At 38.1% G+C, this 72,089-nt stretch overlaps 2 protein-coding genes across 5 annotated transcripts; one reads left to right on the forward strand and one right to left on the reverse strand.

Annotated features, from left to right (window-relative positions):
* Window positions 1-1,656: 1,656 nt before the first annotated feature.
* Window positions 1,657-33,490, forward strand: LOC121867312 (adenylate cyclase type 3-like; the record flags this gene model as incomplete). The annotated part of the gene is given in 16 exon segments (XM_042367216.1): window positions 1,657-1,815; window positions 6,335-6,473; window positions 6,728-6,838; window positions 12,847-12,962; window positions 13,385-13,546; window positions 16,141-16,228; window positions 16,359-16,475; window positions 17,171-17,425; window positions 17,607-17,731; window positions 22,339-22,414; window positions 24,918-25,143; window positions 25,500-25,582; window positions 25,914-26,012; window positions 28,616-28,739; window positions 30,165-30,289; window positions 31,440-33,490. Coding segments are annotated over 16 exon segments (2,191 nt in total), but the record flags the coding sequence as incomplete, so codon positions are not given.
* A 1,286-nt stretch (window positions 33,491-34,776) lies between these two features.
* LOC121867313 (peptidyl-prolyl cis-trans isomerase Fkbp12-like) lies at window positions 34,777-56,759 on the reverse strand. 4 transcript variants are annotated; one of them, XR_006089111.1, is made up of 6 exons: window positions 56,666-56,759; window positions 52,936-52,983; window positions 51,640-51,752; window positions 44,985-45,160; window positions 40,724-40,873; window positions 34,777-36,571 (listed from the first exon to the last, which is right to left on the reverse strand). XR_006089111.1 is itself a non-coding variant. In XM_042367219.1 (5 exons), the coding sequence occupies exons 1-4, from the start codon at window positions 56,700-56,702 to the stop codon at window positions 45,029-45,031; spliced, it is 330 nt and encodes a 109-aa protein (XP_042223153.1). In that variant the 5' UTR covers window positions 56,703-56,759; the 3' UTR covers window positions 34,777-40,873; window positions 44,985-45,028. The 4 variants fall into 4 exon arrangements, 3 of the variants coding, with proteins under 3 accessions (XP_042223153.1, XP_042223152.1, XP_042223151.1); XM_042367219.1 differs by having other exon boundaries at window positions 34,777-40,873; XM_042367218.1 differs by lacking the exons at window positions 34,777-36,571; window positions 40,724-40,873 and adding an exon at window positions 43,608-44,720.
* Window positions 56,760-72,089: the final 15,330 nt, after the last annotated feature.

Genomic DNA, 72,089 nt, shown 5'->3' on the forward strand with positions numbered 1-72,089 from the left:
AGTTATAGTGTTGCATCAAAGGCCGAGTAATTATATTTGTGTTTTCCATAGATTCTTCTTAGGCTTAACCTGTCCTACCACCACCTGCCACTACCTGTGCCACCACCAACACCACCACAACCCCCGCCACAACCACCACTACCACCACCACAACCCCCACCACAACCACAACCACTCCCACCACCTGCTTGTATAACCTCCCTCCTCATGTCTTCCGCCTTATTCAGGAGGACTGAGGGCTGAGCTGCTGCCTGTATTACTTGCACCCTAATATAACTTCCCTGCCACATGCTGCTGCCGGGAGAGAGAGAGAGAGAGAGAGAGAGAGAGAGAGAACGTGATATATGTACCGTATATAAATATTAACTCCCATCTACATCTGCCACCATTATTCAGTAAACCTTGCACTTCACTATCACTCTAGCTATTACTCTTCATAGTGATACATCTTATTGACCTGGTCCAACTTTCACTATATATTACTTTTTCTCTCCTCCATAAAACTCTCCTTCTTATCATGCATCAGTGTCTTATTAAATATCTGGACTCCATTAAAAAATATACATTGTTAATACTTATTTTTACTCTATCAATTCTAATTTCTGTATCTATAAATAAGACAAACAAATGTATTCACTTCCTTCTAAAACCTATTCACTGTCACGCTCTATTGTCAGAACTAATTTCACACTCCATTTATCTTTCTATTCTCTCTACTTCACTCTGTTTTGTTTCAATTCTTACTTTTAATAATTTTATACCTTGTACTTCCCTTCATTATTCATACATTCATTCTTATTTTTTCCTTTATATAAACTTCCCTCTATCCTATACATAACCTGTGTATATGTTGTCAGCAGTGAGTCTTCCTGATGCCATAATAGTCTTACGTCTACAACCACTCTTACTTCCTCTCTTTCCCTGTTATCTTCTCCTGTTCATTGTAGTTTCCCAACCTCTCTTTTATTTTCTATTCTACTATATTTTCCCTCTTTTATTCATAATTGCCATTTTCATTTGTTCTCTTAGCTTTCTCGTTCTATATCTTCCCTGCAGAACGGTTTATTGTTCTCTTTAAAGCCCTTGTGAGTTGTGAGAACCTGTACCTCTATCTTTTAGCTATTCCTCTATTCCAGTTTGTTGGTGTTTCTATTTATTGTTTATTTAATATGCCTTTATTCTCTCTTTCTTCCTTCACTCTTCTCCATAATGATCACTGTTAGTTTCTTAGCTCATTATCCTCACCTGAACTTTCTAACCCCACTCCACCCCACCCTACCCCACCCCACCCCAACCCCACTCAACCCCACCCCACCCCATCCCATCCCCATCCCACCCCACCCAACCTCCATGTGTGTGTGTGTCGGTCACTTCTTTACATCTCTCATCTACATTTTTCTTCGTTGGCTCATACACTTTTATTCTCTTCACTTTGCCTCCACTCTTAGTCCATTTACATCAGTCCACTTACATTGTATTCTCCTATCCACCGACACTCTCTCACAATCATTTCATGTTCAATATGAAATCAAATCAGAGAAAGACAAAGATATATACAGCGAGCGAGTGAGAGTTGGAATGAAAGAAAGATAGAGAAAACACTAAAATTCCATATAATGTTCCCCAGGATGTACTAACAGTGTGTGTGTGTTACAGGTACGTGCGGGAGACCACGGGGTGCACGGTGGACATGCGGGTGGGGATCCACACGGGGGCGGTGCTGGCCGGGGTGTTGGGCCAGCGACAGTGGCAGTTCGACGTCTATAGTAAAGATGTCGTCCTCGCCAACAAGATGGAGAGTAGCGGCAAACCAGGGTAAGTCTGTCCCTTCCCCCTGCCACGCTGATCCCTCACGGCTTTTGCAGCTCACAGCTGGTGTCCGATCACAGCTGGCAACACCAACAGCTGGTGGCTCTCACAGCTGGCTTATACCTTGTGCTGGAGGTGGTATTACCTCACCAGGTCCTCCTGACCTTTACAGGATTACAACTGGTGATTCTCACACAAGTTCTGTAGTGCCCCAACACAGGTACTGTAGTGCCCCAACACAGGTACTGTAGTGCCCCAACACAGGTACTGTAGTGCCCCAACACAGGTACTGTAGTGCCCCACACAGTGCCCCAACACAGGTACTGTAGTGCCCCAACACAGGTACTGTAGTGCCCCAACACAGGTACTGTAGTGCCCCAACACAGGTACTGTTGTGCCCCAACACAGGTACTGTAGTGACCCAACACAGGTACTGTAGTGACCCAACACAGGTATTGTAGCGCTTTAATATCAGGTATGCCACTAATACATCCACTAATGCATTATGATATTTTTCAAGACATTAGTTGTGGTCGGGTAAGTGATATTTTTTTCATTAGTGAAGTAACGCCCCCGTAGTAATTTAATATAAACTAATACATTAACTGGATATAGAAACATAAATCTTCCTCAGAATTTCGTAATTTTTTGGTTTGTGTTGTCTCATTGTCCTGGAAACCGAAGTCGATGAGTCTGTCTTTAGTGTCATCTCTCTAATGAGCTGTGGTGGAGAACAATCTAAAACAACCACAACTCCACCATTCTTTGTTTCCGCTTCTTGCCAATTAATTATGGTATTGTCTTATTACCCCGAGGTCTGCGGCCAAGTTAATTAAAAAATATTCCATTATTTGTGTAATGAGTTGTCACGTAAAATTAAGGGTAGAGAGAGAGGCAGACAGAGATAGACAAAGCGAGATACAGACAGACAGACAGAGAAAAACTAATATAGCCCCCTTCACATTAATCAGTTAAGTATTAATATAATCATCATGGTAGACCTTGGTCCCTGGTGTAGCAACATGCAGGAGCTGGTTCAATAAATCCATTGCAGAAATTACAATGCTGGAAAAAGAAGAGAACTTAAGTTTACTCTATTAATTGATCTTTTTTATATACCTAAACTTTGCCCAAATCTGCTGGAAACACACACAAACTTTTTTCAATTTGCTGAAGAAATTATACGAAAGTTTCCATCCTTCAGAAGCTCAGTTCTTGTGGCAGGTTGCTTATGTTACCTCATGTTAGTGTCCTCATGTGTGTGTGTGTGTGTGTGTGTGTGTGTGTGTGTGTGTGTGTGTGTGTGTGTATCGTTCCTCGCTGCACCTGACGAAGGAATATAGAAATGGCAGTCGTCCGCATGTTTACTCGTGATAGCTCGAACAGATACAACTTGGAGGTAAAAGTAAAGAAACTATTGGGTCAGTGGGATTACTAATAAACAAATAATCGCCTTTACCAATTACAAGAAAAATAATCCTTAGTAACCCCTGGAATTTGCCTTGGTATTCGCGTCTGTACCTGGGCTAAGTTTATGTACAGGGAGGGAACTTTATAGTCAGTAATTACTTGTCACTGCCCCTCTTTATCACCTCACCCTCGTCATGTAATCCTAATATTATCCTGTTCTCTCTCTACACACTTTTTAACATATGATCTAATTTAACTATATTAACTTATATTAACTGCTAGGATTTGTTGTCGTGAGGAAAGATTTAATTCACCTCCTCGGTTAGTGTACAAATTTATATAATTTATTAAACGCGGCATAATTATTTCCCCTTTGTTTACTCCTCTTCACTCGGGTAATGAACGACGTAACAGAGCTTAACGATGGCACGAAATTAGCAGAGATCAAGAGGTAATTTGAAGGCGTCATCCTCCTTCTCTACCCCCCTGCACGCTTACACTATCCAGGGTACAAAGCAAATGTAACTGTGTTTATCTTACTATGTGTTAAGATATGTGTCATGTACCAGGTATGTGTCATGTATCAGGTGTGTGTGTGTGTGTCATTACTACGTGTGTGTCAAATACCAAGTGTGTTTGTCATGTACCAGGTGTGTGTCATATACTAAGTGTGTGTAATTTCCACTCCCACTGGTTGTGTAATGGAGTAAAGCTAACACACAACACAACATACGAGTCTTCTTCCACATTCTTGCCGGTGTACACGAACATCACCTCATAACGTACACGTGTGAGTGGCGGATGAGTGGTGGCAGCCCTCAGCACCCCAACGAGAGGACCGTCGCGACCTCTTCACCTTTCCAATACCCTTTTCAAGATGTGTTCAGACTCCTTCAATTATTGTGTGCTGCTCTGGTAATGGTAGAGGTGGGTGGTGGGGGGTGGTAGTGGAGGTAGTGGTGGTGATAGGGGAAGATAGTTGCGGTAGTGGAGCTTAGGCGGGGCAGATTATATCAACAATAATTATTTCATCACAAATTTCACCTTACAAGTGTCCCCCATCACCTCTGACACCCACTCCATCACGACACAGCATCTTATACAAACAGTCTCTCGTAGTAGGAAGTGATCAGTGGTGTTCCGTCCAGGCCGGGTGAGGTACACTATACTAAGCCTTCGGTGTACAAGGAGGCAGCGTCACCGAGACTCTACTTGACCATCTTCACTCCCCAACTACTGTATAATGTTAGGTACCCGTTAACAGCTGGGTGGACTGGGGGGTATAGTGGGATTGGACCAGCAACACTTAGGACAAGAAGCGAGCTCTGTATTTATTCAGGCTCTGCACCACTTTCTACCTCACACATGTCTTATGTATTGTATCGGCACATCCATTACCCATTAGTATTTCTACCTATGTATGTATCTGTCTGTCTCTCTGTCTTCATACACACACTACTACTACTTTGTTGTCACTCGGAATCGAGGATGATGATCATCCAACTATGATATAATGATATGAGTTATTCAGGTTGTCACCTTCGTTGGTGAGCTCTGAGGTGTCTAGAGAAGCCGATACGGGACCGGCAGTGTCGTTCACACATGTTGCACGTGTGGAGGGCTACATCTAGTGCGGGAGGGGCGGCGGCAGCGTCTTTCCGGCGCTGGCGCTTGTCTGCCTCGATATGCAGTCGGGCTAACTCGAAATTATTGACACCTCGTGTGGTGCTCCTCCAAGCGTTACGGTGTGAAGTAATTGTCTCCCACACACGCATACACATATATAATTATAATCGTTAAGGGTAGGTCCCTCGGCTATGTTCAACAGTTTCATGGGCGTGACAGGACTTCTTGAGAGTTACGGCTGGTGATAAATTAGCTCTAATTAATTATGTGAGAGTAATTTATCTTGAGAGTTTGAGTATTTGTCCGCGTCTCGACACCTACCAGGGAAAAAAGTTAATGGATATGTAAATTGTGGAACTGAATAGTGGTCATAAATCACGCTACCTTCCTCTGTGTGTGTGTGTGTGTGTGTGTGTGTGTGTGTGTGTGTGTGTGTGTGTCCATACTGTATATAATCAAATTAATTCAGCAGCTATGTCACGCCCACCTCCTCATTGTCCCTGATTGGTTAGTGAGTTTCGTCTTTCGACCACTCAACAGCTCTTCATTATTTAATTAATTTATCTTTTCGTTCCACATATTCTCGTTCAGTTATAATCTAAAGTAATTTACAAAAGCGAGGAGGAGAAAATTAGTACATTGAATATCTTAATACTGTAAAGGAAATATTAGAAAGAAATTTGAATTTTATAAAGTGGTGAGCGGTGTTCGGTTTAATCTGGGAGTCGAACTGGTGACCAATAATTATGACGCCTTCCCGGGCGCTGTCCTCCCCACCATTAACCAAACACGCTCATTTTCAATCACGCTCAGGGGGCGGGGCCAAGCTGCCAAATTAATTTGATTTTAGTACAGTATAGCCATCGTTTTCTCTAACCCCGAAGTACCCTATCTGTTATCGTTGTACGAACCGTTACCATCACAACACTTCGTCAATTTGGGTGAGATTGGCACCAAAAGTTTATGTGGGCCTCGTCAAATGTCATCAAACGTACCAAGTCTAATGCTAATGAGCAAACTCGTTCTTCATTTATTGTGTAGATAAACAGACAGACAGATAGGTGGCACATTGTCTCCCTCCCTGGTGTTACATCATCACCCCGCGGGAAAGATCTGGCGCGTTTTTTTTTTTATTTACCATTAATATAACTTAAAAACTTTTCCTCTATAGTTATGGTTAACACTAATGTAGTCTACATCTTTCTTAGTAATTTCATGTAACGTCCACCACTTCCTTCCTGCTCCCACCCCTGCCACATTCTCCTCACCCCCTGCCACCTTCTACCCCTACCCCCTGCCACCTCTACACCCCAACCCCGCACCTTCTACACCCTAACCCTGCCACTTTCCCACCCCCCTACCCCTACCCCTGCCACCCTTCTACACCCTACCCCTGCCACCCTCGTACCCCCACTCCTGCCTCCCACCCTGGCCCCCCTGTCTCCCTCCCGGTCCTCCTGATCCAATAATGGTGTTGTTGTGCCCACAGGCGGGTGCACATCAGCAACAAGACGCTACAGTATATCGGCATGGAGTTCGAGGTAGAGCCAGCGTACGGTGAGCGACGGGAGGACGCGCTAAGGGCAGCTGGACTCAAGACCTACTTCATCTCCAAGGTCCTGCGCCCGGTGAGTGATAAGTCCTGCACCTACTGAATGGCGTCCTGTACCCACTAAGGGGGGGTCGTGTGAAAGTGGGGAACTGGGGTCTTGCGCGGGTGTTGTAAGGGGAGGGACAATAAGCGATGAGAGGTGAGAGTTGTGTTTCTGGTGAGGGGGAGTTTTGCACTTATTGAGTGGGATGAAGAATAAAGATATGTTTCCCCAAAAGTAAGAATTAAAAAATAAAAGCCACTAACACCTTACGCCTCCTCCACCACCAGTACAAGCCACGGCCGTCGCTGCAGATGATGAGGAACGGGACGAAGAGTTCGTCGTCGCAGCCGTCGCGGGAAATGCCCTCAGAGAACACCATGGCTTCCAGAGACTCCACCGTGAGTAGTCATTTACCTTAACTCTCTCTCTCTCTAATCTTAACTATTACTATTTTTTCAGATTTATAATATATGGAAAAAATATGATTTAGAGTTTAGAGGAAAAAATTTTTAACAATGCGAAGAAAATGTCACCATAGTTAACATTACCACCATCATCATCATCTCATATTATTATCATCATTACCTCTTATCATCATTACCTTTCATCATCATCATCACCATCATCATCCTTATGTCTCATCATCACCAACCCTTTCACGTATCATCACTGCCTATACTGACACCACTACCACCTTCAATATCATCACATCAACACTCCCATCATCTCTGACACCACCACGATTATTATTACCATCACACTACCACTACCACCATCTCTAACACCACCATTACCATCACACCATTACCATCATACCCCACTACCATCTCTGACACCACCATCATACCACTACCATCCCTGACATCACCATCACATCACCACCACCATCACATCACCACCACCATCACATCACCACCACCATCACATCACCACCACCATCACCATCACCATCACCATCTGTCTCTCAACCAAACCAAAACTTATCAGGACCTTCTTGATAACATAACAGTGAAGAAAAATTAACGACGCATCGATCACAACATCTAATATGAGGTTCAGTTTATAAGACAATAACAACAACATACTTACGAGGACACCACATGGAACCCAGCCATGTAGACTCAACATATCAGATAGATCAGACGTGTTTCAGTAGCTCTGTAAGTTGTTTTGTGTTGTTTTTGTAATAGTGCAATGAGTTAAATGAAGTAATTTACATGTTACGGTGATTCAGTCGTCACAACACAGAAGGGTAGTTAAAATAATGCAATAAGGAAGTAAGAGTTACATACTGATGGTTCTTTTATATACACAAGACTAAGTACCTAACCTAACCTAATCTAACTTTAATGGTGTATCATTTTAATGGTGTATAAGGTGCATGGCGGCATCTCAGGTATTTAATTGTGACACCTGACAGGTTGGTTTCCCCGTGTGGCGTATGATAGATGAATCCGTCTTACCTCACTGTCTCCCCTCACCCCTTCCCCGACCCTCCCCACACTACCCCCTGGACCCTGACCGCGGGACCTGAAACATCCCACATTCAACTAATTCCCTTAACAACAGATGTCAGAACGTATTTATTACTTTAGTTACGACACAGAGATAAAGGTCAAAATGGCGTTAATATTGCAGTAACACTACAGTTGCTTATATTCTGTGGTGAGGAAGGCAAGGAAGGAGGGGGAATGTGGTGAGGGAGGTAAGGAAGGAGGGGGAAAGTGGTGAGGGAGGTAAGGGGGGAAGGAGAATGTGGTGAGGGAGGTAAGGGGGGAAGGAGAATGTGGTGAGGGAGGTAAGGGGGGAAGGAGAATGTGGTGAGGGAGGTAAGGGGGGAAGGGGAAAGTGGTGAGGAAGGCAGGGATGGGGGGTAGTGAAGGTTCAAGTCACTTTAGTAAAAATGTTTGGTCGTGTTTAAAATGGATACGATCGTTTATAAGTAATATAATAGAATCTTCTGGATTTACCTGTTCCGGCGACACCTCCAAGATGACGATACCGCCGGGTTGGTGATGATGACCAGTACTGAGTGAGGTGATGATAGTGGTGATGATGACAGACTCTCGCGACAACACCCCCACGAATTTCCTACACAAGACAAGATTTCAGAGTTTGGTAGGATTTATACTGTATACTGTACATCGAACGAGTAGTGGCGCTGTTACTGTAAATTAATATAGTCACCGCTGGAGACTGTCTCATTATCATCGTTTTCTTTAACCCCCGAATAATCCTATGTTACAATTGTTCGAACCGTTATCATGACAACACTGGTCAATTTTAGAGCGGTTTTTACTCAAAATTTGTTACATTTGTTATCAACCCTATCAAGTATGACTCACATCCGCAAACCCGTTCTTGATTTATTTTGAGCGAGAGACAGACAAATAGGACCGAAAATAAATACTCAGTCTTTGAGTTGTGTGCAGAGTAATTAATAATTGAAGAGTAAGGCGAGACATAGGAACAGTGAGAGTGGGGAGGGAACGTCGGGTGAATGAAATATGAGGCGGAGAAATTGACTAACGCTGATATGGAGTTCACACACACACACACACACACACACACACACACACACACACACACACACACACACACTAAAATAAGGTTTGAAATATGAAGGTAAAAAGAATAAAGACAGGAGAGAAGATTATAGGAAACTAGATGATGATATAAGCTCAGGCACTTCCCGTCGCCAGCACATTTCTGCCATCAGGAGGGTGAGTCACTGCCACTTTTCCTGCCTCTCACAACGGGGAGTCCCGCTAATGGCATATTTCTCAAGCCATTCTAATGACCATGTGAGGTTATATGTGTTGAGAGAACGGCTGGCTTCCTGTTTGTGTGATCATAATGTTAACTTTCTGATGACTGTATATTATTAAGTGACCTCCATCTCCACCACCATTATCACTACCACTATCACCACTATTACCACTATGACTATCACCACCACCACTATCACTACCACCACCACCACTGTCACTACCACCAATACCAACGCCAGCTCCATCAATATCACCACTACCACTATTACCATCATCACTACCACTATCACCAAGCTAACGAAAAAAATAAGCTCGTCATATTTCCATTCAATATCCTACTTTAGAGAGACATTTCGTATTTTTACCAAAGACCTGCCCATTTAACCGTGTTGACCTACAGCGAAAAATATATGACACTTATAGCCCACAATTTATTATTTACAGTTCAATTCCAGTCCCGTTTATGTATTCAGGTTTGGCATTATGGATAAAATTATTGTATATGACTGTACGATAGCGACCTTGACTCAGAGAAACCAACATTACCTAACCTAACCTAACCTAACAGCTATAGTTGCTTCACACTATATTTTTGCTTTACACTATATTTTTGCTTGACACTATATTTTTGCCTTACACTATGTTTTTGCTTCACACTATATTTTTGCTTCACACTATATTTTTGCTTCACACTATATTTTTGCTTCGCCCTATATTGTTGCTTTACACTATATTTTTGCTTCACACTATATTTTTGCTTCACACTATATAGTTTCTTCACACTATAATTACAGGTCAAATACTTACTTCACTAGTTTCATATGATTTAAATTTATATTGAGAATAATACATTACAACTAAAAAATAATGAAATAAAATAGTATTAACTTTGGATTTTACAATGACAATAAACATGGCGCTATCCTGTGAAGACTAATGGCCGTATTCTCAAGATAGCAGGAAGAATTATCCCTTCTTTCTTTACGATTAAAGATGCACTCGGGGCTATGTAATAAAAAGACCCCAACTAGCCAAACATTCCTCTTGTCTCAGTGTTCTTGGTATTCTGCGACATGTGATAGAACTCCTCATTACTGAATAATAATGAGACTAATTGACGTTTTATAATAGGTAACATAAAGAAATTTTTATTCATTATATTTTCTAAAGACAGACGCCTGTGTTTGTCTGGGTGAGGTTGAGGTAACTATCATACTTTATATACTTGTTAACATTATATACGGTCATATTTAAGGCTACACAAACAGTTTTTATAAGAGAACATAATATTCTACTATAGTTGGAAATTCAGAAATATATCCCATCTAATTATAACAGACACTAGTAGACAGTATATCGTAATAGTTGTATTTATAAGTTCATTGTTATAGAGGGGTTGTATGTGTGCCGTGACTTGTCTGGCGTGTAATTGCATTAATGACACACGGTCCTAAGTCCTTACAATGTCCCCGATAAATCCAGTAATTTAAAGTCTCGAATCTGAATTCCGTATGAAGGTTTTACTGTAGGTATACTGTGGGGTGAACTGGGATATATTTCTCATGGGGTGTGAACTCGATATTAAACTCTCGAGGATTTTCTGGCCTTACATCAATTTTAATATGCCCGCTTTTCTCCTCCCTGGATCCTGGGAAAACTTCTACAGTAATGCTCTTTAGTTCTATTTAGAGCAACCACAAGATCAACACTGGATGCATCGCTTGTTCTTTACATTGTGGGGGAGATGGTGATGTTCCCTGAATTCACGACACAATAATCTGCCGTCTAGTTTAACGTACAGTGTCCTCCGGTGTGAGACCTCTCAATAGTCCTGTTGTGTTTCCGTCACCCTGTTGTCTGTCCGTCACCCTGTTGTCTGTCCGTCACCCTGTTGTCTGTCCGTCACCCTGTTGTGTGTCCGTCACCCTGTTGTGTTTCCGTTACCTGTTGCTTGTCCGTCACCCTGTTGTTTTCTGTCTGTCGTCACCCTGTTGTGTTCACCCTGTTGTCTGTCCGTCACCCTGTTGTCTGTCCGTCACCCTGTTGTCTGTCCGTCACCCTGTTGTGTGTCCGTCACCCTGTTGTGTTTCCGTTACTCTGTTGCTTGTCCGTCACCCTGTTGTTTTCCCCTCACCTTACTGTCTGTCTGTAGATCACCCTGCTAAGCGTCACACTATGACCGTCACGCTTTAAACTGCGGGTAAAGGTAATTAAACCATGCAGGCGCGCTCGTTGGCTGGGCCATCATCTAGTGAGTGCACTAATGGACACAGGGAGGTCTTCAAAGGCGGGGGTGGTCTCGCCCACTTTAACCTCAGGGTGAAGTACCGGGCAGAGGACCCACGTTCACAACCCCTAATGTGCTGAACCCCACTGTGAACGTCTGCCTCGGCCCTACCACACCATCACCTGCGACACACTGTGAGGGGCCTACCACACCACCACCACTTACGACACACTGTGTGGGCCCTACTATGCCACCACTTGCAACACACTGTGTGGGGGCAACTACACCACCTGCTACACTGTGTGGGGGCTTACCGCCACCTGTGACACATTGTGCGGAAGTCTAGCACACCACCATCTGTGCCACAATGACACTCGACTCACCTCCTCGTAGGCAACACCCTCTACAGCAGAATGTATAAAGTAGTTCTCAAAGACTCTGAATGTTTGTTCTTTGTTATCTATTTCTTAATTATCGGTTTCTAAATCTCACATTCCGGGGCAAATATTTGTACTCCAGGTACTACACCACTAGATCATTTACAACAGCATTTCTTCTTGTAGAATTATGTGACTGTTTCTCTAATTCGTGTTGTTCTATTCCTTATTGCCTTTCGTGTTGTTGATCCATTTTGCGTTGTTGTTCCATTTGTGTTGTTGTTGAATGTATGATTTAATTCTGTTATATATACAGTATATTATAATGCAAAGATTCATTTTTAAGTATGAATAAACATTTCATTCATTAATTCATACACTGCCACATAGTAATAAAATCAGCCGAATTATTAGTCAACATATGGATTATGGTCTTGGTATTGATTATAGGCCTAACAATAGTAATGATTTTGTCCTCAACTACAGGAAGAGGTCAAGTGTTAACTAAGTTTCGTATGCACTTCTCTTGTTTTGCTACAATCGGTTCATCTTTCCAATTTTTTCCTTGGCGTTGTATATTTGTGTGTGTGTGTGTGTGTGTGTGTGTGTGTGTGTGTGTGTGTGTGTGTGTGTGTGTGTGTGTGCCCTGGAGTATTTAACGTGACCGCATTAACCAATCACTTAGAGAGAGAATAAAAAACAAATCACAAGGTTTTTAATGTTATTCAATTGTTCCATCGATTCAACCCACTTTTCCACTTTCTGCTTATAATTTTTTTCAGTGTTATTCGAACTTAAATTTCCCGACGCTTCTCTTCATTTAAGACTAACCGATCAGTTGTCCACTTATGTTTCACGACTGACTCTAAGAAGGCACTCAATGTGTTCCTCTCCGCCCTTAACTGATGTGTGGTGTTATTGAATTATACTTGTAAAGATTGTATATACCCGGTACTACTTCTACACCCATTGCAATCTCAACCACACACAGCCTCTCCCACCCTCTATGATGAGTGTCGCTCCCCTTACAGACACTGTCGACGGCAGATGAAGCGAGAATCCTGAAGGCGTTGCAGGAGGGCGGCCGTCCAGACTCCTCCTTTAAGTCCAAGCTCAAGAAGGAGTTGGTCAACCGCGACGGACGCAAGTAAGTCGCATCTTAAGTCCGAATTAGTCCCCACAGTGAAATTATTCAGTGTAACAGACCCACGTGAGGACTCAAGAACAACCTCCACAGTTAATTCCCACAATAACAAACCCCACAGTAGGTTCTCTTAATAACAGCCGCCACAATTAACCCCACAATAACACCCCACAGTATTAGAACCCTATAACAGCCCCCGCAATATCAATGCCCGCAATAACAACCCCACAGTAACAACCCCCCCAACCCCCCCACATTACCCTCAGGAATAACAGTCCCCTAAGGTACCCCACAAATACCCCCACAGGAACACGACTCTTAATACCAGCCCCCTACACTAATTACCACCAATAACAGACCCACAATAATAGCCCCCAGAGTTAGTGTTCGCTCTCAGAGACTCATCATTGTTGTGCGTCTTACAGGGACCTGCTGAGCCAGACCAACTGCCTGACGCTGAGCTTTAGGGACGGCAAGACAGAACACGCCTACCGTCACCACCGCGAGACCTTCAGCGGCGCCGCCACCACCGCCGTCCCTCTTGTCCTCTTCCTCGTCGCCTTCGCCAGGTTCATCCTCATGCCCAGGTGAGCGAGTGGGGAAGGGGGAGAGGGGGTTGGCTGAGGGATGAGAAGAAATGGAAGAGGTTGATAAAGAGGTGGCGACAGAGACAGTGGTGGAGGGGATTGACTACTGTATAGAGGAGGTGGGACCGAAGTAGTAGGAAGTGGAAGAGGGGTTGATAAGGAGGAAGAGAGAGGCAGAAAAAATAAGGAACAGGGCTACAAAGAGAGGGAGAGATGTGGAAGGGGATGACAGAGGGAGAGAGATACATTTGAAGGTCAAGGATGGAACACGTAGGGAGAAGAAGAGCGTCAGGGATGTTGAGGGAGGTGAGACAAGGGGACGGCAGACGAGGCTGTCATCTGCGGGTGTAGATGTAGAAAAGTGTGCAATAAAGTGAACAAATATCGAAGTGTCTAGAAATGATGGAAATTTAATAAATATTATGTATGTTTATTTGTAAATATCTAAGACTTTATACAAATTATCACTGTGTGGGGGATAAAACATGAAGCAGTTGTCACAATAACATCTGTTGCTGGACGTTCACTTTAATTATTCGTGCACTGAAGATGTCAGAAAATGTAAGACAACAACTCAAGAATTTCGTTGTACTCTGTACAAAAATGTCGGAAAAGCTTTTCCATTTCCATATTTTCTAGTCTGACAGCCTCTGTCGGGCGGCTCTAATTAATGTGCGAACAATTTCAAGTAGCCTTATTTAGGACAGAACATTACAGTACTTCCTTACTATCTAACCCATATCTTCCCGGCGCAGTTATCTTCATAAAAATGGTGGAATTCATGTAAAAGTTGCTCTGAAGGGGCAGGAGGTTTTTAGTTAACCGTATTACCTGAACAGTACACCCATCTTGATTTCAGTCAATAGTCCATTCTAGATTCATTCCCAGCAGACGTGTCTCTCCAAGTCCTGCCTACTAATAACAAACTAGTTGTCGACCCCGACTTGGTAGCGCTTTAAAGGTGATCAGTGGGGCTTATCACAGGTCTTGGTAATATTAAGGTATAACATTTCCTTGTTAAAAAAAACCGTAAGATTTATTTACATGTACCCAGTTCTTCAGCGTGTTAGCAATATGGCATGTGACCGCTGTTGGACTGATCAGGAGGTACTACAAGTCTTCTTCTTTTCTTTTTTGTGATTCAGAAAAGCCAAAGGTCACTCCTGGCAATTGAAACAACCCAACCTGTGTATGATATCCCGATACTGTTAACCAGCGAGAGTGTATTCATTTATGTATGATTATCGTGGCTAAGGGATCATACGTAAACCATTCTGGGAATCTACTTCAGCATACCGTGCACTATACTTACTCTCTTATACATTATACACACTCTATTATACATTATACATCCTACTATACATTATACACACTACTATACATTATACACTATACACAGCCTACAGTGTTGCCAACTCAGGGTGTCGTCAATTACCAGGTTTAAGACATAATGTGTGTGAGATAATTTACGCTTATGACCAAACCCCGAGTAAGTGGGTGTGGCTCCTCTCTCTATATATACTGTACCACTTTAAGCTGAGGATAAAGATTGAGAGGTGTAGAGATAGGAAGAGATAGATAGATAGATAGATAGATGAATAAAGAGAGAGAGAGAGGGAGAGAGACTATTGGTACTAAAGGAGTTTAATTTCTCTATCCTTACAAGGTTTCATATTATAAACTTAAGAGTGATGAGGAAATCCGCTGAGTTGAGCCGTGAGGGGATGATGATGATGATGATGATGATGATGATGATGAGACAAACACACACACACACAATTCGCCTCTTTCATCATTATAGATTCTTAATTAAGCGTTTTCATTTTCCCTGAGTCGTGTTATTTCAGGTACTTCAGGACTTCCTTAAGTATCTTGTTTCCTTGGTGTGGAATGGAGATTGGAAGGCACTGTGTTAATCCAGCAGTCCTTCTATGCTTGAAGTGTGTCCTTGGTGTTAAAGGGAAATGCCACAGGAGAATTGTTATAGGCACCTCTCCCTGATTAGGTTAACTCTGAATCCTTGCTGTGGTCGACAGTATTTCCAACTTGTGTCAGGAGATTAAATAATTTCCGGAAATAAATTCAGTCGGATTTAGTTGACCGATATCCTTTTCATGAAACCTTGGGGGAATTATGGAACGACGGCCTACCTTTTTCCAGTGGTCAGCTGGAAATGTGGTACTGGCGACCTTGCGAACATATATTCTTTCATCCCCTTGAGGTTATGTGGTTTTATAACACTATAACAGCTGGGAATTAGTTGTCATATGTCGTAGCCATATTATGGAACCTGTACAAACAATTAATTAATGCCATCGGACTCTCCCTTTGCTTCTCCCCCGTAGCTGCTGGTTTAATGGATTAGGTTGTTGAAAGTGGGTGTTGGGTTAGTCCCGTTTTCTATACCATAAGTTGCTCTCAGTAGCCACACGTAAAAGTTGGCTATTATATAGTCTGCCCTGATGTAAACATGACTGCTCAGAGAATAAATTTATGCTGAACTTTTTCACAACTAGTGTCAACATACAGACAGTTATCCACCTCTTGACATGACGGGTTATATTTACACTAATTTCTTCTGTGACTGGTTTCAGTGCTGGTGGGGGCGTGGTGGTGTTCCTAGTGGGCGTGGTCCTGCTCACTACCATGGCCTCGGTGTCTGCGGCTCGCTCCTTCCCTATAGTAAGTGACTGTGTGTATGTCTCTTGATGCTTCACCCAAAGATGTGGGGTTTTTTTTTAACGTTTAATGTGTTTATAATTACAGTGTGTGTGTGCTTGAGAGCCATAACAAGGTGTATGTATCATTACAGCGTGTGTGTGAGGTACTGGTGATGGCCAGTGACAAGGTTCACACGGTGGTAGTGCTGCGTGTCGTCTGGTTCACCACGCTGGTCATCCTCGCCGCTGCCGCCAATACGGTGGACATGGTGAGCTCCTCTCTTCTCTATCTTTTCTAATGACCAGACAAATTCCCGTCGGACAACACTCCACTGGTTAAAATCCCATTAGTTGAGTAATTAATTAAGAGTAAATCCCACCTGACCAAGTTTATCTAAATCTTAATACCTTGCTAGGCTTAATTTTAACCCATAAACCTTCAACCTTCTTTATTTGTCTACTTTACTATAACTTAATCCTCACTTGTTTTAGTGATTTTTTTATCATTTAATCCTTGTATAGATATCCATTAACACACAACTTTACCGACAGTGAGTGCTGGAGCTTCCTCCCAGACTGATTTAAATGCAAACTTTTCTCGTCAGAGGTGGTGGGAAGTTCTCCCCGTTTCCTCTATCACCTCATTAAGACTCTTGTCTGTGGCCGCTTCACCTTCTCGGACTCCTGATTATTATTATCCTTTAAGTTGTTTTTCTTTGTTTTAACTTACATGAATACTGTGTATACTGTTCCTGTTCTAAAATAATATTCACTTACTCTTTAGGTAAATGTAATTCAATACTTGATATGACAATGAAATAATTTATAGCATTAAGTGCATTACTATAAACGCCATAAGGAAAAGGATAAATGCTGAACACAACAATAATAATAGATTGAAATAGTGTATTACTTCTCTTGTGTTCTGTTAAGTCGTCTCTAACATCCCTTCCGCTCACTACAGTACCTGTGCGACAAACCATTCTCGAGCTTCGTTGCTGACAACACTTCCCAGCTCACCACCGCCACACACAACGACTCTATCATGAGCAATACCAGCAGCAGTAGCAGCCACAGCATGTACCAGGCACTGAGGGTGATCCTTGCGCAGGAGAACACCACCACAGCCACAGATGATGAGGCGTTCATATGTCTTCACCCGGCTTATTACTCCTACTTCACTCTGCTCATCCTGTTGGCTGCCTCATTACTGGCTCAGGTTGGCAACACATGGGATGTCAAGAGTGACGGAGGACCGATGAAATTTCATTTTTACTTTGCAATATTAACGGAAGATCCACATAATTGCAATACAAATCAGTCATGTGAATATTTGAGTAAAGTCTTTTTTAATATTTGCATCACTTAACATTGTTTTGATTATGTGTGGTGATGTGCAGGTTAGCTTCATGATCAAGAGTGCAGTGATGGTCGGTGTGGTAGCTGTGCAGTGCTCCATGAACCTCTTCATAATGAGGGTCAGCCTCGACATCGCTGAAGACTGGAACACTTTTGATAGCCAGATGTAAGAGCTTTGTGCAAATGTTTACATGTAGAAGTTTACATGTCAGCTTTCTTCCTAACAAGCAAGAACTCTTATTAGGTTTCCACTTGAGCAGGTGAGGACTCTTTCTAAAAAAAACTCTGATACAGGTGTAAATTCTTTCAAAGCTTCCACTTGTACGGGTGAGATTTTCTATAAGATTTCATCGGTGCAAGTGAGAAATTCTCACGTTTAAAAAAATAGAAATTTATAGTTTCGCTGTTGTAGGTAAGAACTACCTAACTCTCTACTTTCTCCAAACTTTCCTTCTCTATTTGTGTAACCATCCATTTGCACAAGTGAGAACTGTGTAAACATATTGTAACTTCATAAGTGGTGGGAATATAAATACGGTATATGTAAACTTCTCGTTATGACTTTAAAACAAATATTTAAAAGTTTTAGATTTCAGGCAACGGTCAATTGAAATTGTTTACAAAATGTCAAGTCACTATATCAGTAACTTTTATTATATTGTGTGCCCCGTGATCATTGGTAAGTGACACATTAAACATGAAGAAACACAGTTAAATTTAATGATAAAAAAGAAATCCATCAATCACTTGCCCATTACACAACATTGAAACCATTGGAATATCTAATGACAGATATGGAAAGTGGAACCTGGGTAAAAAAAAATAGTGATAAGTTGGTCTCAAAGAAACAGGTTATCAGCCATCACCATCACGACTCATACACTTCACACCACTTACTACTTAATAAGTCTCCCCCATTTTTATGCCCACAGTGGTTTTACAAAGAAAGGCTATTGTTCATTACATAGGTCTGTCCTAAAACTATAAAAACCTTACCTTATTAATGTTTTCGGTGTTTAGTATATGATGGTGTTGTTTTGGGTTTTTAGTATGTGATGGTGTTTTTGGTGCTCAGATGGGGAGGGATTCATAAACCCAAAAGTGATTCTTAACATTTTTACACATTAGGAAAGGGTAGTTAAGGTTTTCAAAGAGCTGTTAAGTGTTGTTTTGTGTGTGTGTGTGTGTGTGTGTGTGTGTGTGTGTGTGTGTGTGTGTGTGTGTGTGTGTTTTTTTTTTTACCCCACATTTTCCCTCCACTTCAAAACCCTGCCCACTTTGAACAAGTAAAATTGTTGGTAATTTTACGGTTAAAATACTCGAAAAGCATCCATTTCTGGCGGAAATGCTTTAGCGTAAATTATTTTTAGTTTTTTCTCTTTCTCGCTTTACTGTATAAGAATCAGTCTATAAGTAGGTGTTAGCAACTTCTAAATATTTATCACTTTAAATTATCAACTGCCAAAGTTAAATGTAAAAACAGTCTCAAAATTTTTCGCCATCGTAATGCTGAACAAAACAAAAGTAAAAAGCGTCAACGTCGGACAATAAATGCATGCTTCAAATGTTTTCAAAGAAAAAACTTACTCGTGGGAAAAGGGCCTGTAAAGTTCAGTCATTGTGGTGGTGCGCGTCTCCTCCGTCAAAGACATCCATAAGAGATGACTGGTGCACGAGATTTTTTAACTGTGATAATTGGTGATGTTCACATGATAAAGCATTTTATGCTGTTACTCACTGTTACGACTTTCACAGTACTATATGTCCTATGAGTATTTGGTACTGAAAAAGTAGGCCTATAACTTATCAACACAAGCTTCTTTCATTATATATGTACAAGTTGAAAACTCTCTCACGACCAGTTTCAGTCACCAGTCAAGATTTTCTTCGCCAGTCAAGATTGTCTTCGCCAGTCTAGATTTTCTTCTCCAGTCTTAATCACCAGTCTAGATTTTCTTCACCAGTCTTAATCACCAGCCAAGGTCTCTTCCACTCGTCTTTGAACCACAAGTAAGGGCCAATTGCAAGAACAGTCGTGGGGTGTACGATGCCATTTACGATGACCTTGCCCTGATCTTGTTTCAGTTATACCACCCTTTTGAAGCTCTGGAGAGATCTCGAAGTTCGATATTTTGAGTACAGCACTAGCTAATAATTCCCACCAGCAAACTTGTTTCGAGACTCCTCCAAAGCTTCGAAAAGTGCAGAATTCCATTTGTTAAAGGCGATATTGCTGAAAAAAGACCAGGGCAAGAAGGTCATCGTAAATGGCTCCGTACACCCCATAACCGTTCTTGCAATTGGCCCTAACTATCACGCCACAGACCGTGGGTGAACCCGCTACCTGAGCCCGACCGCGCCGCCAGGAGCCGCCAGCGATTTTGAAAATATATACAAGTTGATCCAGAAGTTTTTCATGTGTAGACGACCATAGATGGTAACTGGTTGGTGTTGTAAGAGAGCTAACACCAGCTGTCCACAACACCAGCTGTTGCTCACTATCTGGTACTGCAAGAGAATGATAACTGTAGTTATGTCTTCCATCACTATGACAAAAATTAAATTTACAGAAAGAGTAACTTTCTCTTCACATTTGCGTCTGTTAACATCGCTGGAGGCATTGTAGCCAAGATAGACTCGTCACTAACCACCAGGCTATTGGGCCAAGCTGAGAGGTGTTATGGTTGTTTTTCAACTCATATTTTCGGGTAGTTATACATAACTTTCTTTATTTATTTGTACTCATTTAAATGCACACACCTTCCTACATACATTTTGTTAAAAAAAATATATGTGTCATGAGGGCAAACACATAAAGAGAATATACATTTCTTTGCACACGAGTTAGCTGACTCAGTAAGGGAGGGGAGGAGGGCACAAATTGTAGGGGGAAGTATTACTTGAGAGACGGCAGAGGTAGTGTCCCTGCTGCGTTGCTATGGTGGGCAGGGAGTGTATACAAATGGCAATTGTGTTAAACTTTCAATTGACTTTTATTTGTTGGTTTGGCAATACAGTCACAGTATTTTTTTTTTTTTTTTATTCCTCACGTTTACTGATTCTGTATTTATTATTTTAAGAACACTATGGCTACAGGTGGAAAATACAGTACACGTGTACACACAAAAGCTTTCTCCTAAATACTCCCTGCTGAAATGGGGGGTGCATATGTCATTATCTCCCCTAGCCTTACACTCACTGTCTTTTTTTTTTTTCGTAAGCCAAGAGGTTGAATGCGCGTAAGATGGTACACGACTACTGTATTTCTAAGTACACTATTTTGGCACATTTAATCATTGTCATTCTGTAAGAAAATAGTAGTATTTAAAGGGATTAATTTATAATTTTGACTAATTTCGTTATAAGCAAGAACATGTCTTCATAAGCACCGTGTTATAATGGCCTCTTTTGACGGATAAAGTATTTCGCTTAACGGAACAGCCTCAAAAACGTATCTCATCCATTATAAGAGGTATGATATATAATCTTGAGATTTCTACTCAAATTTGGATGTTGGGAAGGGGGGTAAGAGTGAGCATAGAGGGGCACGGGTTAATACTATACACCTTTTACTGTATTTAAATTCCCTTTATAACTTAAGTGAGATATACACAGGGTGACAACAAATGGTCTTATCAATCTATTTTTTTCCTCTCCCATCGACAACATTCACACCCAGGTCATTTTCGCATTCAGTCACTATTAATGCAGTTTCTTCATCCCGTTGGGACATATGATACGCCTCCTTACCGTTGGTATGTCCAAGGCGCATCCTCTTTTACTTTTTACTTTTATCCTCTTCACCACTGATCGGCTCGTTAGCCGCTTGGGCAATCGGTCACGTCTCTGATTACTTTTCCTTTTCTTTTGTCCTCTTCACCAAAAGATCGGCTCGTTAGCCGCTTGGGCGATCGGTCACGTCTCTGTTATGCACTGTTAGCAAGTACTGGGCATGCACCGGCTCCTCAATGTACCTGAACCCGCTCCAGTGTTGGTCAAGTCTTGTCTTGAAAGAGCTCACACTCGGTGCCGTAACAACACTTTCTGGTAGATTGTTCCAAGAGTTCACAACCCTCACTCCGAAAAAGTTTGCCCTCACAGTTTTCTGGACTTGCGGCTTCTTCAATCTTGAGCTTTGACCCCTTGTGGGGTGAGCTATCCACAGTGTGTTTGGTTCTTAATTTCCCTAAATAACTTGGCATCATCTGAAAACATTTGTATGGAGGAGTGTATAGCTTCTGGCATGTCATTTATGAAACAAACAAACAACAATGGACCCAATACACTGCCCTGCTGTACCCCGCTTGTCACACATAACGATTTCTTGCCATTAATCAGCTTCTGGCATGTCATTTATGAAACAAACAAACAACAATGGACCCAATACACTGCCCTGCTGTACCCCGCTTGTCACACATAACGATTTCTTGCCATTAATCACCACACACTGCTTGCGATTATGTAAACCTTCACAACTTGCAAAAATTTTATCTGATCATCGTAAAAGCTAATGTTTTGACTATACCACACCACAATTTCTTTGTACCATGGTGTCAGATATCCCAACAGATAAAAGGAAAGTGCATTTAAGGTAATTGGAGACCCCCAACACTGACAGTATTCCTAGAATTTTGTGAAGTATGGTCTTAAAAGGTAGTATCAAAATGTATACAAAGACTTTATGATACTTATAATAGGTATAACCAATGATCCTTAATGGAAGGTTGAGGATAGTGAGAGAGCTGACTAACTCTGTGGGTTTTCCTTCACCAGGGTTGGCCATGACCGACTGTCTCTCTCCCTAGAGCTGTGTCTCATCACGGTCCTCTTCGTCGCCCTCAACAGACAGGTCAGTTGTTCAGACACGCATGCACACTAAATTATGGTAATCGTTTGATTAAACCTTGAAACATTTATTTATACTATTTTGTAGTATGACGTCTGTAAGTTGTGAACATTATTTTATATTGCATTTTATTGAATTCAAACATTGGTTATTATAATAAAACATTGATTTATAGAACTGTACTGTACAGTATATGGTGTTAATATCTACCTAACTTTTACATCTTAAAGCCTTATGCTTACAAGGCCTGAATTATAAACAGAACTTTGCCTCCAAATTATTTTTACAAACGAATTGATCTTTGATATTGAAATTGAAACCAAAAATAGAATTTCAGTATTGCTAGGGAGTAACTTTGGTGAACAATGACCAGGAAAACAATTTAATAATTACAAAGGGGAAAATTTGGAGGACATAGGAGGAGTGGGGTTAAAGTGAGTGGATGACAAATGAAATTTTAAAGAAATGTGAGAAAACGAAGTGAGGTTCACATTAAAATTAACAACGAAATTCAAAGGGAATGCAGACAGACCAAGAACAATGATCTAGAAAAGAATACAAAGAGATTGAAGATGATGACAGAAGGCATAATTATGGGGAAGTGTACAGAAAGATTAAACAAATGAACAAGAGAAAGGAAATTAAATGGGGTGGGACTATTAAAGGCAAAGACAATAAGATCTTGTTTGAAACAGAAATAAAAGAGAGGGGGCAGAGTACATAGAACTATATAGTGATAAGGGTAAAGTAAAGGTAAGAAACAAAGAGGAAATAAAGATCGAAATGCCAATTCTGGAAACAAGTTGAAGCAGCTGTGAGCAAAGTGTTAAAGCTTGTGGGATTGATCAGCTTCCAGAAGAATTTATAAGACAAATGGGCAAGAATGGGATCAAATATTTGACTAAAATATGTAACTATATACTGTATAGAACTTGAAAGACCTTCTCTGTGATTTCGAAAAATCAGGATTTGCATTTTTACCTAAAATGCCAGGAGCCTTAGAGTGCACCCAGTTCTTTTTTTTTTCTTTTTTTTTTATACGGGAATTAGCCCACCCGGGCACAGGTCAAACGACCTGAGTAGAATAAAATCAAAATAGATATAGAAAGGGAAAAAGAACAATATAAGCTATATAATAATAATAAAATATATTAATAATTAACGGTTTATTAAAATAACATGGCAGCCCGAAGGCTGAAAATATACAATAAACAGAGATGATAAGTTACATATGGTGAAATCGGGGAATGGGTCACTTGATTGACAAGAGCTTTCAACACAAAAAATATAAGAAACATAGAGACAACATACAGATTAACTATAGATCTGGTACTGTGGGAGATGGTCTTGTAGATAATCTTGTAACCTGATGGTGCCCACGACACCTGGGTGCTAATCCGTTACCTCACTACAGCTGCAGATGTTTAGGACAACCACCACGTGATGTGGTTAGGAAGTCATTGTTCCTCACCTGGGTGGAGTAGGGGGTCCTTATTTCCTTCCTGATGTAGTTTGGAGTCTTTCTTGGCTTCTCATCCAGTGCTGGTGGTGGTGAGTGTACGGCGGACCCTGGGTGTGTCGGGTCTGCGTCAGGTCAACATTGACCGCTATGCACGATTGTCACTCAAACAGTTATTTCTTTGTTTCGACTTGAAATTGCTACTTTTGTATATCAGTTGTGGGTTGATCGTCAATCTTTACACTATACTGTTGGTGGGAGGATGTTGATAAATCCAGATGGGGAAGAGGAGATGGGGAAGGGGAAGGGTCCGATAAACCGGGCTGGCAGCTGTCGTGTAACATTCAGTGCCATAATATCCTGACAACTGGGGTTAATTATTATGACCCGTTGTAAACTACTCTGAAATCCTTTTGCGCTACCGCTCACAAGATGAGTGTGGGATGCACAATAAAGTAGCCGCTGTAAGCGGCAAAATAAATCTCCATGGTCAAAAGACCACAGCCACGTGAGCGGGCAGCGCCGACGTCCTCACCCTATGAAGGCTGAAGACACATATATCTGTGTGTATATATATATATATATATATATATATATATATATATATATATATATATATATATATATATATATATATATATATATATATATATATATATATATCTATGTCTGTCTGTCTATCTATCAATCTATCAATCTAGCTATCTATCAATATGTTATTACTGTATATCATTTAATTATTCTTATCCACTAATCTATCGAAACCTACCCATCTTACTTCACTATCTCAGAATAGTGTACAGTATCCCACTACAAGCTATCCATCTCCCTGCTGACATTTGTAAACTTCGCACCATCTTAATAATGAAGCCACACTCCAGATTCTTATTTTGAGTTTATTCTTCCTTACATCTGGGGTTTCTTGAGTGTTTCTTTGTGTTTAATGCTTTGTTTTGCGCTGACAGACAGACTCAAGTTTGTATGAAAGTAAATGAGTAGTAATATATTAATGTTAGTAAATAGTGGAGGCGTGTGTGTTCCCTACAGACTGAGAAAACGTCGCGGCTGCTGTACCTGTGGCGGCGGGAGGTGGAGGAACAGCGGGAGAGGGCGGCAGACATCCGACAGAGGAACGAGGCGCTGGTGTACAACATCTTACCACAGCATGTCGCCACACACTTTATGGGCATCAGGAGGAAGAAGCACGAGGAACTTTACTCTCAGAGCTACGACGAGATCGGCGTGCTATTCGCCTCTATGCCAAACTTTGGAGGTACGGGAAGGTCCCATCAAGAGGACTTCGAGTATTTTGTAAAGTTGTATACGTGTAACATGATGATACGTGTACTCACTGTCCATTAACGTACAATTAAACCCTTACTTTATACATGTTTCATGATAATTCAGCCCATGGGTTGTACTGTAGTTGTCACACAAATTTCTGGGAAAAAAATCACGTTTAACTACATTACACACACACACACACTGCCCATCTCCTACACACACCGTGGATAATAAGATTAGATTTAGAAATGTTAACTTATTCAAACAATTCATGTAGATGGAGTTAATGATGCTGAGATCTTTATATAAAAAATAACTATGCAATAATAAACTTTTATTTAACAGACTTCTATTCAGAGGAATCAGTCAACAACCAGGGGCTGGAGTGTTTACGCTTCCTGAATGAGGTCATCTCCGACTTTGACCAGGTGGGTGGTGGTACTTGTTGCCAGATGAATAGTGATGGTTGTTGAATTTGACATGAATGATATGAGTGGTTGGGTGGGTGATGGCGGAAGTGACCAGAAAATTGACTTAGGGCTCATATAGTTGATGTAGGTCTGAGTTAGGAGTGTTTAAACAGAATCGAGTACACCATTATAATGTTATCCAAACATGAGGACAAGTAAGGTAATAGTAGGATACACTAAACAACGTACAAATGGTAATAATGTAGTTGTTGTTAAAGATAGGCATTACTAGTGACATCAGACATCTGAAAATAGGAGCATGTCCATTAATAACAAACTCTTCCTACAGTTGCTGGAGCTGGCACAGTTCCATGATATCATCAAAATCAAGACGATTGGATCTACGTATATGGCGGCCAGTGGCCTGAACCCCTCCAGACTAGTGAAGGTAAGGAAGGAGCTGGCAGGACCACCAACCAGTCAACACGAGCATTTGACCATCGCCCCAACCACTTAACTTAATGTGACAAAATATTCCCATCATGACCTTGTTGAGTGATGATAAACTGTATTATTTTCACCATATACAGTATATATATATATATATATATATATATATATATATATATATATATATATATATATATATATATATATATATATATATATATATATATATATATATATATATATATATATATATATATATATATATATATATATATATATATATATATATATATATATATATATATATATATATATATGCTATATATATGCTATAACGAATCTAATTGGTTCTAGAACCTTGTTCGTTATAGCATTCGTTTGTTATAGGATTAATCCGTTCCAGGCCCCCAAATACAACCACTTAACACTGAAAAATATAATATAAAATTGTAAAAATTGTAAAAAAGTGCATAAATATGCATCTAAACTCCTGAAATAAAGAATATATCATTAATACTTGTAATAAAAAACAATAAATTAGTATAAAAAATAAAAATAAAATAAAATAAAAAATACTGTTCGTTGTAGGAGTTTCGTTCGTTATTGCATTCTCAATTTTATAGGTAAAACCGTTCGTTATAGGAATATTCGTAGTAGAATCCATTCGTTATAGCATACCCTACTGTATATATATATATATATATATATATATATATATATATATATATATATATATATATATATATATATATATATATATATATATATATATATATATATACCTGCATACAGTATAAATATGAGTTAAACAACAATCTGTATTGCAAATAAAGGTATAATACTGTCGTCACGTTATGTTTAGTTGGAATGCTCCTCCAATTAAGCTTTAAAACATAAATGAGGTTAATTAAATGCAAGGTAGCGACATGTCCTCCTAATATTACTTATTGAGTAATTATTAGATGTTTTAATTGCCTATATGTTGGCCTGGCGAATTGGTTAGGAATTAACATACCTAGGTAGCATTTGCTGACGTCGCATTCGAGCTATATCACAAAAACTGTTTTTTAGAAAAAAACGGCTTTTTTATTGCAATCACTTAATGGGAGCTACTTCATGCATGGTAAACTTTGCTGTTTCATTTAAAACTTCCAATACAAATGTGTGGCAATATGTAAGGAAGTCCTTCATCCAATTCTAAAGAATTCTTCACCTCAGTATTTAAGTCTTGCTTTGAGAATTTTCTGATCATTGAGCAGCTCTGAACATGCAAGTTTTATTTAGAGTGCTGCAGTCAAGTGGTGGTTTGATCCCCAGGCACCCTCAGTTCACCCAGCTGTAAATGGGTACCTAAGATTACAGCTTGGTGAAGTGAATGCAGTTGAGTGCAGAACTGGCCATGCTACCTCCTTGTGTACTGAAGGCTTAGTATATACCGTGTGCTGCATCCATAGTGTCCCTAATGGATAGTCATACCTATGGAACCCACTTTCACTTAGGAGCCTTTTTCTTATATCACAGGAATCAGTCAAGCATCTTTGCAACCTATAATTATTTTCCATTCTACTATATCATGTACAGTAAACCCTTGTTATTCACAGGGGTTAGGTTCCAAGGAATGGTGCAAATAGGCAAAACTGCGAATAGCAACTTATACTACCTTAGTGCACTACTGTATACCTATATCAAACAACCAACCAGCCACGGCATTATATCATCCCCTCTTTTAACTTATCTAATAATTCAACTTTCTTTGTCAGGGTCATCACTGACTTCTGCCTTTTACATTTCACTCCACTAGCATCACTAGCACTGACACTAGGCGGTCTTTTAGGGGCCATTTCACACAGAAACAGTAAAGTTTTGAGTACAACACGAGATGCTGCATCACAGGCAATGGTTGAGCACGAACAGAGGGAGAGGAGATGCTGCAGGCGCGTGGGGTGACTCGTTGTGCCGCAGAAAAAGGCTCGTAAGCTCGCCACCATCTGCTTACCGCGAATCGTTGAAATCGCAAATAGCAAACCCGCAAATGGCAAGGGTCTATTGTATAGATCTATAAAGTCATCAGTATTTAACAATTCTAATTATGTTGCATCTTTTTGTCAGCCAATGCAGACTTTGACAATTTTTACTTTAAGTCTCAGCTTGTCTTATTTGAGCCTATTTTATATTTTACTACTGTATATTTAATCTATTTTCCTGGAGTGCTGCTATATTTTACTCTACTTCATGAGGGCTGTGTTGATTACAGAGATATTATGAGTTCACTTTACAGTTTACACCCTTACGTATAAGGTGACACATCTATTTTAGAGTGTAAGTATAGATTAGGTTATATGTGGTGACTTAGATTCACAGAGCTAGCTTAGTTTTTACACAATGACCTGAGAAACACAAACTTTCCATATTTCTACTCATGCGTTGTTGACGAAGAATGTCAACAAGATCATTGTCACACGAGGTTGATGGTTATCCATGTTTTTTTATCTAGTGAGAGGAAGACAGTTTCACAGGTTATATACTCCTCTTCATTCAGCTTTAAAATGAATCTTCAAGGCTCAGGTCGTCCTATTCTTTTTTTCTTCATTTTTTAAACAGGAGGATGACCCAGTGAAGATCAGATGGGCGCACCTGGCTCTGCTTGTCGACTTCGCTTTTGAATTAGTGAGAGCTCTACAGTCCATCAATGAACAATCCTTCAACCATTTCGTCCTAAGGATGGGTTAGTCCACTATCCCAGATACTTAAACCAGGTTATCTCTTAAAATATTAATATTAAAGGATGTTGACTGAGGGATTTTGTAGGCAGATAGTAATTTTTATCCACACTGTTACAAATGCTACTACACTATCATCAGGTAAGACTTTTATTGCTATTAATTTTCTGCTTTAGGGAACAACTTATTGCCTCTTTAAGTACTGTAATGCCATATTGTGGATGTGGCTCAATAAAGGGTATTTTCTGCATATCATGAAATACATAAAAGTCTGAACTGAGGTAGAGACTATAGACATTATATTAAAAAGAATTTGATGAAGATATAAAAAGTGTAATACCCATAAAACAATGCTGCAACTAGTAAGGGTTGAGAGTAGGAGTAGAAAATGGATTATAATGTAATGTGAGATATTTAGGGGAATTATGGTATTTATGTAACAAACAGAATATGAAATGTGTGTACTTTAGTATGAACTTTTCAGTGTGTAAAGAAGTGTAATAAGAAATGAGTGAAGTGTGACAAAAATAGTATTAATTTTAAGAAACTCAAGTAATATAGACCGTCTGAAAATGCTTAAGATTTCATCGACTGTTAACGTAGACTTCCTACTGATATGATCAAGATTTTCACAATGATTAAAGACTAATAACATAAAGAAACATACTTGAGACCAAGACAACACAATGACTTTACTAAGGTCACAGGTTTGAGCTATTCGTGATAAATGCATAGACCAGACAGTAGCATAACATCTTCTCATTGCGTGTTGAGCTGGTGGTCTCGTTTCCAATTGGATCAACCTTCAAAAGACAACAGGACAAGCATTTGGCCAATCAAGATTTTATGTACTAACTCTTGAGTCTTTGTTATGGTGCCACTAGCCCACCTAATTCAATATTAATTCATCTTCTATAACTGGATGAGGATTTGTATATACAGTACAGGTTGGATACCTAACTTAAGAACTACCTAAAAAATCTAAGATATCTTGAACTATAATTCTTCACCATAATAACAAAAATTAAAGTTGTATGTTGATTATTTAGCTGTTAGAAGTGAATCACTTCTTATTCTTTGATAGTACTGTAGTTGTGTTTATGTTTTGAGGAAGGTGAGCTGTTTTTCATTCCCACTCATGTACAGAAACTGAATTAGAAATCTCCTCTCCATTAATTATGACTGTGCCAGTGTGTGCTGTATACCTGTATGTGTGTGTGTGTGTGCATCTGTGTGTGTGTTTGTGTGCTGCAAGCCAGAAAATACAAACACAAATTCTCTAATAAATTCATTAAACATATCCCCAAAATCATGCCTTGTCCTTGGCCGTAATGAAAAGCATATGCCTGATGTCTTTAAAATAAGCTTTAAATATTAATATAATGCAAGCCTCTCCTTTTCATTTTCTTATTGTCGATAATGTTGTGCAGGCATCAACCATGGGCCCATCACGGCAGGAGTGATCGGGGCCCGTAAGCCGCACTACGACATCTGGGGCAACACTGTCAATGTGGCTTCCAGGATGGAGTCCACAGGCAAGGCAGGCTGCATCCAGGTCAGCACCTATTACAGTCTTTATTTTGTCCAGTGTCACATTATGTTTGTTGCTTACATATACATTTTTGTCATCTTTTTGTTTCTACTCTTTGATGATAATTTTTTTAACAGTCATCAGTCAGTCATATCATTAGTAACCAAGGTCATACTTTAGTGTATATTCGTGGATGGAGATGTATGGTAATTAGGTATTATTCCCATTAGTATGATAGTCAGAAACTTGACAATCTCCAGTGTTGTAGAGTACAAGTCTTTTTACAACCTGTGGATCATCAGTGAGTAACATACGAAATTCTGCCAATTAGAGCATCCTTTAGTACTTGTACAGCCCGCTGCCACCAGGGGACTGGTTTGTTTAGCTCCAGTTTACATTGCCCTCACACATTATTGTCATTACTGCAATACAGATACTCACCCATCAAACCCAGGTTGGAGAAATGGCCCGTATTCATGTACAGTATATAACATAATGGCTGTTTTGAAAACCTGCAACACGTGAGGTTTGCCAGGAATATCTCTGCTGGATGGTTCACCTGCACCAAATATACAGTACTACATTCAATGTTGAATCTTTGTCAACATCTCAAACCACTAGTTGGTATAAATAAGAAAGCCTATGTGTCACTCCTCATGTTTTCCTTTCAGAATTACTGCTGTATATAACTCCTTTGGGCAGCCCTTTATTGATCTACCGGTGAATCATCTGGGTAGTTCTACTTAAAATGAGTGTTTGGGCTAATTCTCAGAATTTTCATAAATTTGATAGTGTAGTGAGTCTTATTCAGATTCATTTGGAACAATAATGGGTCACTTTGATCAATGTATGGTCATTTAGATTACTATAAGAACACGTGATTACACAAACCATAAAGTTTGTGTAACCTGCCGCTAGACAGGTCAGTCCCCTGCCATTGGCGGGTTATGCTTAGGGTGGTAAACTCTTGCCTCTTCCCCGTGCTATAAAATAGATCTTCATGCTTCAGTTCTTCAACTTTTCCTTTTTAATTAATGTTTTTATAAATCTTTGAAATACAGTTGATGAGTAGTTAGAAGTCAGATGGTGGTTTTCATAACTTCTGATCTAAAGTACTATAGTATAGAAAATCACTGAAATCATATTTGTATGCTTATTAATTTTTTATCCTCAGGTGACAGAGGAGACCACCAAAATACTCCAGCACTTTGGCTATGTGTTTGAGCAGCGAGGTCTTATAGCTGTGAAGGGCAAAGGTGAACTGATGACATACTATCTGGTGGGGAAAGCTGCCAGCCCCCAGCAGGTGAATGGAGAGTCTCTAGATTATTCTAAATCAGAAGATCAAGTGAATACTTGAGGCTGTACAGCAGACTAATACAGTAGCTTTAAAATACAATACAGAATATAATTTTTTTTTTTAATTGAACAAATTAGATGAGGACATAACCCTCTCCTAATGATACATTAGTCATTCTAAGACACATCCTGCTGTTGAAGATACAGTCCTACAGATACATTTCTTACCCGCAGACACAATTAATACCTAAAGAACAGTCCTTGAGACAGTCCTACTCACCAGATATTACCCCAGGGATGGATACAGAACTTAGTAAAAAGGATTCTATTTTTATGATGTGAATGCATTTTGAGGGTTTATCCTGCTACAGGAGCCAAGGCCACTTCACCTTGGACTATTAAAAAAAAGGAAACATTGTGTCATTCTAATTTTTTTATATACTCTTCAAAATTTTAAATTGGTATCCAGGAGAATCTACAAAACTAAACGTTAAATTGCATGGCCTAAAATCAAACAAGAGTACGGAAAGAATACAATAGTGGGTTCAGTTAAATACTTCAACCCAACGTACAGTATCTTAGTTGTACCAGTGAAACACTCACAGCATTCAGAAGCCCCGGCTAAACATACAACCCTCACTCAGACACAGCTCTTACCTGTAGACATAACTTTCACCTGTAGATTATATAAATTTATTTGAAGAAATGTTTTCTAGGTACTCAATCCCCCTACTTCCTCCCTCTTTCTATCTACACATATTGATTGAACTCTGATTTCTTGGAATTAACTTTTATTCAGAATGATTGTGATAAATCAAAATTACCATATTACCTATAATAAGGGCATGGGGAAGAAGTACCACACATAGATTGCAATGGAAAGTGTACTGTGTCTTTTGTACATTGTTATCCTTTTTTATATTAATATAAAGTGTAGAATTTCACTTTAATGCAAATCTGTATTGAAATAAGTAATTTCAGTCATATTTTATATATGTAATAAATCTCGCATTTCATTCTGATTTTTTTGTTTTGTTTTTTCATAAAGAAAGTATTACTTTCTTTAGGAAATAAATTTTATATATTGATTTACTCAGTTAAGTGACATGATGCAACAGAATGGAAATTAACCAGAATCACTTATATCCAATAGGCACTAAATAACTATTTCCTGAGTTAATAAGTATGAAATATTGATCTTAAATTTTCATAAAAATTGGCTCCAGTTCTTTTTTCTGGCTGTCGTTTTAAGCAGTCAGGTCAACTTACTAGTATTCCAGGAGTTTTTGGACTGGGCCTCTACCATCAGCCAGGGTTAATCTTTTAGCCTAATTCATTTGGATATGCGGTAACAGCACTGGTATTGGTATGGTAGTGTAGTGAAGTTATTGTAACATGGCGGACAAAAGCACCAAATTTGGCATGGAGTTTCTTTACATTCTACCTAATAATTTTAGCCTAGGAGACCTCTTAGATTTCTCCAGAATTAATATGAGACACAAAAATCCAAGATGCCGCCCCCACCCCCCCAAATTTTAGTTGTTGTTTGTTTGTTTGTTTTTATAAAATTGATATTTACGAGTAATAATTGATATTTTTTTTCTTTGTGCCCGCTTTTTCATGGGCGATGATTAAAATAGTTTTAATATCAGAAAGAAAAAGACCTTTAAACATGTGGCATCTTCAAAATCCACGATGACCGCTATTTTTGGGTATACCTGAACTAATACTTTTATGAATTATTTTCAAATTATCTTATAGATTATACAGTATACGTATTTCTGAACGGGCAAACTAATTATTTAAAAATTTGAGCAACACAGTGAATAAAGCACTATACAGTACTGTATTGTATTGCCCAGAGTTGAGGTAAAATCCAAGACAACCAGACAACTCGCTAACCACTCTGGCTAACCGTACCCTGGAACATAATCTGCAAAAACATTGAAAGCACAATACTAAATACAGTATACTATATACAGTACAGCTCCTCCCCGACTTATTACCAATCGACTTACGACCACCCGCACTTACGACCTGCCTCAGTCGTACCAAAATTTTTTCAAATTACGCATTTTCAAGTCCCAACTTCAGTACATTACACAGACAAAATTTCGTTTGTAATTCACTTTAAAATGGCTGGCAAGGTTAAAAGTGTGAATTTTGTGGTGCTGACAAGAAAAAGAGACACCCATTTTAGATTTTCTATGTATTATTTAAACATTTTCGACTTGCGACCATTTTGACTTACAACCTGGATTTGGGTCCCTAACCCCGTCGTAAGTCGGGGAGGAGCTGTATATATGCAGTACAGTACAGTGTATATATACTGTGTATGTATATATATATATATATATATATATATATATATATATATATATATATATATATATACAGGTTGACAACCCTTTATCCGAAATTCCGAAAACCGAAAGTTTTTTTGTGAAGCAATTTTTTTTTTTTTACAGGGATTAGCCCACCCAGGCATAGATCACTGACCCACATCGGGGCCTGGGGGCAAAATCACGTGACCGGTTCATTACTCAGCAATCTTCTGCGACGTTGCCAGCATGTGCCACGTGAAACCACGGATGGCTATCGTTAGCCATTAAACTACTATAAATCGCCAAACTTTGAGTATGGGGACTTTGAGACACCCTGTGTATCTGAACTTCACCACACAAATGCTTCAAGTGCAACCACTATGGGTAAATAAAATTCTTGAAGAAAGACAGAACATAAGCCCTCCCCATTCAAATTAGCTGATATTAGGATGGCTCATGAAGAAGGTAGCAGCTTATTGACTGTAACATGTTTTCCATAAATTAGCTAGTTCCTGAATAAATATACAGTATATTTTTTTTTTTTTACCAATACCTGTACTGTCACCATTTTGTACACCACAATGACAATTTTTAGATCTCATTGCAATACTTCACACAACTTAAAATGCTTCTCAGTGGAAATTATTTTTTAGTGGTGCACATGCTCAATATACGTACTGACAACTGGCATATGCTACTAACAAATGCTAAAACTCGTATAGAATTAGGGGAAAATCTTAAACAAGGAAATCAGATTATTCCTTCTACCTATCCTGTCATTTACTGTTGATCAGAGGAAAAATGCAAGTGGGTGTTGAGAGGCCACCACAAGGCAAGTACCACAATCTAAAGGTAATTATCATTTTACAAGTGACAAAATAATACATAGCAAAGATCAAATTTTATTAAGAGAGAAGGTGAATGACAGTAGGTTAGGCTGAATAGGGTACACTTACTCGTGCTAACCTATTGGAATGTAAAGTGATGTTAGGACTGAACAAACAACAGTTAGTAAATGGATCTTCTTTTCTTACACCCGGTTGTAGTTTTTTCACCAATTCACATAACTGTATACCCTATAGTCAAAACATGTTTAGATTATGCAGTTCTTTTCCAGTAGTTTCATTTACATATACAGTATATGGAAAATGAAGGTTTGTCTCAGAGGTATTACACATTAAAGAATAGGAAAATATATTCCAGTACAGTAGTTAAATTGTACAGTACTTTGTGATATTACTGATTAGAAAAAACAGCTTTTCTTGTACTGGAATTTTTCAGCTGTGATTTAAAAGTATATTTACATCAAGAAAAGAAATGTTAAAGTTTATATTCTAAGTTTAAGGAAACAATGATAATTATCCCCATTTACATTCCACTTATTACTTCAATTTGGCTTATTTATAAGATACGACAGAAAAGACAAATAATTCACACTGTATTAAGTTACATGTTTGTAGACATCATCGTAAATCATTGCTCATCATTTTATGTATATAAGTAGATGGTGTAAATAAGTGAACTAGAGAGAAGAAACCTAGCAGTTACTTTGGATGTGATGCATTACTTTACAGAGGGCAAGTGACTTGGCAATGAGGAAATGCTTGTGCAAATCACCAGCTGTGTTAGGAGTGTACTTGTAGCCTTATTTAATATAAGGGTAATGCATACAAGATATACAGAACCACAAATGAAATGCAGTATAATAAAATACTGTATTGTACATTGATCTATTGTATTCAGCATAGAACACAATAGGATTTTTCCCATATCTGTCTGAGAATGCATTGTATATACAGTACCTGATATACAGTATGCAGTAGCATTCATGAACAAAGAATATTATAAATAACTTTCTCACATTAAGGATAAATTGTCTATGGAATCAATTTAATGGTTTTAATTCCAAGTTTGATCAGCTGTAGCACAAAATCATTGTAGAGTTCTCAACACAGATATTGAATCACATTGGTCAAACCGTTTCCTCTGTGGGTGTGTCTGAGGTACATAAGCTAATTAGATAAAAAGTTTCAAATCACAAAATAGTTTGCTACAATGGAGGCCATGGTCAAGGCATATGATGAATGCTGTGTGGGGCCCTAAAAATGTTGTGTGGTGAAGAGAAAAATTAGTTTAATGTAGATCACTGTGATGCTGTATGGAAGAATTGACCAAGGCAGGATTGAATGTGAAACACTCCAAATAAAAATGACAAAAATTGTTTAACATAGTCCACAATATATATGTAATGAACATGTACTGTACAGGTATACAGGTATATATATTTCTTATGGAGGAATGAAGGAAAGGTGATAAACTATAGCCATAATGAAACTCCAAAAAGTGAACATTTATGAGTCATACCATAGTATCAGTCATGTTTACACACAAACACACACACTAGGTGTGTCTTAAGTCGAGCACCATAGAATTCATAGCAAATCAATGAAGATGTCAGAGAAATTAACATGAGAAAAAAGAATGATTCTAATACTACTGTATTCATGTATGGAAAGCCAAAAAGCTAAACAATAATCAGTTGCAAAGGCTTTAATCTACAACATTCACATGCCTGGGTGTTGTCGATTACATTCTTTTGTGAAGCATTTAGCTCTCCGTACATTAATATGAAAGTAACTCTTTCCTCTAGTGTTAATTCATTCATTTGTTGTGATTCCCTCACCTGAAAAATAAAAGAGAGGGAAATTAATTTTCCCATTGTGGTATTATATAGGTAAACCTCGATAAACAATGGGGTTAGGTTCCTCAAACCCTATAGCTAAGTTAAATACCATAGATAGGGAGCATTATAACATGGAGTTCAATAGGTTACGGTACATTCCCTGCCAGTCGCCAAACACACACATGTATCACCAACAAAAAAATTCCTACGCTTATAAAATCATAGAAAACGATTAATAACACTCACCACATCATGAAAAACAAGCCACATGTCCCCTTTGAGGCTAAGGGGACTCTTGTAGGTGGAGTGGAAACATCACATTGACTGCCACACAGCCCCTGGGGAGTCTCATGCTACTTCACAATGTCAAGCTTCACCCCAGATACACGGTTGTCTTGGATGCCTTGGCCTTCCCAGACATTATCAAAGATCACTGCTCATATCAGCCACAAAAATAGAGCAGAAGCACTAGACACAAAAACAGAGCAAACGATGATAACATAAAAACAATGATAGAGGCCGACACTGCTCACATCATTTTCACAACAGAGGTGAAGCACCTCAGTCACAAAAAATATCACTTTACAGTCATCATAGCACAGTTCAATCTAAATGTTAGTGTTGTCCACCTCACTATAAGAAAAACAAAACACCGATGATAAATACAATGTACGACACTGACTGATAGGCATGGAGCAATGCGATGGTGGTTTTACGATCGACAAAAACCAAGTGCAGGGTTGTAGTGCACAGGTTGGCCTTGTGGCATCGTCCGAGTAGGCCTAACAAGTGAAGGGAGACATGCATGGTGCGTAGAGTTAAATATTGTTTCCTTATAAAATGTCACTGATTTGACATAGACATATATAATTGCATTGCTGGAATCGTTGCAAGACAGCAATAAATTTCATATTATACAACCCAGTGTTAGCACTAGAGATCAATTTTTTTCTTCTAAACAATGGATATTGTTAAAGCGAATATTTTTATCGTATATAGCGAGATGATCTTAATTCATGACCATCGTTAAAGCGGAATATATCTGAACTAATCATAATTTATCAAGGTTTACCTGTATATATATCAATAATCCATATACACGTTGACTTCAATACAGTACTGTATACAAACAATAGCTCACTAGTCAGGAATCGAACCCTGGATACAGAGAGAGAGAGAGATATTTGAAATGTGGAATTAGCTAAAATAAGTTTTTATTATAAGGACAAACATTGTATAAAGCACATATTGTACCTTCAGAATTTGTATTAAGGTATACAAATATTGGAAGAGTAATCAGATAAATTTTGATATACAAAGTGACCCGAGAAGTCTCACAAATAAAACTCTTAAGAATAAACTGCTCAAGCTGTGTTTTTGTTTTCATTATTAAATTTTGTTAATTATTGTCGTCAGTAAAAGCAAATATTTTTTTAGAAAATCATGGTTATCTTCGTATTCTGTACTACCAATAGTATATTGGCCATTTGTGATGCTGAGAGAATTTAGAAAATAGGCATAATTTTAGGAGTCGAAACAAAAATTATTTTAATTTCATCCACTTGCTTCACAATATAATATGTAAGAGCAATAAAAAAAATATTAAATTTATTTGACCCATCTGTGAAATGTGTTATGTTAATGACTTTAGATGCAAAGAAATCGAAAGGAAAATTTATAAAATGAAACGTTGACATTTTGAAATACTGTAATAAAAACTTACACTTTCCACACAGGAGTTTTAAAGTCACACTGCTTAACTGTACATTGCACATAAAATCTTCACAAAGTATTTAATTCTTCCATTGGTAATTGCCGAACCATATACATACAGTACTGTATACTGTACAGGTATGTACATATGTATAGAAAAACATTCCTATTTGGTATAGGACAAAATACACAAGTACTTCCTATTGTACTGCAGGGTAAAACACAGAAGTGTTCCTATGTATACATATGTTAGCTCCTTAAAATAATTCTTTCTTCTCAATAAAGTAGTTTAAAGTTTAAGTTAACCTTCATGTTTTAAGGTCTAAATAAACACCCCTAAACACATTAGCCAGTGGAAACTATTCCATGTTGACCTTAGTAAAATGACCCATAAGTCCAAATGTGGCTCATGGCTGCAGCTTCTTAGCAAAACAAATGTTTCTGTAGTGCAGATGTGACCCGACCAATGATATTCTAAAGTTCAAGAATTAGTCAAAATGTTCTTTGTGTTTTACTGTGTTGTATATTGATGATGCTTTTCAGGTTGTGATAATAATTGTGGCATCATTAACCAAGCCATATGATGCTCGTTACCAAAGTTGCTTATTGTCAGTGTTGGAAATTTTATAAACATTTTAGAATATAATATAAAATGTAAGTTGTCATTATAATATACTGTAGATCAGAAAGAGATCAATGTTGGTAATTAATGATCCACACTCAATGTATTTTCGAATGACATATTTTGTGACTTCTATGAAAGTGAGGGTGACATATCACTGAAAATAGGATATATTTTGAAGCTATTTTTGTATATAGCATCTCCTCAATTTATATAGTTACTTACTGTAGCATTTTGAAGATGCATATTTCAGGTATAGTGTTTTCTAATGTGTGTAAATGATAGTATTGCTATAGAATTAATCTATATTTTCAGTGATTTCTTTATTTTGTACAACCACTATACATCCATCCTTGTAATTTATATAGAATAGTTAGCATCTTTTTTTTTTCTTATAAAGTTTTGGAATAATTAATTGAATGTTGACTGACTGCCACTGTGTGCTGGCCATTAGTTAGTCAATAAACGTACACCATGTGTCTATATGTATCTGTAAAGTGTCATTTGTGTGCCACCAAATGGTATTTGGTGTGTGGATTGCCAGTTACTTGCTAAAAATCCCAGAAACATCCGAAAGTATTAGTGTATTTGTCAAGATTGTTTTGTGAAGAATTAAGTACTGTACTCACTACTCTTTCACATATGTTAGTTATTCTTGAACTAATACTTGGAAACTTAACCATCTACTATTCAAAGACTTGGCCATGATTTAGTAACAGTGACATGACTCCAGTTGAAATTTTCAATCAGAATTGTCAAGTCATTTCTGTTAGATGGTTCACACAAAATTATGACAGTATAGTATTAGACAAGTGTACTGCAGCTAATCAAACAAGACCACAGTGAGGCATCAGAACACAGTGCCATAAACAGAAACATTCTTGATGCTTCAATGTATTCATCAAGGAAATGCCAGTGGTGGTAACAACTTCTTGCACTGTTCAATACAAGTGCACCCTTGCTGCCTCTTAAGAAAATACAGGAATGAAAATTAGTGTGCATGGAATGAAAACCATGTTTATTGTGTTCAATGAATTAAGAAATGACATGTACTGTACTCTACTTTATTTGATACGGTTATAACCACAATTCTATCCTCACACCATCATGTCAAATGAAAATGAAACATTCTGAGCACTAATGAATCTTGCACTTTGTGAGTGAAACTTCTAGGTGAACACTTAACCTACAGTAGACAATGGTAAGGCTAAAGATCGTTCGAAGATTATAGGATAAGGAGCGACTAGTCAGGACTTAGTGCAAGTTTATCTGTTACAGATTGAGGAATGATATTTGTGTGCTGTTGACAGGAAGGCAGTGTATACTGTGATGAACTGTGTTTATATCTTTTCATGTCACCTGGTTGGTGTTCTATGATAATAGATAGATATTAGTATCTCTGTTATTCAGGATAAGGATTTGCCAAAATTTTCATTATGAAGACAAGATTGCTCAACTTCCATTGTAAATCAGACAAAAAAAATATTAAGGATTTTACACCAGATAAGTATATGCGGCACAAAAATGGTGAACATTTTGGGTAATTTTTGTCTTGAATTATCGAGATATTTTCTACAAAGTTAATACTCGGTGTAACTGATCAGGTTGGTTAACATGAGAAATTGACAAAACAATTCTTTAAGACCTGACCTGTTTGAGTGCTAATATACTTGTTGGCTCACATGTACTGTAGATGTTGTACAGATTTAAGTGTTTTGGAAGTTGTGCTTCATTCATAATTAAAGCTAAATGGATTTTAAGTTAGCAATGCACAAAATGAACGTCCTGCAAACTAATCGTGAACCAGATACTCAAACCCTAAGTGAAGGTGGAAGTGTGTGACGCCTCCCATTCATAAGCTGTCTTTCACCACATCTTCCATTCACAGTTCTTCATCCTGTTTTCTCTTGGTTCTTGTTCATCTGGTTAAAATTTTCGTAGTGTACCATTTTCCTTCATCTGATAATCTGTGAATCATGAAGAGCCTTTAGAATTGATCCGTTAGTAATCCATTACCTTTCATATGTATTTTATTTCTATGTTGTTTGTTGTGATTCCCTTATTCACAAAGATTCATATTGAAAGTATATAATAATGTACAGATCTAAATTAGCATTCATAGGTTTACTTGGGTGTTCCTGTGCGTCACCAAAGATAGGACCTTGCCTAGTCATTGATCTAAAGATCTTTTACAAGTTTAGATTCATGTATGTGTAACAGTGTTTTATAAATTGATTGACAGTCAAGGAAGACAAAGCATTATTTTCATATTCCTCCAGTTCTCCCTCTAATACTGCACAATGACTTTCAGGTCATTTTATAACACTGTTGAAATCTACCCCTAAACTTGTTGAAATTTGGAGCTTTGACTGTTTACCTCTTCCTAACTGAGAACTGTAGGTATCATTTATGACTGTCTTCATCGGCAATTATTAAATACATTCAAATAATATGGTTGTTTATCTGTAGCATAAATAAATGTCCCATATTATCAGTGGGTATGATATCCGAGTATTATTCAGGTGCAGTAATTTTTGAAGAATCACTTGCATTTTAGTTCTGCAGTCAGTGTTTATATAATCGTTTTCATTTTTGTTCCAACATTCTCCTCTCTCCATATTTTGCTTGGTATAATGACTAGCTTTTTTTTTTTTTTTTGCACCCTAAACATCTTTTAAAGTGTTCAATTAAGACTTATCACTGAATTATGGACCAGAATCATGAAACAGGAATGAGAAACAAGACAGTTTCTGTATTGTAAATAGTTATGAAAGCTGAGTTTACTCTTACATATTATTAAAAAACTTGTCAACTTCACTTTTCTAATCTATGTTATTCTTTGAACCACTCTTACTTAATAAAGTATTGCGAAACTCTTCCAACTGGGAAATTTAGTTTATTATACGTATTAAAAAAATGGGGGACTAAATCCTGAAATTACATTTCTTTACTAGTTCAGAGTGAGTGATGTTGATGTTACTCAAACTAGCCTTTTGGTTATAAAACCTATAAATCGCTTTGAAATGATGGCCAAGTTGCTGGGAATACCTTTCCCTCTCACTGTAGCTAGGGTTCCTTCTATTAAAGAGATGGGATACATTGAAAACAGGTGTTGCTATCTATGGCAGAAGGGTATTTGAGATATAACGCATCATGGTACAGTTTACAATGTAACATACTGTACCTTGCTCTTTCTGTCCCAACCATCAAAGGGGAATTCAAATCCAACCACTCAGTTCTAGCCATCTCCTATCAGAAATTAGGGAGAACAACGAGCACCTAACTCCACCATAGATCATGAAATCTTATTTCTAATGGATGCAATCAGATGATTGATTAATTTGTATATAGTCGTACAAATGGCATCATAATAGCTTAAGTCGTTGAAGTTATTACAGCCTACAGTATATCATGGTTAATAATTTTGAAAATTATAACAACCAATCTTCACCTTCATACAGAAATCCAATGAAGGACACACTTAACATGAAAGTTAACCCCAAAGGCTACAAACTAAGTACATGTACGCTCCTTGATCTTTCTTTCACTAAATCACCTAAAAACTGCTCAACCAAATCAACCTCCTCAGCTTCAGCTCAATCAAATTCCCTCGTAGGAGGGAGACCTGAAACACTGGCTCCCACCTTGGGTGGAAAATAGGACTTCAGGATCAAGTCTAAATTTCTGACATAGTGTTGGCCTAACGTCACTCTGTATACCCAAGTCAGCAAACAAACAGGCAGGCAGGAGGTACCATACTCACACTACCTAATCCATCAACAGCTGTAAGGAAACTAACTTTCCAGACTTAAACTTTATTAGTGTAAAACCAACAAAAAAAAAAAGCCAACAATACCAGAGTGATGAGTCAAAGTTTGTGGTGGTGCAGATGTTTGTGTGGACAATATACACAGTATGAACCTTTAACTATTGTACAATATACAAATTATTTTTCAATTGCCTGGTTATTTGCCAACGTGAAAGACATTCACAGAAGGGAAGTAGAGTACAGTATTAAAAGTGAAAGGCTAATGTTTACAATGATACATATTTGTTATCAGGCTACACTTGAGGCGTCGCCTTTAGAAGGGGTGCGTAACTAGCAAAATTAGGTACATTTTGAATTATCAAGAGTTACAGTTGCCACACCCAGAAACGTACCTTGCCCACTATCAGTTTTTACATACACAGTCTTACACCACTTAATTTTGTTTCGTGTGTGTTTTTTGTGATATAGTAATTTGTATAAAAATAATTGGGAAATTATATAAATATCAATGATAGTTAAGAACCATATTGGTATGACATATTTTAGTTATAATACATGCTAAAAAGGAATATGCATAATACTCTGATTACTTTACAGTAAGAATAATAATGGTACAGTATTGCTATTAATGATAATATTATGGTAATCAAAGTGCTAGGCAACATACCTTTACATCATGGCATGCCTAGCTTGCTGACCTGTATGTTCCAGGGTTTATCACAGTCATTCAACTTTGCTCAGTATTAATAGTACTGTACTGTAATAGTAACACTTGTATTAATACTACAGTAATAATTAGACCCACACAAAGTACAAATCCACCTAATGTCCAAATTGGTTTATCCATAATCAGATTGTGTGCATCATTTCTTGCATACCTTTTTACAACCTTTTTTTTTATGATTGTCATTAAAGAGAAAATGAAATACAAATTTTCATACATATTTTATTTGACCAGAAGAACCTTGTACTGAGAAGTTACAAAAGAAAAAGGTACAGAGTATGAAGTATGGAGATGGACTGGGATCATGATATATGACCTTACCATGGGTCAAGCTGCATATTCCAAGATTCTACATCTAGACTAAAAGCACAGGCTCAGCCAGAACTTTAAAATTCTACTTCAGGGAACATAAATGGGAATGTTCACTTTTACTGTTGCACCAAAGTCAGAGTGTAAAGCAAATCTTGGGTACAACTGCTTGTGCCCAGCAATAAACATGACCTTCAAAGTGATGCACTCATTAAGTGTGTGGCCTTCATTCAATTCTCAAATACACTAGCCAGAGGATATAGCCCACACATCTAATAATTTTTTTGATACAGTACATGTGTTCTAAATGCATCATCCAACAGCAATGTGCTGGAGTATCCTTTCAAACTGTCCTAAATACATGCTCAGATAATTAATGGTGACAATACTGGACTTCTGACTCAAATTCATTATACTGTATTGCTTTGGAGAATTAAGTAAAACAGTCAACTTCCAGCATTATTCGACACAAAAAAGGTGTGTATAGTCTGCTGCTACCTGTAATCTATAAGCTCTGGCATACACAGGCTGTGGCATACTAAAGCTCTGGTGTACATATTACATTACCAAATATTTTCATGTAAGCAGTCCACAAACAATTTTGCAGATTTACATGTAGGTTGCATTAAAAGCTGTAAGCCAAATTTTGCAAATTTAATTGCATGACTTTAAAACAAGTCAAATTCAGCCAAGTAAACCCACTTCAGTATACTTTGTCATTTAGTATGCATGATAATTTTGTATATAGGCCTAAGTAATATACTTTCAGGGCTATATGTGTAAAGTATAAAGCATCACTGAGGTCAGAGGCAGATGTAGTTATTATAAAACTAACTAAAATAAAAAAAGGTACAACATAATAAACCAGTATTACAGATAGTCTGCCAACAGTCCATGTAACATCCCTAGTTAGGTCTAAAGGGATGTCCACAGTACTTGGGTGGGTACAAGGGACGGCAGTGGGAATCTTCCTCGACCTGGGGCCACTCCACCTCCGGGAAAGTATTTATTCCTGAGCAATTGAAGGCAATTACAGGTATTACTTTTCATAGGTTACCACATAGTCCACTGCCCCAAGGGCAAAAAAAAACCAAAAAATATGAATAATAACAGTAATCATTATAATAATTTAAGATTTTCCTTTTTGTATCTTGTGATGAAGTGATCTCATAAATGCTTAAAAATCATTACATCACTGAGGCCGTATATCAAGGAATCGGTAAAACAAGAAAATGTGAAAGAGGGGCACCCTTAGGTACACACCAAAATTCCTTACACTGGCCTTCCCCAACCCAACTGGCAGCAGCGCATTGCAGGTGTTTATGCCTCCACAGAGAGTAGTTCCACATCAAATGTTAGTATGGCATTTGGAGGGATCACACCAGGGAAACCTTTTTCACCATAGGCATAGTCAGGGCTGCAGATCAACTTTGCCGTCTGACCAACAGACATCTAGAAGGAGAAAAGAAAAGAGGAAAATATGTAAATCAATACCAGGAATACAGATCACTTAAAGTCAGCAACATCTCTCTGACTGCAATTTACTCCACTGCAACTCTTGCATAACCACTTTCCACACTCATTACCGAGTTGTTAACACCTTTCTTGCAGACAGCACAAGGCTATTTACCACCACAGGCCCTTCACCCACACCACAAATCAATACTTTTGTTTTTGCCACATTCACTCTCAGGCCATTTGACTATATTCCATCCTTCGATTTTTCACTACCTCTTCAATATATCTGCTATAAGTAAATCCACGCGAACTTGCACAGGTCCTGTTGTTCCAGAGAACATACTCCAGTTCTCAGTTTCCTGCTGATTTAGGACATTACACAATCAAGTGGTGTGGGATTTAAGGTCTCTAGCTTCTTTTCTCTTAAAAAAATTTAGACCTATTCTAATCCTCAATTTAGAGCTTTAACCTGAATTTGAAAAGGTTTTCTATAAAGTAGGACATAAAATCTTCTAACTAATATTTCAAGTCGACAAAGGAAAAAGCATAATGAATGAGACGGAAAAGATTAGCAAGAACCAAAAACATTGACCTAAATGAAAATTCTCTAAAATAAACTTTGCCTAACTTCCTAAAACTAGGCCAACATCACAGTCAGAAAAAGCAAGGGCATTAAAACATCAAAAACATATGACAGGTAATTAAGTCTGGAACCAGCAGACTGAGTTGCCTTGTTCCAAGTTCTGTCATAAAATGAATAATTTCCTGAATATATTATAAATAGGAATAGGGCAATAAGCATCCTCGAAATTTACTGGCACTGCCCCACCCTTCATCAAACTAACACACTAGTTGAGTCAAAGTTATCCTTGCTTTATCAAATTCCAGGTACACTAATTCGGTATTTATTATGACAGAATAACAAAATTAGAAGCTTTCAATAATATGTATACAGGTATATTATTGGGAAATTTAAAGAATATATACATGATATTAATCAAGAAATTGAAGACCCTTTCAGGACCCTCACAGCAAGCCTAGTGATGAACATCGGCAAAGACTTTGATATCCCCCCCTCCATATTTTTCTCCTCGGATTTGCACAATTCACGTGGGTCAACCTGCATGTTCCATAAAAGCCGAAAATCCGTCAAAAAATAAAAAATCACACTACTGATCCACCTGTATGACTCGTGATAAATATGAGGAATAATCCACTTAAATAAAGTTACGTAATTATAAGAACAATTCATCTTTGACAATACCCATTGCAGAATTAGGAGGTATAACCTGTAACATTTGGTTATTTGATCGCTAACATGAAATATGATAGGTGTATAGATATGTGAACACGCCTGACGCCAAGACTGTTACCATTCATTGTACCACTTATTCACATGTCTGTATTACTACATATTATTATACCATGTCTGATATCTATGCTTATGTCTAATGCCTATGTTCACTCACTAGGCCCCGATATACTATGTCTGTACCGCGCTAGTCGAGTAACTAGAGGACCTCAGTCATTGTCCTAGTGATGTCTAGCAACTCTCCTTGCCCAGCTAGACAACATCCCTCAGATCAGCCTCGGCCTACCTACGGTCCGGGGTCCCTTGTGCTCGCCTCTGTATCGGTCGGCTATCACGCCAAGTCTTGTACACTTATTGAATATACCTACTGCTCGTGCTCTGGAGTTTCAAGAACCTTGTCTAGGATTGCATCCACTACATGGCGCAGTTGAGTAGCTCCAACACGACAGTTCACAAGTCGCAAAAGCCGGCCTAGTCCGTCTCCCGGCCCTCTCTGTTTCCCGCCCAGAAGATATACTCCACAGTGCCCCTGGATTTAAAGTGCTTTGTGACCTTGTGAAGTGCCCTAAGTGAAGTGCAGTGCCTTTCATGTCTGTTTGCTATGTCTCTGCGGCCCTACAGGTAGCAGAAACGCCCCCAGCCCAGTCTCCAAGACAGCACCTCCGGCATACACCCCCCGTCCACACAGGCCCGCAAGCCACTGACTCCCCACACTGAGTCACCACCAGCCCCCGCCCGGGCGCCCGGAGGGATACACCGCTGCCAACCGCCTCCCCTCACTTCACAAATATTACAGTCAGTACTCTTTTACTTGCCCGCCAGTTCCTGCACTTAGGCAAGTACATTGACAAAAACATAGCACTTCACCTTATTCTCCTTGTCTTTCCCATCGCAACCACACCAAGCACGAGATGTCTGACCACGACGATTTGCCGGGAAATCTAGATGAGGATTATGAGGTAGACGAAGCCTCACAGACCCCCCCCACCCCCCCTCACACGCCGGGCGCGCCAAATTCAAAGGATGGGAGCCAGGATATACGTCAGTTAATCTACTTCCTACAAGTTTCCCAAGAGAAGGAAGCCCAAAGACGTCAAGAGGAATCAGCTTACCGTCTCCAACTTCAACAACACCACCAAGCTGATAACCACAAACTCCTGACACTATTGGAATTGCTGGCAATGAGGACGACTTCACCAGCTGCCACAACCAATTCGCCAGCTTCAGCCTCTTCATCTATCCTGCAGACAGCGCCTCCTCACACGTCACCTATCCCCCTTGGGTATGCCTCAGTGCCTTCTCAACCACCTGTTCCAGTCTCAACTTTCGTCGACCTCTCCGTGCCTCCTCCACCGCTTGCCGTCTCGAGCACACCCCTGCACAGCAAGTCTTCAGTTACCAGCCCCCCACCTCTTCAATCTGATGCAACATATCAAGTATGCCGTCAATGGCGACGTCGTTTCGAAGACTTTGCTGTCATGTCTGACCTCAACCGAATGCCCCCTCAGAAACAACTCATCCAATTAAGATCGTGCATCTCCCTCGATGTTCAACGCCTCCTAGAGCACACGCTAGCCATTGAGGTGTATAGATATGTGAACACGCCTGACGCCAAGACTGTTACCATTCATTGTACCACTTATTCACATGTCTGTATTACTACATATTATTATACCATGTCTGATATCTATGCTTATGTCTAATGCCTATGTTCACTCACTAGGCCCCGATATACTATGTCTGTACCGCGCTAGTCGAGTAACTAGAGGACCTCAGTCATTGTCCTAGTGATGTCTAGCAACTCTCCTTGCCCAGCTAGACAACATCCCTCAGATCAGCCTCGGCCTACCTACGGTCCGGGGTCCCTTGTGCTCGCCTCTGTATCGGTCGGCTATCACGCCAAGTCTTGTACACTTATTGAATATACCTACTGCTCGTGCTCTGGAGTTTCAAGAACCTTGTCTAGGATTGCATCCACTACAATAGGACAATAAGCATTGGACTTATTTAGTGACATTAAAACTCCCAAATAAAATTCCCTGCCTTTTCCAGGTTTTCTTGACCAGTAGACACCCTGTAATTACCCCGCAATTGAATTATGGACATATATTTGGAATCAGCATACTCAGGAGTACCGAGATTTTCAACGAAATCAAATTTTTGACCATAACCGCCAAAATATTAAGCCTTGGCAATTTTTCTTTACCAAAATAAACTTTTTGAGGGGGAATTGGAATTTAAAGGGTTTAAATAATTAAGTACTTCTAGAAGAACACAAAAACACCAAAATTGCACCTCAGAAACCCAGTTGGCAAGTAATTAGCATTGAAATGTAATTAAAATCTTCCAAACGTCATTACGACCACTATTTCAGGGTGTCTACTGGCCAGACAAAACAAAATTCCCTGACTTTTCCAGGTGTTTATATGACGAGCCCCTGTAAACGCACTGAAGGGGACTGTATCTTGATTATCTTTATTTATATTAATAAAATAGTATGTACTAATAAACCACTAGAAATTAATACAATATATTGGTCAAATAAAACCTTTGGAGGTAACTTACACCACACATTGCCTGTTCTCACAGATCCTACAGTAGATAAGATCATGGCGCAGTACTGGCTGATGGTCCTGACACAGGATTTTGAAGGCTTGATGGTATACTGTAGTTGTACTGTGCATCATTTATTTGTCAATTTTTAATATATGTTTAATATCAACAAGAGTAAAGTTGGATTTAAAACAAACGGGCTTATGAAAAAGACTCGAGAACATAACTTGTTCTTAAGTACAGGAGCACCTGCTGCACTACATGTATGAAATAATAATAATAATAATAATAATAATAATAATAATAATAAAATAATAATAAAATAATAATAATAATAAAATAAAATAAAATATTAATAAAAAAAATAATAAAAAACAATAATAATAATAAAAAAATAATAAAAATAATAATACTAATAATAAAAAATAATAATACTAATAATAATAAAATAATAATACTACTAATAAAATACTAATAATAATAAAATAACAATAAATAATAATAAAATAATACTAATAATAAAATAATACTAATAATAAAATAATACTAATAATAATAAAATAATAATCACTGTAGGTGCGCATGATCTAGGTATATGCTAATAACCACAAGGAAAGAAGAAAACACGAAGTTCCCAAGCGCTTGGGAACTTCGTGTTTTCTTCTTTCCTTGTGGCTATCAGCATATATATATATATATATATATATATATATATATATATATATATATATATATATATATATATATATATATATATATATAGGTATATATATATATATATATATATATATATATATATATATATATATATATATATATATATATATATATTATATATATATATTATATATATATATATATATACACACACACACACACACATATTCAACACCTCAACCTGCCAGAATTCGAACCCACGAGCCCATGACTGTGACCGGGAAACGCTAACCGCTGGACCACCAGGATAATAAAAGCAGTCCTAGACTGTTATGTTTCACACAAAGCCTGTTCAACGAGCTTATGGCGCCATGAACCTCTAATGGGGTCGTTTTTCGGTTTGAGTCCAACATATATAAAAATTAAATGGAGCAGTAACAAAATATCAAAGAGTAGTTTAAGGGTTAATGGTATGGTATATCAATGTACAACAACCTTACTGAAGCCTGAAACACATGCAGTATACTTTGAATGCAAATAAACAAGACACTAGGGAATGTTTCGTTGGCAGAGCCACTGTGGTTCAATTGGCTAATTTTGCCACAGCTTAAAATATAGAAAACATTTGTAAAATCATAAACTGAATACAACACTATTAAAAGTCGCCAACTAAGCTAAAAATAATATGGTTTTTAGTTATCACGGTTCACAGGAATGCAACGTGAAGCTGTGGTAAGACGCTGACTCAAGACAATTTTACTGTAGGAGTGTTGTGTTTAGTATCCCAGAGTTTTATTTGATCAGAACAAAAAATGCTAGAAGGATTAATATTATTCCAAAGTAGTAATGAAATAATGCTAAAATAATATTTTTTTGTTGCAAATGTACTTTAGCTTTTACAATGGGACTATGGAATGGAAAAATGTGCTTCAATTTAGCAGCTTTTTATTTAAGAAAGGGTTCTCAGGAATGGAACCCTTTGGTACTGCATATCGTAGTCTATCTGTAATTTGACCACTTTCCCTTTAAATTCTCAATATCTACATCTAACTTTAGATTCACTGTCCATTAAATAAATGGAACTGTGATAATGCATGGATATCTGGTCTGAGGACCAAAAAGAGTTTACGATACACACTACAACTGTTTGCAGAGTTTCAAGTATACAGTAATGCTGTACTGTACAATATTACTTTTAAGTCAAGCAGAAGATTTAAAATATCACGAAACATGGCTACTTGTGATAATTATAATTCTGTAAACCTTAAATAACCAAACATTAAATAATGTAAATATACAAAGACTTTATTCATCTAGCATTTATGTACATTTGTGTTACCTTCACTGAGGCAGTATGTTCTGCAAACCTGTAGAACAGTGGGGTCTCAGAGTACATGAGGGTTACGTTGCTGGGATCCACACGTAAGTGCAAATTCGTGTGTATTTGAGTCCTCCCTGTATACATATATAAACCTTTTTTTAAACTGTACTAAGGTCACCCTACCCAAGGTAAAAAGGCAACTATATGAACTCCCACAATCCATGTACGGTACTCTACCTTGTTTAGAAATAGCTACTGGTAATGTTTTTCACTCTCACCACTATGGGCACTGCCACTAATTTACCTCTTAGGGGCCATGATTGTGGTAAAATTCGCCAATAAAGAAAAACATTATGAGCATGAATGCCTGGGAGATAGAGACGCCTTAGCGAGATACTGGAAGAGGCTCATGAACTAGCTAAGTGGGTAGACCCCATTCTCCTGCAAAAGATGCTGGTCAGACGCATTTAAGCATGGCCGCGTACTATGAATACACGGACTCTGCAACCCGTCTGTACTCTATTTTGTTTAAGTATTATCAATATTTATTCACTGAATCCTCTTTGATAAACAAATATGTAACTTTCCCTAATTAATGTATCAAAGTGAACCTAAGATAGAATAATTTACCTTAGCAACACCCTCATCCCAACCACGGATGACTTCTCCTTGTCCAATGCGGAATTTAAATGGCTTGCCACGATCTCGGGAAGAATCAAACTTCTTGCCATCCATTAGAGTTCCTGAAGGGTGAAACAAAAACAGAATGAAACACTGTACATGTCTGATAAAGACATAATTAAGAAATTCCTGTACCTTACAAAGTTCCCAATTATGAAAACACTGTTAGCAAGCAGATTTTATTTTTTTACCTTTCATGTGTACTAAGTATAAAGGATGGGCAAACAAACAGTGGAATAGTGAAAATGGTAGGTTGCGTGATATTGTTTACCGGTAAGTGTTTTGTATGAGTAGGTAATCAAGTGGCCATAACAAGGCTGAAGAAATTCAACACTGGGGATATATCCCTCTTGGGTTGTGTCAATGAGTTCTGGTACCTGGGTGATATGATCATTGCCAGAAGTAGTACTAAAGATGAGCTCATTTGCAAAAGTCAGAAGTGCCTAGAGGAAGTTTGGGGAGTTGATGCCTTTACTGACAACATGACCTGCCTTATGCACGAGAGGAATGATGTATGAAACTGACAAGAGAAGTGTGACGTTGTATGGCAGTGAAACACGAGCAGGTTTAGAGGATGACATATGCAGGCTTAAGCAACCGGATATGAGAACAGTGAAGTAGACTGGTAATGTGACACTGAAAGACAAAACTCTTCAGAGCTAAGAGGGTGGCTGGATATTGAGAGCATTGATGAGCTTTTATGTAGAGGTAGACTGAGATGGTTTTGACAAGTGGAGAGAATAAAGTAAACCAACTGGGTCAACAGATGCAAGGGTCTAAACATAGAAGAGGAAAAATAGGGGTTGGACAGTAGCCCAGAATAATCCCGTGTATGGAAAGGTTGTAAGAAATGACAGTGTTAAGAACCTGAGACAAGAGGTTGCAAGAGACCAAGCAGCATGGAGTATTGCCACCAGGTAATAATAATGATGATTTTACCTCATACCTCTCACTATCATCTCCAAGACAAGTGATAAAGATTAAGAAATACAGTACAGTCCAATAAGAAAATAATGAGTTGATAATCCCTGTAAAGTAAGATACATTATTAATGACCTTAATCTTCACATCAATATTACTGTAACTTAATAGTTATTTAAATATTAATGTTTGTAACTCAAATGCAAATAAAGCATCTAACCTTAGGTAGTCTTATTTCATTATATTAATTTGATCAAATTATAGGTGATAATGATTTCCACATCAATTCTCCTAGTAATGAAAATAATGTCAAGTTTTACTAACCTGTGTAATGTACCACCACTTGCTGACCAGGTTTTGGGTAGGTCTCGCCTAAAAGAGATCCACTAAATGTAAAATTCCTGGTAATCACCAATCAATCATAAATTCATAAAATGAGACGTACAATTTTGAAAGTTTAAGGAAAAATACAAAGCTACAAGGGAATGAGTCAAATGGCATCGCCATCTCCCTAGGCTCGGAAGTAGGATACATAAAATAATTCTAAGACCTTGAGGTGAAGCAACCAGTTTGGACTGGCCTGGACGACAGCAAATCAATACTGACACATCATGGAGAACCAAACTCATTTACTTGTGCCAACCTTCAATTGGCTCAGAACATCTGGAAATGAGGACATCACCCTGAAATTCCATTTTATAACAAAACACAGATTGGACAATTTGATTCAACTTGATTTGCATAGAACAAACAAAATTATATCACTGTTTTAAGATCCCTTGACAAGATGCAAAAAAATGAATAATTCTACCTTACTTTGGTTTGGTTGTAACAAAAACTTTAAATCCAGAAAAGGACTTTGTCGACACATAGTATAACTGACATTGTAAAAGTCTTGTTACGCCAAACAGTACAGTATTCACTGACATGATATCCATTTAAAAATTATGAAGTATTACAGTACACTCAACAAAATATATACCGTACACAGAAATGTAGCTATACTATACTATATACAGCAAGTACTATATATATATATATATATATATATATATATATATATATATATATATATATATATATATATATATATATATATATATATATATATATATATATATATATAGTATATATATATATATATATATATATATATATATATATATATATTATATATATATATATATATATATATATATATATATATATATATATATATATATATATATATATATATATATATATATATATGTGTGTGTGTGTGTGAATGAAATTTTCATCAAGCAAAGATGAGAAGCTACAGACTTACATTATCATAAATTATATGTTACAGTAGTTCAGTAACGTTAGATAAGTTAATTTGCCTGTCATTAATGGTTTAGGCTCACAGATGCACATGCCACTTTATTTTTCCACCGGTTGGGAGAAAAAAAAATAGCGTTTCCACAATAAAGACTGTCTTCATTGCATTAAGCATCAAATATCGAGTAAAATTAATCAAAAATTGTCCACCAAACTAGCAAGTCAAGATTCAAATAATTACCACAGTCAGTGTCATGTCTGTGGCTTCAAAGCTGGTGCCATGCCTGTGGCTTCAAACTAGTGCCATGACTGGCTTCCAAGCCAAAGCCTTTAGAAATGTTAAAGCCGCAACCAAGTCCAAAATTCCCAGCTTTCAAAAGCTGGTTCATGTTACTAATCCTTAAAAAGCGAGTTGTTAGATATTCTGGGCACTGTCCATTTGAAAATCCTATAGGTGTGATTCAGCAATACAAGAGACCAAAATGCAGATAATTGCATAAACAATCAAACTACACATCAAAGAAGTATTATTAAATTTAGCATCCTCCTTTAAAACCTCTAAAATTAAGTTTATATAAGTCTGTAGGGCACTCGTGCATGGAACCCATTTAGTTGGCTCTACGGTAACATTTCTATCTAATTACTGTACAGTACTTCCATTAATACCTATCCTGGTAACCCCTTCCCCATCAAAGCCTTTAAAAATACAGTAATTATTTATGACTTCACAGCCGCTGATTTTTTATGGAAAACTTATTTAAAATGCCGCAATTTCACTGTTTTATAGTGGACACTGTCGTTATGGTCAATATGTTAAAACTAAACTAACCTAACCTAACCTAACATAACCCAACCTTTACTGGTGCTGCTTATAGCGGTCCGACTAATTACCCAAATGTAGCCAAAAATAGCCGGAATGAAGTCAAATAATGGTCCTATATGAATAAATCGGACTGCTAATCACTTCTCGACTAGTATTTGGTGTCAGAAAGTCACAAAAAATTGGAAAACTTACTTTAATCTGAGTTAATAGATCGCGTGCATGTACCGACGGAGCAAGGAATTACCCAAATGTAGCCGCAATGAATTCAAATGATGGTCGTACAAGCATAATTCGGGCTGTGAATCACTTCTCGATTATTATTTGGTGTCATAAAGTAAAAAAAAAATTGGTAAACTTAATTTAATCTGAGTTGTGTTGTGTTGGGTTAGGTTAGATTAGGTACATGCACTTAATCTATTAACTGAGATTAAATTAAGTTTACCAACTTTTTGTGACTTCGTGACACCAAATACTAGTCGAGAAGTGATTGGCAATCCGATTTATTCATCTAGAACCATTATTTGACTTCATTGCGTCTACATTTGGGTAATTCCTTGCTCCGTCGGTACATGCACGCGATCTATTAACTCAGATTAAAGTAAGTTTTCCAATTTTTTTGTGACTTTCAGACACCAAATACTAGTTGAGAAGTGATTAGCAGTCCGATTTATTCATATAGGACCATTATTTGACTTCATTCCGGCTATTTTTGGCTACATTTGGGGAAAGTAGTCGGACCCCCAGCCTCTACCAGGCTGGAGTTCGTCTACCGGAATATTTACACTGTAGTGTCTATTAACCTACCTTAATCTATCCTAACCTAACCTACATAGGTTACCCCGGTAGGTTAGTATATAGGTTAGGTTAATGGATGCTAGTGTAAATATCTCTGGTATATGCGAAGCGTCTGTGAAGTCCTCCATATTAGCCAAAACTACTTAACGATTTATTATAATTTGATTAATCACAATGGGGAGAACTGCCCAACATCATACATACACAAGGCCACCAAATGTTATGTAAGCTCTTGTCTACTAGATCTTTTATACACCTTTACCAATCTTTTAAACAATGCAGCTTATCGTTCTAATCCCTATCTATTCTGACAAGTAATTACCTGGTCCTCTGGTACCTAACGGCTTTGGACTAACATGTCCATGGATTGTGAAACTTTAAAACTCTTGCGCAAGGAATTGCAGGAGTTGGATTCCAGAAGATTACATAATTCTCGTTATTCCTTTAGTATTCTAATTATTTTTACTCTTACCATAAAATATGACCAAGATGGCCTCAAGTGAGCAAAAATACAAAGCAATCCTCCATATCAGCATCCACTTGCCCAGTCCTTGAAATGATTCCTGACGCCTTGCCTCAGGCAACTCAACTTGCACTTGGCTCTCTACACAACCTGTACCTACACTCCACATACAATTCTACTCACACTTATAATTCTATATATTTTCCAACCTCGGAAAATCGTCGTTAGCAAGCATTTATAATGATGTTTGAATTTAGAAGCAATAGCTTTTTTTTTCCTCAAATGAGTGAGTGACCGTCCTTGAGATGACATGCGCACTCAGGAATGCGGCTGTGAACACCTTAAAATTCAAACTCGTTCAATGGCTACTGCGACATTTAATAATGATTTGCCAACTTTTACCATTGCAAATACAAATACATAAAACACTTCGTTTAACATTCTGGTGATATTTGGCTTTATACTATTCACTATTTTTTCGTCCTGGAGTAAAATTACGGAAATCAGTCACCTACTACAAATAGCAGAGCAAGGGAGGCTTCAGCACTCCCCACCAATGATGTCAGTTTACAACATTCCCCACACACAAATACATTTGAAAAGCCAGTTTTACACTAAATGCAAAGTTGTAAATGCACACATTTAACAATATTGTTCATAAATTAGCTCACCATTTCCCGGCGAAATAGTGTGCACATCAACGCCCATGATCCTCCCTTCTCAGCTTGTAGCGCCACAATAACCTCTAGCTTTCCTGCGCCAATTCTGACAAGGAGATATCTTACCGCAATGGTCCAATTTCTTCTGTGTTCTTTTAATTCAAAGCAAATATATTCAAGGTGATCTTAAAAATATTTTTGACATAATAATTATTTACGTAAATGGATAATTATTAAATAAAAGCATCTTCTGCTTACTTTGTTGCGCTAATGTAGTTGTACGCTTGGCAGTCATGTTGGTGGCGTTAGATCTGGTGGAGGGAGAGAATGGTAGAAGCAGTAAAATAGCATGGAAGTCAAACGAAAAATGTTCTGCTTTTATACCCTTCACTTTCTAGAATGATTATTGCTATATCCAAAGCTTGAAAGACATAGAATTTTGAAAGGCGCTGCAGTTTATCATCATTCTATGTAAGACAGGAGAACACGCCAAAAAAAAATCAATGTGGATGAGGTAGAAAGCCTATGCCGAAAAACAGATAATGGTTTCTATAGTTAGGTTAACTAATCAAATAACCAGAGGTTTTAAGAAATCAGTTGTGACCCAAAATACTGTGTGGGTTAAATGGGGCCTACAAGTGTATTAATTCGTTTACAAAGTCGACCTTAAACTGTACTGTACCAAGTTATATTGTATATTACAGTACAGAATATCAAATAGTAGCACTTAATAATTCTGCATAGTGTGTGGAATAAAATTATAAAAAAAAATCTTATGGACTGAGCTTCAGAAACATTAAACAGCATACAAACCCAATGTGCACGCAACGCCCTATCACCCTATCATGTTGAATCGAAACAGTAATCATGTTGTAACGTCATTTCAACATCGATTGAACTTTGAAGAGATGTCGAGTGCCCGCAAATTAGCTAATACATGTACTGCGTTTTCTTAATTCGGTGAATTACATGAGTTCTTGACGAATTAAGGCTCCAACTGTATACAAAAGGTATCTTCAGTAGATCATCGATTTTTGTTTACGCTAGTCGATGCTACAGAGGGTGGATTTTCACAATATATACGAGTATTTAGAAGTAGAACTCGCAGGGTTTTTTTGGATGTGTAAGCGCCTATGCCACCCATATATAATACCCAAGATTGAGATGTGATCACTGAATGGGGGGTGTCCCCCGTTCACAACAGCCACCAGTGCTGAAGAATTTCATGACAAGTGAATGAGGGGTGTCCCCCTTTCACTTGTGGTGTCTGCAGTCTGCTCTCTAGCTCCTCGGTTAAGTGATCAAAAAAAGGGAAATATTGGCTGGTGTTATCAGCAGGTGTATTGACACGGTGAACTTGTTGGGAAAACATCATTACATTGTGAGACTGACATCAATCTGTGAAGCCAGTTCAACAGCTTCATCATACAAGAAGACATCCCAAACATCGTCAATCCACTCGTTTTTCAGGAGGCCAAGAGTTATAACAACCGACTCAATTTATGCTGCAATCAGATCACATGAATTATTCTGCAGCATATTAGATAAAAGAACAGTGATTTGCAGTGTATGCTCAGCAGCAATGAGACATACAATAAAATCAGCATCACTATCATCTTGCAGACTGTCAAGGGAATCTGCCACAACTACCATGGATGACATCAACGTTAAGAGGGAATCAACCCATCTGGACCACCATGTTTCACATGAGGTACTTAATTTGGTACTCTCCTGCATTTTATCTCTGACAAGTTGATTTTCTCCGGAGCTTCATTTGAACTGTAGAAGTCGTTTGACTAAATAATTAAAAACAAACGCAATCTCCTGTATACTGTTCCCGTAATGTTCCGTACCATTGTATCCTTAAAGGAATGAACAAGAGCTAGATTCATCGAATACAGGACTGTACTATCGTGGACAAAAGTTCGCTTCCTGTAGATAAACTGAGACACGGGAATGAGTCTCCGAACTGACTTACCCTGATTGTTACCTGCTGCGGGTGTGCTGTGCGGGTCGATACTTTTGTCCACAATAGTACATAGCTACTTTGACCCGTTGACTGATGCAAGCTTGAACGTCTTGGTGGATGCTAGGCATATTAGCTGCACCATCACACCCCTGTGCAGAACCATAACAATAAACACACTGGCCGTATAATAGACACTAATGTAATTTACGTAATACACCCAAACCGTAACATACAGTAAGGTAATTCCCACTTTAGCATTTGTGGCATTTCGATCTATATTCTCTCCTATACCTATGTATGTATGGATGTATGTATGAGTATTTCTCAAATCGCTAATCATTAGTAGTCAAGACTTTACTTTATGGTCTATATTAGTAATAATAATAATAATAATAAGGCTAAACTAAAACAAAGGAACACGAGTCCCGACGACACTAACCTCGACCTTGACCCGCAATACTGACCTTTGACTTATCTTCACCAAAGTTAAGTTGAACAGGTTCTTCCTTGGCCAACACCCAACTCAACCCCCACTCTTACACACACATTCCTTGTTAACTGACCCTCTCCCCCTTGTCATTATATATTATATATGTACCACTTATGTCATCTGTGTATTTTTCTGCTTATGGCTGCTGTATTTGTTAATAAACCGATATTTTATTATTGTTATTATTACAATTTACAAAGTCCACTCACAGAAAGTACCCAGTACGCGAGGCAAAAAAGTTTAAGAACCACTGCAGTTTAAGTGCGTTTGTGCCGCATATGTACAGTATGTGCGTGTTTGTTGAAGCACACCTTTGAGTTTTGGCTGCCGACCAAACCACATTGGTAAATTAAAGTTTGGCGCCAGTCTCTAATATAACAACGGAATTTAATAAATTGATTTTAGCAAGTATTTCTCAGGTTTTCCAGGACAGGGTGTATAAAGAATGTATGTAGGGGATATATAATAGGTATATAGCTTGTAAGTAGGGGATATATAATAGGTATATAGCTTGTATGTAGCGTGTATTGTATATATAGGTTGTACTGTACAGTATGTTGGTTCATTGCTCACTTGTCACAGGCAAACTGATGTTTCCTAATATCACAACGTAGGATCTTAAAGCCTATTTGAGTACGATCATTAATTTATTTACAGATACAATTGCAGATAATTATAATATATTTGTTTTCTTTAACATTACGAAATGCAAGATCCTACACGTAGGATACAACAACCCTAATCACAACTATTCTGTTAATAACACTTACTGGATACTGTTGATAACAAGTCAAATCTAGGCGTTGAGAGATCATTCTCTGAAGGAGGCGCAACAAGTGGGGACAGCAGTAAGAAAACAGAGATTTGGGAAATATAACACGTCAAATGATGGCTATAAGAACAGCAAGAGAAATTGAAGCAATTAACAAATATGAGAGAAAATGGAAAATCCAAACCAACATCCAAAAACTAAAGATTATATACATTGCAAAAATAAATCCATACCCATTACCCAATCATAATCAACAATCAACAGTTACCATATGCAGAAAGGGGAAAAACACTGGGAGTCAAAATTACCAGAAACGGTATACACCAACACATTAGGGAAAGATTGACGAAAGCCAAATCATAACTAACCAAACTCAGTCGCTTCAGAAAACTAAACACCAAAACACAACTACATCTATACGAATCACTCGTCAGACCACACCTTGAATACCCACTAATTCCACTTAACACAATAACTAAAACAAACAAACACAAGCTGCAAGCAGTCCAAAATACAGCACCTATATTCTGGAACGGGGTGGTATTATCGACAATATTTACCTAGATTTTGGCAAGGCTTTCGACAGTGTACCCCACGAAAGGCTGAAAATCAAACTGGAAGGGTACGGAATTCGGGGAAATGTCCTAGCGTGGATAGAAGACTTTCTACATGACCGCAAGCAGTGTGTGGTGATTAATGGCACGAAATCATCATCCGTACCTGTCACAAGCGGGGTACCACAGGGCAGTGTATTGGGCCCGCTGTTGTTTGTTTGTTTCATAAATGACATGCCTGACGTTGTACACTCCTCCATACAAATGCTTGCCGATGACGCCAAGTTATTTCGGGAAATCAAGAACCAAGCGGACCGTGAAGAGCTGCAGAAGGGCCTCTGTGGGCTCCAAGAATGGTCGAAGAAATGGCTGCTGAGATTCAATGTCACGAAGTTTAAGAGGATGCACCTGGGACGTACCAACGGTAAGGAGGCGTATCATATGTCCCAACGGGATGAAGAAACTGCACTCTTTGAGCCTGAATGTGAGAAGGACCTAGGTGTGTATGTTGACAATGAGCTGAAGTTCTCGGGCCATTGCGAGTAGAAGGTAAATCAGGCAAATAAATTATTGGGTCTTATACGAAGGTCGTTCAGATATCTAGACGGTCCGTCCCTCGTAACGATCTTCAAGAGTGAAGTGCTTCACCATCTGGAGTACTGTCACCCCGTCTGGTCCCCGAGATATGCTAGGGACTGTCAGTTGGTTGAAATGTTCAAAGGAGGGCCACCAGACTGGTGCCTGCCTTTCGGCACCTCAGCTTTCCTGAGAGATTGGAGCGCCTGAACTTGCCTAGCTTATACTACAGACGGGCAAGGGGTGACCTAATAGAGGTGTATAAGCATCTCAAAGGGCACTACTCAGTCGAGTGTCCTTAATTGGAGCTGGCGGACGCTCGCCCCACAAGGGGTCACAGCTCAAGATTGAAGAAGCCGCAAGTCCAGAAAACTGTGAGGGCAAACTTTTTCAGCTTTTTCAGAGTGAGAGTTGTGAACTCTTGGAACAATCTACCAGAAAGTGTTGTGACGGCACCGAGTGTAAGCCCTTTCAAGACCAGACTTGACCAACACTGGAGCGGGTTCAGGTACATTCAGGAGCCGCTGCATGCCCAGTACTTGCCAACAGTGCGTAACAGAGTGACAGATCGCTCAAGCGGCTAACGAGCCGATCAGTGGTGAAGAGGATAAAATTAAAAGTTGAGGTTTAAATGGGATTGCAGAATTTTCCTAAATGAAAGGTGTATCGTACGTCAGGTGGCGCTGCTCGTGGAACCGCGTTTTAAATATATTGAAATTTCGTAGTTATGAAATGGCAGAGATAATTAATTCTTTGGCTTAATTATTTTAAAAATTCTTAATACATTATCAAGTAAGTACAGTATACGATTTTTGCCTAATTCTTAAAATCAGAGTACAATGAAATAGCAGAATTGTGCTAATCAAAGGGTTGAAATCGTTTCGGGACTAATCTCTGAGTTTTAACCAATCTCATAATACATAGTTTATTACAGAAACCATGATACAGAATTCCAAAATGACTTATGTTATTATATACCTGATATTCCCTTTCAAAAAACAAATCAGCATTACCATTAAATCCCCGCCAAAAAAATAAAAATTAAAAATTGAGGTAAAGCACACGGTTCTAGGTAATTTCACTCCTGGTAATTTGACTGTGTATGTCTCTTGTTTACTGTATACTTAATCATGTAAGAGTAAAGACAAACATCACACGTTCTCCTACACCCACACGTTCTCCTGCACCCACACGTTCTCCTACACCCACACGTTCTAGTACACCCACACGTTCTCCTACACCCACACGTTCTCCTACACCCACACGTTCTCCTACACCCACACGTTCTCCTACACCCACACGTTCTCCTACACCCACACGTTCTAGTACACCCACACATCCCTACACCCACACATCCTCCTACACCCACATCGTTCTCCTACACCCACACGTTCTCCTACACCCACACGTTCTCCTACACCCACACGTTCTCCTACACCCACACGTTCTCCTACACCCACACGTTCTCCTACACCCACATCGCTCCTCCTACACCCACACGTTCTCCCACACCCACACGTTCTCCTACACCCACATCGCTCTCCCTAAAGCCACACGCGTTCTCCCACACCCACACGTTCTCCTATACCCACATCGTCCTCCTACAGCCACACGTTCTTCTACACCCACACGTTCTTTTCTACACCCACACGTTCTCCTACACCACGTGTCTTCCTACACCCACACGTTGTCCTACACCCACACGTTCCCTTACACCCACACGTTCTCCTACACCCAAACGTTCTCCTACACCCACACGCTCCCTCCTACACCCAATACTTCAAGTTCTCCCACACCCACGCGGTCTTCCTTCACCCACACGTTGTCCTACACCCAATACTGCTGTCCTATACCCACACGTTGTCCAACACCCACGTCTTCCTACACCCACACGTCCACCTACACCCACACGTTCTCCTACACCCACACGTTGTCCTACACCCACACGTTGTCCAACACCCACACGTCTTCCTACACCCACACGTCCACCTACACCCCTACCTCCTCCTCTACACCCACACGTTCCTCTTACACCTACACGTTCTTCTTACCATATCCCCTTCAACAGTATGCCAGTATGCCCTTCCACACCCACACTAGTCCCTACTATCATTATTATTAGTAATAGTAGTAGTAGAAGTAGTAGTAGTAGTAATAATAATAATAGTGGTGTGAGTAGTAGTAATCGGCACGACGGACTTGAAGACCGAGTACGTAACGGGAAAGGTGAATGAGTGGGCTAGGGAAATCCAAGCTCTGTCTGAGATTGCTAACACAGAGCCACATGTGGCTTTTGCGGCATTCACCCATGGAGTCAAGCATCGCTGGAACTACCTGATGCTCACTATCCCTGATATCGACCCCTCCACCACCCTCTGGAAGAAGCTATCAGCGTCAATTTCATTCTCAAATTAGTGAAACACCTTCACTTAACCCCAGCAGAAAGATCACTCTTGCACTACCACCAAGACTGGGAGGAATGGAATTGACTAATCCAGAGGAGATTGCTGCCATCGAACATCAAAACTCAGTTAAGCTCACGGCAGCCCTCACTGACCACATAATAGCTCAGAACGCAACAGGGGAGGTGGATACCAGTGAAGTAAACAAGATTCGAAGGTCCATTACGACAGAACGACAGCACGGCCAATGTGATAAATTGCAGCAACTGTTGCTGCAAGTTCCAGAGGATTTGAAGAAAAAAAAGTAGCTATAGCGCAGAATGTGGGCGCCTCGAACTGGTTAACTACATTACCGATAAAGGCAAATGGTTTCAGTCTCAATGAACAAGAATTTACAGATGCCAATGCTCTAGGGGACGGTAGGCCAGTAGAAGGTTTACCCTCTCAATGCGTGTGTGGCTCTTCCTATGACGTCAATCACGCCATGGTGTGCAAGAAAGGTGGCTTCGTATGCATGAGTCATGACGAAGTAAGGGATCTCACAGCAAATATGTTGAAGGAAATCTGCCGTGATGTCAGGGTAGAACCGACCCTCCTTCCATTGGACGGTGAGAATTTCCAACATAGGACATCAAACACATCCAAAGAAGCAATGTTGACGTCAGTGCTCGAGAATTCAGGACACAGGGACAGCGAGCCTTCTTCGACATCAGGATTTTTTATCCCATGGCCGCATGTCACCGTAACTTAGGTCTCGATACTGCACACTGGAGGAACGAGAACGACAGGATAAGGACATACGGGGAGAGAATTCAGAACGTTGATCAAGGCAGCTTCACTCCTCTGGTGTTCACAACCTCTAGTGGGTTGGGACCAAGTGCAAGATGCTTCTACGCCAGACTTGTGGAGGTGCTATCCGAACTGAAGCAGCAGCCCAGAAGTTATGTTATAGCCTGGATGAGATGTCGACTGTCCTTCTCTCTCCTTAGGTCTGCTTTGCTCTGCCTCAGGGGAACGAGAGCATCGGCCCCAAAGTCAACAACAGTTACAGATATTGACTATGAAGCAACAGTCACTGAATGCCGCGTAGATCTGCAGCTCAACTAACTCAACACAGCTAGGATAGCTACTTCTGTATTAGAATGTTTAATATTAAGGTAATAAAATGGTGGCGATGGTATGGCTATTGGGGGAGGCTGGAGGCCATTAAAAAAAGTATTAGTAGTACTAGTAGTAGAAAAAAAAGTAGTAGTAGTAATAGACTGTGTCCATGACAGTAGTAGTAGCACCAGTAGTAGTGGTAGCAGTAGTAGTAGCAGCAGTAATGTTAGTATAGTTGTGGTATCGTCGTTATTAAGATCATCATTATCATTACCCTCACGCCCGACTGAACCTTCCACTAGACTATACTCCCACACTTCCCAATTGATCAATACTTGACGCTGCAACATACAGTAGATCGCGTCACGACCACCGACACCACCACACCCTACCATTGCTATACCTTCACTGAGTCCACTCCACCCAGGCTTACAGCTTATATGCTTTCCCATTCACAGTTACGTTCAGTCTCATTACAATCTATTTGATATTACACCCTACGTCGCTATACTACACCCCACGTCTGTAATTCACGTAGCGTCAACAATGCTATCAATTCCTACATACTGAATCCCTTGAATACAATGGCCTAACTACATGAGTACGATGACACATCGTCACTCACACTATACACTCTGGTATCTCATAAAATCACAAGACTCACACTACACTCTGGTACCTCTTGTAACCATTACGTCGCTCACATTACACTCTGGTACCTCTTGTAACCATTACGTCACTCACACTACACTCCGGTACCTCTTGTAACCATTACGTCACTCACACTACTCTGGTACCTCTTATAACCATTACGTCACTCACACTACACTCTGGTACCTCATATCACCATCACGTCACTTCCAATACACCCTTGAACGTTGAATTTAACAACAGCAACAAACTTCCACTATACTCTATATCTCATGAAGTCTACACCTACATTTCGTATGGAGTTTCACATTAAACATCACTCAGTACACATTGCCCTTCCTCGTACTCCTCACTCGGACGTTCAACTACACCTCACATGTTTCCGTTACACACACACACACACACACACCCACCCACCCACACACACACATTGCAGGATGAGCCGCTAAAAGGAATCATGAGGAGGTTGTGGGCCGGTGCGAGCAGGGTGGTGTGCTGGAGCGACCCGATTGAGAGCAGTGGCATCGACCAGCGCCTGCACACCCACTAGAGAGGCTCTCCACCACTACCTCCCCGCCTACATACTCACTCACCCTCAACCTTCTACTACCTACGTTCTGTACCAGCTCTAACAGACGTACTAAATAAATGCCTTGGTTCCTTGAGCATAGGAGAGGTTAACTCACGGACGACTACCAGATGATTTACTGGAAAGGTTTGCCAAATTATCTGGCCTGACGAGCTATCTTTCTCCATATTATATATACAGGTATATATTTTCCAACGAGTGTGGTTTTTCTCTCTTCTTCAGTTTCATAACCTTAAGTTTTCCTATTGCAGCGGAAGACGCCAATCTCACCATACCTAACCATCCCTTGAACAATATTTCTTTGCGATAAAACATAAATAAGGGGCCACCATTACAACTGAACAGCGAAGTTCTTGACAATTTGCCCAGATGTCTTCAAACAAAGGTCATAACTTATTTCAAAAGCTGAAGCAGGTCGAAGGACCTTTAGCCCTGTGACCTTATATGCTATTTGACCGATCTGAACCGAGAAAACAAAAGAAAATTGATGTGAGACTTTGCATGTAGTACATAAGAATAGTTCGAAAAATATAACGCTAGGAGACAAACTGAAATAAACAACAGAACAAGATGAATAAATTTTTAAATGGATACAAAATAGGAGCATTTCAAATCAACATTTGTGCCTTCAATATGCTAAATACAGACATTCATAGACAGAAGATGGCTTCCAAAACTAAATTCACAATATGATCAAAGTTATGTATGGCATATCAGAATAAAATATTGATTACCACTTGTGGCAAATTTAAATAAAATCTGTGCCGTAAATAATTAACTAACGTTGATCATGTACAAACGGAAGTTAACATGCATACCACTTCATCAGCAGGTAACAGGAACAACAACAAGGGGGTGTTTAAAAGTACACAACCCACAGGCTCCTCATTTCTTTAACTTTGGTGAGTTATGATTCAGAAGTCAATGTTAAGACATTCTATATATTCACAACTCTACAGTACATGCGCCTAATGTATGCATGACCACGCCAGATGTTAACACTAAACACTGGAAATCTGCCTCACAAATGCCTCCGTCGTCCTGCTAGACTAGAGTCTAGCTGGACTAGGTTGTCAGAATGGACCTCCAACTTTAATTCAGCAAATGGTTGTCTTTAACCTATACTGACCACGACTCATGTGGCTATGTCAGGTGAGAGCATGAGAAAAATACCCAGCAACACGTGGTCTCCTCTCTTAGCGAATCATGTAAAACTGTATAGGTATCCTTTGTAAACAGTGGTCATTATATTCCCTAAAGAAGTTTCATAAAGAACTCCGGAAATTTTCAATTTCATTAGTCTGAATAGTGAAAAAAAATTATGTTCAGTCAGATGTAATATTAAGCAAGATGTCACTGTAACAATATTTAATTTTTACTGGGTTAAAAAAAAAAAAACTTTTGTGTTTTTAGGCTCTGATGATGGAAAACGATATATATATATATATATATATATATATATATATATATATATATATATATATATATATATATATATATATATATATATATATATATATATGTATATATATATATATATATATAGTAGTGTATAGTAGTAGTTATAGTATATATATATATATATATATATATATATATATATGTATATATATATATATATATATATATATATATATATATATATATATATATATATATATATATATATATATATATATATATATATATATATATATATATATATATATATATATATATATATATATATATCGTTTTCCATCATCAGAGCCTAAAAACACAAAAGTTTTGAAAAAGTTTAAAAAAATACAGGTGATAAACAATAAAAACATAATATTATACGAAAATTTACCTTCGATAAACTTTAAAAATTTAAAAAAGGGCAATCCAATTCAAAACCGACAAAAAATGACGAGAGACCTACATACAAGGCTAAAATCAGGAATAAAAAGTATAAAATAAAATATACAGGGGGGTATTACCTTAATTCAGACGAGCCTTAGTGAGAAAAACACAACAAACAATTCACTAGAGGCCATATCACAAAGGGATGGCTTTGCTTTATACTGGTGTAATGCCTCCATAATGAGGAGGTCTGTATCACAGTCGCTCCTGTCAAGAACTGAGAAATCAGACGGCGAAAACGGGTGGTCATGTTGGTGGGCGTTGTTACGAATAGCTGAATGTGGTGTTCATGGATGCGAGTTGTCAAATGTCTTTTAGTTTTACCTACTGTATATATGCTGCCCTACAGCTAGCACACGTAAATTGATAAACAACTGAGGATTGCAGGTGTGTGGGAATGGTGTCTTTAATTTTAAAGAATTTTTTAATTGAACTCTGGGTTTTAATTATTAGTCTAAGAGAAATTTGTGGATAGAATTCATTGAAAAGCTTCTTAAGTTGATTTCTAAGGGTGAAAGTGAGGGGGCCTGTGTACCGGATGGTGAAATAGATATAATATTTAGGGACAGTGCGGATTTGAGGCTGTGTGGGACTAAAAAACCTATTAAGGGTTTTGCCAATATAAGTGTCTGTAAATCTCTTAGGGAAACCATTGTTAAAGAGTAGTTCCTTTATGTATTTTAGTTCAATGTCCAAGTGGAAATAGCTTGAACATATATTAAAGGCTCTGTTGGTAAGAATACGTACTAGATTACGTTTGTAATTAAGAGGAATAAAAGATGAAAATTTTGAACTCAAACCAGTGAAAGTTGGTTTTCTGTATAAGGCTGTCTCGAAACTATTATGAAGACGGTGGATATTAACAACAAGGAATGGAAGAATATTTTCCTTTTTCAATTCACAAGTAAATTTGATGTTCCCATATTTCGAATTTAAATAATTTAGGAACATAGGGACGTGATAAAGTGATCTGAAAATGAATAAAGTGTCATCAACATACCGACCATAGGACAAAGGCTTAAATTGGGGGGGCGGGGTATTCAGTCAGCCAAAGCTTCTCGTGGTGACAGAGGAAAGCGTTGGCCAACGTGCGACCTAAAGGTGAACCCATAGCAACACCATCACATTGTTATAAGCTTTGTTATTAAATAAAAACAAACAATCATTTACAGCCAGTTTTAAAAATAAGCTCACATGGTCAAGATGTTTGTGTTTACCCTCGTTCTCCCCTTCGTTATATATATATATATATCACACCTTACCAGAACAAAATTATCTATCTATATATCTAAATCTATATATATATATATATATATATATATATATATATATATATATATATATATATATATATATATATATATATATATATATATATATATATATATATATATATATATATATATATATATATATATATATATATATATATATATATATATATATATATATATATATATATATTGTGCATATATATAACTGAAGCAATATGCTTCTAACCTCGCAAGTAATTAGCAAGTATTGCAAAAAGTAATTAAAATATTCTAAAAATCATTTGAACATTTTCTAAAAAAGCCATTTGAACAAGATATAATCAAGATATCAAATTTTTGGTTACCAGATCCTTAAGCAGCACATTCAGGAGTACATATACCGAAATTTTGAATTAAATCCATTTTTTGGCCGAAAATGACAAAAATTGTAAGTCTTTTTGCCTTAAAGGACTTTTTGGCCAAAAATACTTTTTCTCTGAACTAAAATTTAATGTGCCTAACTATTTAAGTACATCCAGAATAATACACAAGCACCAAGAAATGACCTCGAAAACCCATAAGTGGCGCGTAATTAGCATTGCAAAAGTAATTAAAATATTCTAAAAATCATTTGAACATTTTCTAAAAGCCATTTGAACAAGTTATAATCAAGATATCAAATTTTGGTTAACAGATCCTTAAGCAGCACATTCAGGAGTACCTATACTGAAATTTTGAACAAAATCCATTTTTTGGCCGAAAATGACAAAAATTGTAAGTCTTATGCCTTAACGGATATTTGGCCAAAAGTACTTTTTCTCTCTGAACTAAAATTTAATGTGCCTAACTATTTAAGTACATGCAGAATAATACACAAGCACCAAGAAATGACTTCGAAAACCCATAAGTGGCGAGTAATTAGCATTGCAAAAGTAATTAAAATATTCTAAAAATCATTTGAACATATTCTAAAAGCCATTTGAACAAGTTATAATCAAGATATCAAATTTTTGCTAACAGATCCTTCTTAAGCAGCACATTCAGGAGTACCTATACTGAAATTTTGAACAAAAATCCATTTTTTGGCCGAAAATGACAAAAATTGTAAGTCTTTTTGCCTTAAAAGGATTTTTAAAAATACTTTTTCTCTCTGAACTAAAAATTTAATGTGCCTAACTATTTAAGTACATCCAGAATAATACACAAGCACCAAGAAATGACCTCAAAAACCCATAAGTGGCGAGTAATTAGCATTGCAAAATTAATTAAAATATTCTAAAAATCACTTGAACATTTTCTAAAAGCCATTTGAACAAGTTATAATCAAGATATCAAATTTTGGTTAACAGATCCTTAAGCAGCACATTCAGGAGTACCTATACTGAAATTTTAAACAAAATCCATTTTTGGGCCGAAATGACAAAATTTGTAAGTCTAAAGCCTTAAAGGATTTTTGGCCAAAAATCATTTTTCTCTGAACTAAAATTTAATGTGCCTAACTATTTAAGTACATCCAGAATAATACACAAGCACCAAGAAATGACCGAAAAAACCCATAAGTGGCGAGTAATTAGCATTGCAAAAGTAATTAAAATATTCTAAAAATCATTTGAACATTTTCTACAAGCCATTTGAACAAGTTATTATCAAGATATCAAGTTTTGGTTTACATATCGTTAAGCAGCACATTCAGGAGTACCTACACTGAAATTTTGAACAAATTCCATTTTTGGCCGAAAATGGCAAAAATTGTAAGTCTAAAGCCTTAAAGGATTTTTGGCCCAAAATACTTTTTCTCTCTGAACTAAAATTTAATGTGCCTAACTATTTAAGTACATCCAGAATAATACACAAGCACCAAGAAATGACCTCGAAAACCCATAAGTGGCGAGTAATTAGCATTGCAAAAGTAATTAAAATATTCTAAAAATCATTTGAACATTTTCTAAAAGCCATTTCAACAAGTTATAATCAAGATATCAAATTTTGGTTAACAGCTCCTTAAGCAGCACATTCAAGAGTACCTATACTGAAATTTTGAACAAAATCCATTTTTGGCCGAAAATGACAAAAAATGTAAGTCTATTGCCTTAAAGGATTTTTGGCCCAAAATACTTTTTCTCTCTGAACTAAAATTTAATGTGCCTAACTATTTAAGTACATCCTGAATAATACACAAGCACCAAAAAATGACCTCGAAAACCCTTCAGTGGCGAGTAATTAGCATTGCAAAAGTAATTAAAATATTCTAAGAATCATTTGAACATTTTCTAAAAGCCATTTCAACAAGTTATAATCAAGATATCAAATTTTGGTTAAGAGATCCTTAAGCAGCACATTCAGGAGTACCTATACTGAAATTTTGAACAAAATCCATTTTTTGGCCGAAAATGACAAAAAATGTAAGTCTATTGCCTTAAAGGATTTTTGGCCAAAAATACTTTTTCTCTCTGAACTAAAATTTAATGTGCCTAACTATTTAAGTACATCCTGAATAATACACAAGCACCAAAAAATGACCTCGAAAACACATAAGTGGCGAGTAATTAGCATTGCAAAAGTAATTAAAATATTCTAAAAATCATTTGAACATTTTCTAAAAGCCATTTCAACAAGTTATAATCAAGATATCAAATTGTGGTTAACAGATCCTACAGCACATTCAGGAGTACCTATACCGAAATTTTGGAACAAAATCCATTTTTTGGCCGAAAAATGGCAAAAATGGGTGTCTATTGCCTTAAAGGATTTTTGGCCAAAATACTTTTTCCTGAACTAAAAAATTTAATGTGCTCAACTATTTGGCACATCCTGAATAATACACAAGCACCAAGAAATGACCTCGAAAACCCATAAGTGGCGAGTAATTAGCATTGCAAAAGTAATTAAAATATTCTAAAAATCATTTAAACATTTTCTAAAAGCCATTTGAACAAGTTATAATCAAGATATCAATTTTTTGGTTAACAGATCCTAAGCAGCACACATTCAGGAGTACCTATATCGAAATTTTGAACAAAATCCATTTTGGCCGAAAAATGGCAAAAAAATGTAAGTCTATTGCCTTAAAGCGATTTTGGCCAAAAATACTTTTTCTTCTCTGAACTAAAAATTTAATGTGCTCAATCTGCTTAAGTATTAATCCTGAATAATACACAAGCAATTCAAGCAAGAAATGACCTCGAAAACCCATAA

This window comes from Homarus americanus, unplaced genomic scaffold (assembly GCF_018991925.1).
Source record: "Homarus americanus isolate GMGI-L3 unplaced genomic scaffold, GMGI_Hamer_2.0 scaffold6317, whole genome shotgun sequence".
NCBI classification, from domain to species: Eukaryota; Metazoa; Arthropoda; class Malacostraca; order Decapoda; family Nephropidae; genus Homarus; species Homarus americanus.

Excerpts from the sequence above, each read along its gene's own strand:
- LOC121867313 (XM_042367219.1), bottom strand. The coding sequence starts at position 56,702 with ATGGGCGTTGATGTGCACACTATTTCGCCGGGAAATG. Across the intron at positions 52,984-56,665 it reads CACTATTTCGCCGGGAAATG|GCGAGACCTACCCAAAACCT; the intron begins GTGAGCTAATTT and ends GATCTCTTTTAG. Across the intron at positions 51,753-52,935 it reads AGTGGTGGTACATTACACAG|GAACTCTAATGGATGGCAAG; the intron begins GTTAGTAAAACT and ends TTCACCCTTCAG.